Raw genomic sequence first — 72,089 nt, 5'->3', positions numbered from 1 at the left:
TTATAGTCTCGAACAACCCCCCCAATACCTCCTATGCCCGACGAGCCCCGAGCTGCTCCATCCACATTACACTTCAGAACCCCCTCCGACGGGCAACACCATTCTCCCCACCGTCTACTTTGCGTTCGTTGAGTCATTCTTACATTGCTAAATTGCTGCATGAAATCAACTAAACCATAGGGACAATCTATCTTCTGTGCCTTGATCCACCAATAAATCCTAGTTAAATGAATATCCCACACACCTGTTCTAGAAACTTCCTCACCCTTAAAAATGACCCCGTTCCGTGCCAGCCATATAGATCAACCCATGGCATAAGGTACCAGCCTCCACAGTTCCCACGTCGTGCCCAACCGCAACGAATCCCACTCTTGCAGTAACACTAAAATTGAGCCCGGAGCACACCACGACAGCCCTTCGCGCCTCATAATCCTGTTCCACACCTTCAAAGCAAAAGTGAATGTAACCAGTAAGTGTGTCACCGATTCCACCTCCAACCCACATAAAACACACACAGCCTCGACGTCTACTGCCACTCCGACTAAATACATTATTTTTGTTTTTTATTCCTGAAAAAAAAAAAATTTTGTTTAAAATCCTCTCATAATTAAACATTTTTCTTTTAGTCCTTATTGTCACATTTTTCATCTAACCGACACGGAATTACGCATGGATTGGTTAAATGGTTATTGTATTTATTCATTTACACCCTTACATTAATTGTGTTTATTCCACTTAGATTGCATGAAAAATGTGAAGGTAAGACTAAAAACAAAACATGTCATTTTTTGAGGATGTTTAACAAAAACATTATTTTCCGTATTTCATGTATGACTGTCATGAGATTAATCCTCTCGATGCTTTGAGATCAAATTAAGTGGGTGGTTTTCTTTCAACAAATATCTCTCCATACACATCGCTCATGGGTCAAACTATAAACCTAAATGCTGAAAAAATCAACTATCTATCAATTGTACTAGACCTAGTTGAATGTGGGTTTTAGTCCCCTTTTTTTTAAAAAATAAAATGGGTGGAGCTAGTCAATAATATGAAATAGTTTGAGAAAAAAAAGTAACATGCAAGATGAGTGAAACCACAGGGACACAACAAGGAGGTTGGATTATGTTTATGGAATTTGATCGCGATTGATTAGATTCTTCTGGACGTTGTAATGAAATATTCAAATGAGTGTTTCGTCTCGAGACGTGATGTGTAGACGATAGAGGAAAGTAGAAGGCTGCAGACAATGGACACACATCATTTTTTCTCGTTCACCCAATATTGGAGGTTTACATTATTAAGTATAAAGAACTTCTCCTTACAAGTATTCTTTTTCTCATGCCTCTTTAGGAATAAACAAGTATATATTCTTTTTCCATGCCTCTTTAAGCATAAACAAGTTTTTTTTTTCTCGTGCCTCTCCAAGCACAACCGAGTATTCTTGTCCATGACTCTCCAGGCATAACCGAGTATTTTTTGTCTATGCCTCACCAAACATAACCGAGTATTCTTTACCATGTCTCTCTGGGTATAACTAAGTATTATTTCTCATGCCTCTCCTGAAACTTACAAGTATTCTTTCTCTATGCCTCTTCAGGCATAATGATTTACAAATTTGCATTTGGGGTGCTTTTCATACAGACTTTAGAGATGCATACAAATGTAACTTAGAACAATTTATCTCTTGTTGTATAGGATAAAGTTTATTAGATCAAAGTGCTCTCAATACTCACTTCAAATGACTTGATCACATTTCTAGGTAGATGATGGAGACTCATGATCAAGATCATTCTTCACTTTTTCACTCTAGGCTTAGAATATGTATCTTTGTATTTAAGCCTTTTTCTTTTCTTCTCACTCTCACAAAGCATAGGCAGTGATGTTGTGATTGATTTAGCTCAACCTTGCTTTTCTTCATCTTCACCGTTGCTCCCTCTCTCAAGGTCTTTTGAATATAAGACATGCAAAATCAGAACTCAAATTTAGAGAGTTACTTCCTTTTGCTACATGTCTCAAGTATTGATGAACTGTTGAAGCTTGTGAGAACTCATGTCAGTAGTGCACTCCATGATCAATTGAGTATACTCCCCCTCAATTCGTGCATTCTAACTCTTTTCTCTTATTTCTCTTGATCTTCTTCTTCTTTTTATTTTTCTATATTTGACTCTTCAGCTCATTTTCACTTCATATTTTTCGCACTTTCTTTCTTTTTCACTCAATCTCATTGTCTTTGAGGATCACTTTGCTTTCCACATCTCTCTTAACAATCTTCACCTATCTTTTCTGCATATTCCATTTATACTAAGTCTTAAACATATGACAGCTACAAGGTGCAAGACTCACAGAGAAGGTTGTAGAAGACGTTAGAGAGTAGAAGATAGTCGTTCTGACCACAAGTACTATGATAGCAGATATTCTGATTTTTATTAGATGAATGAAAACTTTAGTGATTAGAGAAATACTTTCAGCATGTCTTCATCGTCCATGATAGCTGTAAGATGTACTTTGTTGCTTATTTCCCGCTGATCATGTTCAGGCTAGTTTTGAACCTAGATAGCCTCTTGACCGCTGAAGATAGGTGTCTGATAAGACAATTCTCTTTTTGACATATAGGCGTGCTTCATAGCTTTCTATTGATGTGACATATCTGTACTTTTGATTTTGAATATTGTACTCTTGTCGTGTTCAACTAGTCACGTGTGAACAAGCATATTGTCTTGCTTTAGTTGCTTCATCGAACGATACATTTGTCTTCTAATTGTTTCAATCTTTGTAGCCTTGGTTCATCTTAATATATAATTACTTTGAATAAGAGTAGAGATTAGACGATGACATTCTTGGATCATTGAGGTTGTGGGACGATGAGACTCTTGGATGGTCCAATTTGTAAGCAATGATCTCTTAGACTAGAGGGATTAGACTATGATTGTATAGACGATGTCAGATTATAACACTTGTTGAATTTTACTTGTGTGCTTTAGTTGAGAATACCATCAATGTATAGACGGTGCATGTAGACGATGTCATAATATAACCATTGTTGAGTTAGCATTGATTGCTTCAGTTGGCTCTTTGTCGTTTCGTCATAGTCGACATTGTTTTGTCATCATTAAAACATTTGTTCCTCTTAGAAGAAAACTCATGTGAACCTTACACAAGAGGAAAGTATTATATATGATTTTTTGAGTTAATTTACAATACGTTGATAGTGTAAAATAGTTTTATCGAGTTATCTAATTAAAATCCATCATTTTCCATGTCATAATTAAATTTAAATCTAAATTTAAAACAAAAAATTGTAAGATGTGAATGAATGCAATACTTTACAGTGTAAATGCATAGAAATTAAATCTATAATTTTTAATAGTTTGACCAAAATAGTTTTGTTATTAAGGTTGTCATCAATAAAAAAAATAGGTTGTCACCATGAAGGTGAAATGCCAATAACAACCTTGATTATTTATTTATTTAAAACATGACGCGTAGAGCCGTAGAACATATTATTCCAATTTTGTTCCTAAAAGATATCATAATAAATTCGGGAAACAACAAGGGTAGCACAAGTGGTGAATGTGCATTTCATTGGGGATTTCACCAAAATTTCTGGCCCGGGTTCGATTCTCTCTGAGGTAAAAAATAATACCTTTGTGACTAGAGACATCACTACCGTATCCCAACCAGATAAGTCACGTGGGGTACCTTTCCCCCCGTGTAGACCGGTGGCTAAAGAACAAAAAAATAATAAATTCGGGAAACGGACGCATAGATTTGTTTACTCTTAGGTAGCGTTTTGTAGACATGTGGGAAGGGAACAGAACAGGACACATGGGTTCCGTTATGTGTTTGTCATGTTTTTAAGATGAAACAGAACGTGACAAAAGGCTCTAGGAACGGGACACTTTGGTTCCCTGGAAAATGGTAGAACGGAAGGGAACGGAACGGAACACTCTCTTAAAACTTTTGCAAGTTCAAAAATACCCCTAATTGATATTTGAAATTTTATGTATCTAAACAGTTTAAAATCACTTCTAAAATTGAAAGCACTTATTATATTTGTAGACAAAGTTAAATGAAAATCTACTTTTTCAAAAAAATCACTTAAAATAAAATCAATTATTTTTTTGTTCCGTGCTAGAATATAGAGATGGAATGTAGTACCCAAAGTGTGAGGAAGGTGATGAGAATGCTTAGAGAGAGAAGCTCTAACCGCTTAGAGAGAAAAAGTATAACTGAATTTCAATGCTATTATTATTCAAATGAGCTAAGAGTCCCTTACAATTGGTATTTCCCTCCTATTTATAGAGGTAGAGTTGGGCTTTGGCGCCTTTATCTTATCCAAATGGGCCTGTTGGGCCTCGGGAAGGGCGGCCCAAGGTCATGGCGCGTCCCCCGCCCAAGGCCAGGTACCCTGGGTGAGGGACCCTGGGGTCTCGCCCAGTCCACAGGTCCAAAAGACACCGAGCTCGAAGGATGAAAGCTAATTGTGTCTTTAAATAAGAAATAAGGCGAGATCCCTAAGGACACCGACTAAAACTTAAAAGCTTAAAATCTAGAAGTGAAAAACAATGGCCAGCATGGCCTGATAAATAAGCCTTTGTAATCAACACTTTGGATCTCCAGCGGCGTCCTCTTCTTCTGGGCGACCCAAGTCCACAAGCAGGCTTGTGGCGACGTCTTTTGGTCCACCTGACTCGGCATAGCCATGCTCATGCCCCAAATCGTGACGTTTTGTCCCATGTTGCATCATTTCCGCACGTCGCGCCTTGAAACAATGTTTGGATTAGTAGATCCACAGAATCTCCACCGCCACCTTTAAAATGCTTTTTCGAATTATGTCAACATCTTGTCAATTTTAAATTTGAACCAACCAGCTTCAACCGTCATGGCTTTCCACTTAATGTGCTGCCCTTACTCTCCGGAACCCACGTCAGACTTTTGTTTTTGGGCCCACCTTTACCATGATGATTTACCGTGATGAAGCACGATTTTCTAATCTTTATCACACCCAACATCTGAGTTCTCTTCCCTCACATCATTCATCATCTTCTATTAACTGCTCCCATATTTGCCCCCAACTCTCGCTCCAGTCTCCTTTCCTGATCTCAGGAATCCCTACTCCGGCTCTTGCTCTTCTTCTCACGGTTCCCTTTCTAGTTAGTCTTCATCCTTTCCTTCTCCCCTTTCTCTCTTTACTTTCTTTGATGTCTTCAACAGGGGCCCTGTCTTCCATTGAGGAGATCAAAGCCCATCTCTTGACGACCTTCGCCACTCTGCTCTCCCCTATTTCAGAAGCTCCTGATCAAGGAGTTCATGATCAACCATCAGAACTGTCAACTAGCAAATCTATCTCTGACCTTGCTCGCAAGGTTGGTGGGCTCTGCCATTCTCCATTATTAGAGGGCCTTCTCCGAACCACTAGATGTCGGGGACAAGACCGCTCCGGGCAGCATCGTGAGCTTAATGACCCTAAATATTCCCATTTTTTCTTCGCTTACGAATACCTGTTTCTTGATCTGAGCATTAAACTTCCCTTCTCCCCCTTTCTTACTCAAATGTTGCGCAATATGAATGTTTCTCCTTGTCAACTCCATCTGTAAGACCTGGATTTTCAGAACAAGTTAATTTCCGACTCACGCGTAGAATCAGTGTAAGCGTGACAGGAGTTTGATATTTGAGAAAGATTAATGAAGAAGAAAGTTCAGGAATTGCTTGAGGAATGTTGCGGAGTCGCCGTAGGAATTAGTGCGAGTCGTCTGCACACCTGCCTTATGGCGAGCGTGTCCAAAATAGGCTAATTTCGCTTTAGAGCAACGTTTTAAGTCAGATTTCGAATCCTTGGAAAATTTAAAGATTCTTTTTATTTTTCCTTCGACCAGCGTTTCATTTCGGAACTCTGGACTGTACGCACGATAGTATTTACTTTTCGGAAGTCCGCCGACACTTAGTGCTCTTGTAGTTTGGGCTGTGTTGTATTGACCGACACTAGACCCTTGTGTATTCTTGTTGGTGGAGTTGTGTTGTATTGACCGACACTAACTCCGAGTCGTGTTGTATTGACCGACACTGACTCTGGCTTTGATTTTGGGTTTTGTTGTGGGAGTTGTGTTGTATTGACCGACACTAACTCTTGGGTTGTTTTGAGTTTGGGTTTGAGCTAAACACTTATGTGGTGAGGACGAGTCGTGGTTTTGATAATCATATTGCACACATGCATATACGCAATGAAGTGCCAAGTGGAGTACTTCGGTATAGCAGGAAGCAACGATCAGCCGTGTAGAGTTGAATCGGTCCTGACTATACCTGGCACAGCAGGAAGAACCGATCATCCGTGTAGAGTTGTATCGCTCCTGTTGATGTCCGGCATAGCAAGCAGAAATGGTCGAACCATGTAGAGTTGGATCGTCTTGACTATAGCCAAAGGTGATAAGCGATGCCCGAGCAGAAATGGTTAAACACGAGGCCAGTGTTACGACCGTCTCGAGGTGCCCAGCCTTTAAGTGGCAATACCGTTGGTTTGTCCCGTCGCCAAGCAGAGTAACGTCGTTGATTTGTCCCGTCGCCAAGCAGAGTGACGTTATTCGGGTTTGTGTCAGCATATTCTGCACTGGCACACAATGCATCTTATTATGATTGACGTTGCATGACATATCGTGCACTCTAACTATAGTTGTTGAGATCTGATGATTTGATGTTGATTAACATCGTTATGTGTTTGACGATTGAGTTGTGTAAGAGATTCGATAACATGCTATGTATATACCTTAGGGTAGGCAATACATAACTTATATGTATATATATACCCCCTTTATCGCATGTTGATTGTATATCTATTGTATTCTGTAAGTTGACCCTAGCACCTTGGCTTTGTTTGTATGTTTGTGTTTGGGCGGTCGGCCTGCTGCCAGGCGTCCGTCAGCCGGTTCGTGATGATTCGTTGTGCGGGAAAGACCCGGAGCGAAATGACTATTACTGAAGCTTTCGATGAGGACCCATACTTCATGCCTGATCAAGGGAGGGTCGATGATAGTAGTGTGGGATATGGGTGGTTAGAGTCTTTTGAGTTGGTTGTTACTGTAATAGCTCTGATTCGTCATTCATATTTTGGGGCAGAGTAAGTCTCCGACACGTTACTTTCGTGTGATTCTCCGTAGTTGGGAATCTCATGGAGTAGTCGGTTGTAGAGGTCTAGAGGAGGCCATCTGGGGCTGACTATTCCCTTCTGTCACTTGTATAATATTTCGAACTAATTATGCTTTCTGAAAACTTGTAAACCTTGCCGTCACTGGAGGATACTCGTGACGATGCTTTTAGTTACAGCAGGACTGTAATAGTATTGTATGTTAGTTTATGTTTATCGCATTTTGGGGTTGAGTCTTTAGTTTAAAATGTTATTTATTCTAAAAGAAAACGAAAAAAAAATACCTGCATTTTCCGCTTTATTTTATTTTCAAGTTACTAAGTGACACCTGGAAATCGGGGTGTTACATTGTGGTATCAGAGCTTGTCGAGTCTTTTGGGAGTCTTTGGGGAATAGGTCTTCTGTGCTAGGTTGTGTGACTCTGCAAAGAGTAAAACCTTGATTGTCTGTCTGCTAAGCGATTTTCGCTTTAATTGATTGAAGTTGCTACCTAATCATATTGTATAGCCATGCATAATACTATCTTATGATTGGTACTGACTGTTTGCTAAACGAATACAGAACATGGTGAACGCGAACCAACTCGCTGAGATGGTAGCCACTTTGGTCCAAGCGATGACTGTACAAACGAATGACAATGCACAGAGGCGTGCTGCTGAGGACGCACGCGAGCTACACCTGCGTCAGAGGGAAGCATCTCTGGACCAGAACAGGGGATTGAATAATTTCATAAGACAGAATCCACCCAAGTTCACGGGTGGGACTGACCCGGACGAGGCGGATCTCTGGATCCAAGAGATAGAGAAGATTTTCGAAGTACTACAGACTAGTGAAGGGGCTAAGGTGGGCCTGGCAACTTATCTACTCCTGGGCGATGCTGAGTACTGGTGGAGGGGCGCCAGAGGGATGATGGAGGCAAACCAGGTTGAGGTGAACTAGAATTCTTTTCGTGCCGCCTTTCTGGAGATGTATTTTCCTGATAGTGCTCGTGACGAGCGTGAGTCGCAGTTTCTGACTCTTCGTCAAGGGAGCATGACTATTCCGGAATATGCTGCTAAGTTGGAATCTTTGGCCAAACACTTCCGATTTTTCTGTGATCAGGTTGATGAACCCTATATGTGCAAGCGCTTTGTGAGGGGACTGAGAGCTGACATTGAGGACTCAGTGAGACCGTTGGGGATTGTGAGGTTTCAAGCTTTGATTGAGAAGGCCACCGAGGTGGAGCAGATGAAGAATAGGAGGATGGACCGGGCTGGAATTGGGGGACCAATGAGGTCGAGTCCCCGGAGCTATCAAGGAAAAGGAAAGTTACAGATGAAGAAGCCTTATCAACGTCCTACGGGGGAAGGGTTTACCCCAGGACCGTACAGGCCTACGATTGCTGCTGCGGGAGGAGTAGGAAGCCAAGCTGGGAGCCGTGAGATAACATGTTTCAAATGCGGGGAGATTGGGCACTACTCCACGAAATGCCCGAAGGGGAAGCCGAGGTGTTTCAAGTGTGATCCACCAGGACATCTGGCCAACAACTGCAAGACACCCAAGGTTGAGTCATTTGTTAACACCGTAAGGGGAAAGCGCCCTGCTACTAAAGGAAGGGTTTATATCATGGACGATGAAGAAGCTGAAGGGTTAACCAGAGGAGAGTGCAAGAACGATGGTAACCTTCTAACTATTCTTTCTCATTCTAGTATAGTATACTCTTTGTTACCCCCGTAGCGTGTGCAACACGCCTGAACTTGTTTTTACCGCTTAGCTTTGACCTTATAGTTATTACACCTACTAAGAATTTATTTGACTGCTGTTCGTGTTTTAACTATAGAAGTTACACGAGGTTTAGAATAACACACTAAGTCTAGAAAGTAGTCTTCCACCGATGCGATTATGAGGAAGCTAGTAGCTGAAGAACGAATCTTAGGGAGATTCCGTATGGGTAGTATACGTGTCATGTTGAGGGTGTGTAGTTCCGTAGCGGGATCATTAAAGGATTTAGTATCAGGATATTTGTGACTACTGGAGGATAGGAACTCATTGACTGTTCCAGTGGGTTTTTCTAAATTTCCACCTTCGATGTATTGGGCCTGATCAACCTAATATTGAGGGGGTGATATTCGGAATCACAGCTGGTTATGGACTTTGATAGAAGGATGTGTAAGATGAATTTAAATTGATTGAGGATTAGTCGGATTTGGGAGGAAAGTTCGTGTTAAGCACTTGATTGTGAAAGATTAAGATTTAAATCTTTGGAAGTCGATGAGTATCGTATAGACATTGATTGGTTAGTTCGTGTGATTACTCCAAGTAGAGGTAGACTAAGTCAAGAGATTTAATGCTGGAAAAGTATTAAGTAGTTTCTCGGAAGTTATGAAGTCATAGGTTATGTGATTACTGAGTGGAATTGTTAAAGACTAAATAAGTTGGATTTAATCAGGTTTTAGATGATAGCTTGATGATAGCAAGAGTGAGAAGAATTAACTCTGAACTAGATTGTTATAGTCGAGTTCGAGGAATAAGTTTTGCTAAGCGTTGGATTAATATGTGGAGACATTATAGTCTTAAGAGACGAATTTTCACTTGAAAAGTGTTGAATTAATGATTAAGTTGGAGAAAGAAAGTTTTAGCATAAGTTGAATACTTGAGGTTGTTGATATGGATTCCAAAGAAATATGCTAAGATTACTAAGTGAGATTTACTAAGTTGGATTGAAATCTTAGAGTTAAGATTGATCTTGAGAGTCGAGAATCGCGTACGAGTAGGAGATCTTATGGTTGTAGGTGTGACAATAGGAGTTGAATCTTAGAAGATTGAAGACCTGAAGGTGAGTTTCGGGTTAAGACCATTGAGGTATAATATAAGAGTGATTTTGAAGTAAAGGAATTCTGGGTTGTGTAGAGTGTTAAGGTTGGTTATAAGTTGGTGATCGATTGATGTTGATTATGAGGTTGCGGACATAATGACATGTGATAAGATTTGAATGATGTTAGCATAATAAGTTATGATTATGGATATCAGGATCAAGTGGTGAGTGTGGAAGCATGACGACACTTATCAGGTCGTTTGGGTAAGTGAAGGAGCTATAGTGTTAAGAAACGGATATTCATTTAAGAACTATTGAAGGATTAAAGGTCATTAGAGAACCAAACTTGGGGAAGGTTTAGGTTTTAAGTCTATAAATTCTTGTCTAAAGTGCGTAGGACTCGAAGTTTGTCGGAATTTGATTGAGAGATTAAGAAGTTGATTGACGAGATGGTGATTGAGTTACAAAAAGGAAAGTGTTAGTATTAAGATGAATACTTGAAGTTGTTATATTTGGACAAGTTTCGTAGAGTCTAAGAGTGAATGGAACTTCGTTATGGATTTTGATGATGCATATTACGGTTAACCAGTGAATTTTACTAAAGTTGAATGAGAATTCTAGGGCTAAGGTTGACCTAGTGAGCTGAGATTCATGTACACATAAGAGATTTAGTGGTGTTAGCGGTTACGATAACGGTTAAATCTCAGAATGTTGAAGGATCGGATGATAAAATGGCTAGTTAAATCCCTTGAGGTATAGTTATGATTTAATCTTCTAGAGGATAAGTCTCGATTTGTGCGAAGTGTTAGGGATTTCAGTAAGTGTAAATAGGTTTGAGTGAGGGAAGTTTTGAGGAATAAGACTATAATAATGGATTGTTAGATATTAAGAGGAGGATTATCTTATAAGTTGTTGATAAATTGATGTTGAAGGGGGATAAGATTAGTGAAGGACAAGGAGTAAGGACATAGGTTGAGTTTTAATTCGAATAGTGACTAAGTAGAAGTTTGATTTCTTGGTGTGGGTAAAGATAGTTACGAAGTTGGAGGTGTTTTAATGGATTAGCGGTTTCTAAGGGGATGATTTGTCTAGGAGTTACCGAACGGACAAGTGGAGTTTTGGACTGTAGATGAAGATCACGAGGACAAGTTGTAACACCCCGATTTCGGTGGCGTCACTTTAGTAACCAAAATAAACTTAATGCGGAAAAACGTGAATATTTTTTTTTTCGATAATAACTAAGACAAGACTGAATTAAATAAAACCCAACAATAACAATAATCAGAACTAATATACAATATATAAACAGCCCCCGCTGTAGTAGTAACCTCGTCACGAGTAAACCTCCAGTGACGGAAAGAAAAGTGTAACGCCCGAAGGCAAAAGGTACAATCCACAAGAAAGGTCAAGTGTCCGCAACACCATCCCTCAAAACTGAGAATAAGCTGGCCCATCGGCCTGAAGCAAGACCTCCTAAGTCCAAACAACTCTCTGTGATTCTCGTAAAGAACCACACAAAAAGCTATAGGTGGGAAACTACCCTGTCCCCAAAGAAAACAAATGATGTTCAGAGCTAAGACTCTACTCCTACACTAATCCCATCTCGAGGAGCTCACACCAGCACTAAAACCTACATGCTAGCATGATCGTCGCCCGAATCTGAATCCAGAACGACCTAGTCTATGTACACCATCCGTCCTCCTCTCGCTACCGCGATACGCTCCAGTTCCCGCATCTCAACCCTAGTTCCTCCCGAAGGATGAACCATCATGAATCAGCCCGCCAAAGACATCTGACAAAGGGCGTTTGTTCGCCAAAGCACACACAGAAGACGCGAGGGTCAACTCCAAAGAATTATGTAAATAATAGCACCAATAAATATAAATAAGATAATAGCCACTTAGGCTTATAACTAGGGATAACATCCTAGGGTTGCATATTTCCACAAAGAATATAACGACTGTAAATCACAGTTAACATGCATCAAGTAGAACTAACAAGTATCAAACACACTCATCAACTATGTCAGTATGCATGTTGCATGAAATGATATGCAGGTTAACCCAGTCAACCAATATGCAATCCGGAACGGATGGACATCAACGGATCAGCCCTTCACCAGCCACGATGGTGCCATTTCGGCCCGCGTGCCTCTTACACCACACAAAGGTAGTCAGATCAGCCGTAACCCGTAGGTCTGCCATTTCGGTCTGCTACAAGAGACGTTTACAAACGCTCTTTCACGGAAATCCGGGTCTTATGACCATTTTGGAATCCGACGAGGTCCAGAGTACGTCCTGTGTTAATACCCCATTAATGTTGCATGAATGCAGGATGATTAGTCAACCAACGTCTCCGATCTCACTCGACACGTCGCCACGTGTTCTAGGTAGATTAAAGTTTCTAAAAGCTTACCCTAAGGTAAAGTCGATTCTGCGACAAAATACAATAATCATAAAATGAGTGCAACCACTCACGATGACTCTTCGGGTCATCAATACTCTCACGAAGTCTCACGCTTCAGTGAAGTTTCATGCTCTCACAAGGTCTCACGCCTCAGTGGAGTTCCATGCTTTCCACAAGGTCTCACGCCTCAGTGGAGTATCCCGCATTCACAAGGTCTCACGCCTCAGTGAAGCTTCATGCTGTTCACGAGGTCTCACGCCTCAGTGAAGGTCCATACTTTCCACAAGGTCTCACGCCTCAGTGGAGTATCACGCATTCACAAGGTCTCACGCCTCAGTGAAGCTTCTCGGCTCATCCCTTGGATGGCTAACAAACTGCTCAACAACAAACGCTGCTCCAACAGCACCACAACATCTACATACTCGAAGCCCCTCAACTTTCTCAACACTTGGATCCGACGACACTCCTCGTTTTTTCCAAAACTATGACTTGACTTCCAATGCCTTCCTTCGAGGTTGTTATCATTACTTAAAGATTTTGAGGTTATTTAAGGTCTTATGAATTTTCTTTATAAAATAGACTCCATTTCGTCTTATCGCAAGTCTTATACATTTGCAGGATCTCCCAATCCCAAGTCGCTTCCAGAGGATGTCTCGATCCACTAAACAAAATTAAGGCCCGAACCTCGTTCGTCCTATCAAACTTTCTCAAAACTCTCAAAATAAAATCGGCATGACCTGCCCGCTATTCTCACCATTCAGAATCTCAGATTCCAGTACAGAGCATATTTAAATTATCACAATCAACATGTCATATATCAATAAATCGCATCATAAACACTTAGCACTTAGCATATAAAGCATGCACCACACATCCTAGATTACCCACATAGCACATAGCATGTAAGACAATCTCAAAAACATTCAGTAGATGAATCATCTACATTGTCAGCCGAAGCCTCAGAAAACATTTTCCAATCACACACAATTCCAGTGCATAAACAGTAAACAATGTCGAAACATCGACCCTAAGCATTAACTAGAGATTCAGTGAGAAGCCCTCACCTGCAGATTCTCCAGGATTATCTTCTAACTCTTCCTCACAAGCAAAGTGTTGCTCCTCAGGAAATTCCTCAAAAGTTCCTTTAAAACAAAGTCACAGAAATACTATCAGAATCTATCGAGAACTAAGCTATCGATACTTACTAAGGTTACACGAAGTAATCTATACTCTAAGGTACGATAATCTAGCGCGAAAGACAAGTTTTCGGAAAAGGAAATTTTCCTCCTCCCCCTTAATAGGGCTCGGCCACTTTAGGTAATTATGGGGCTCGATTTTTCTTCGATCAAACTTGGTTCCTATGCTATCATTAGCCGTAACTAAGGGTATTCTGAACTCGGAAAAATTATCGGATCGAAAAATGTCGCAGGGGTATTTTGGTCATGATTTTTAACTTAGAAATTTCAAAACTGAAATCCCAAAAACCAAATTTTGCAGGGACGTTACCAACGACGTATATGACAACTAATCCTACTAGCACTAAGCTAAGGCGATAGTTTTCAGCCTAAAGATTGAAGCTTTACTTCAAAAACCCCAAAAATGGGTATTTAAGGCTAAAATTGATTCCGGCGGAATTCCGACGACATAACGGAAAATCTAATCCGGCAGAAGTGATCTTGGGCACATATAGAAGAGGTTTAGAATCAGAAATGAAAGATTCAGGATAGTTTTGCAAAAACCCATAAACTATCAGCTCAGAAAACTCTACAGAAAAGCTATGGAAAAAGCGATCGGAGGTAAGGATTAGCGACTATACCTCGAAACCTTGAAGCAGCAACTGATTGATCGACGATCAAGCAAGGATTGAACAAAATCTTCTTCTCCTCCTCTCCTCTCAAACTCGCGGCCTTGGTGGGTAGAAAATGGTGGAGTTTTGTGATTTCTTCTCACTTGCTTGCTATATATAGACGATGGCAAATCGCGGGAAAATGAAAGTTTCGCGAATCTGATTTTTCCGGCGTCATTCTCCGTGAATTAATAGATATGTTTTGGCAAAAGAATTCCAAATCCATAAAGAGGTCTCCTTGTATTTTTGGCAACTAATGCATAGTCGGTATAAAACTTTTACCCGATAAGTTGCTTTTTGCATCGAATGTCGGAATAGAAAACTTCCTTCTGAAGAAAGATTGAAATCATCAAGAAAAATGGGTGTACGCGTGTGGAATATTCATTTGAAGCTCTGAATAGAAAAAGTCTTCATTGTCGAGAAATTCTAGGGTTTTGAAATACCAGGGATTCGGTTTCGGCAAACTTCCGATGATTGGAATCGGACGTTCGTAGATCCTAGAGTTTCGCCTCGAAACGATTGTGATATATGGAAAAAGAGAAGTTCTAACATTTCTCTGAAGATTTTTTGGAATTAACTTCCGTCGTGCCTAAAAATGAAAATTAGCTATATACTAGGGTTTCTGACCTAGGTTAAGCGTATAACGATCGTACTATAACTTTTATCGATCATGATGTAATCCTTTGACTTTTCCTGAACTTTCTCCTTCATAAATTTATTTCATTTGGTAAACTCTAGTTCAGGTTTCCTTTCACAATACATCAACCCTAATCGTAAATGGAAATCTCTTCCACTGATCCTTAGCTTAAAATCTTGGGTCTTACACAAGTTGAGTATTTACTTTGAAATGACAGAGAGGCACCGAGTTTAAGAAGAATTTCGGACGACCGAAAGTAAAGGAGCAAGTGGCTAAGATTGTGCGACTGCACGGAGTGCCAACCGGTATCATTTCAAGCAGAGATCCGACGCAAGTGATCGAGCCAGACGACATGAGGTTGAATGATGTTTTGTCTTTTGAGACGCCGACAGTTAGCAGTGGGGATAGAAGAGTGAAACAGTTAAGGGGAAAACAGATTGCTTAAGTAAAGGTTATGAGGAACAATGACACGGGCAATACTACATGGGGATTGGAAGACAAGATCAAGGAATTGTATCCCGGACTTTTTGCAGAACTCTGAGTTTCGAGGACGAAACTTTCTTTTTGGAGGGGAGTATTGTCAGACCTGGATTTTCAGAACAAGTTAATTTCCGACTCACGCGTAGAATCAGTGTAAGCGTGACAGGAGTTTGATATTTGAGAAAGATTAATGAAGAAGAAAGTTCAGGAATTGCTTGAGGAATGTTGCGGAGTCGCCGTAGGAATTAGTGTGAGTCGTCTGCACACCTGCCTTATGGCGAGCGTGTCCAGAATAGGCTAATTTCGCTTTAGAGCAACGTTTTAAGTCAGATTTCGAATCCTTAGAAAATTTAAAGATTCTCTTTATTTTTCCTTCGACCAGCGTTTCCTTTCGGAACTCTGGACTGTACACTCGATAGTATTTACTTTTCGGAAGTCCGCCGACACTTAGTGCTCTTGTAGTTTGGGCTGTGTTGTATTGACCGACACTAGACCCTTGTGTATTCTTGTTGGTGGAGTTGTGTTGTATTGACCGACACTAACTCCGAGTCGTGTTGTATTGACCGACACTGACTCTGGCTTTGATTTTGGGTTTTGTTGTGGGAATTGTGTTGTATTGACCGACACTAACTCTTGGGTTGTTTTGAGTTTGGGTTTGAGCTAAACACTTATGTGGTGAGGACGAGTCGTGGTTTTGATAATCATGTTGCACACATGCATATACGCGATGAAGTGCCAAGTGGAGTACTTCGGTATAGCAGGAAGCAACGATCAGCCGTGTAGAGTTGAATCGGTCCTGACTATACCTGGCACAACAGGAAGAAACGATCATCCGTGTAGAGTTGTATCGCTCCTGTTGATGTCCGGCATAGCAAGCAGAAATGGTCGAACCATGTAGAGTTGGATCGTCTTGACTATAGCAAAAGGTGATAAGCGAAGCCCGAGCAGAAATGGTTAAACACGAGGCCAGTGTTACGACCGTCTCGAGGTGCCCAGCCTTTAAGTGGCAATACCGTTGGTTTGTCCCGTCGCCAAGCAGAGTGACGTCGTTGATTTGTCCCGTCGCCAAGCAGAGTGACGTTATTCGGGTTTGTGTCAGCATATTCTGCACTGGCACACAATGCATCTTATTATGATTGACGTTGCATGACATATCGTGCACTCTAACAATAGTTGTTGAGATCTGATGATTTGATGTTGATAAACATCGTTATGTGTTTGACGATTGAATTGTGTAAGAGATTCGATAACATGCTATGTATATACCTTAGGGTAGGCAATACATAACTTATATGTATATATATACAACATATATATATACCCCCTTTATCGCATGTTGATTGTATATCTATTGTATTCTGTAAGTTGACCCTAGCACCTTGGCTTTGTTTGTATGTTTATGTTTGGGCGGTCGGCCTGCTGCCAGGCGTCCGTCAGCCGGTTCGTGATGATTCGTTGTGCGGGAAAGACCCGGAGCGAAATGACTATTACTGAAGCTTTCGACGAGGACCCATACTTCATGCCTGATCAAGGGAGGGTTGATGATAGTAGTGTGGGATATGGGTGGTTAGAGTCTTTTGAGTTGGTTGTTACTGTAATAGCTCTGATTCGTCATTCATATTTTGGGGCAGGGTAGGTCTCCGACACGTTACTTTCGTGTGGTTCTCCGTAGTTGGGAATCTCATGGAGTAGTCGGTTGTAGAGGTCTAGAGGAGGCCATCTGGGGCTGACTATTCCCTTCTGTCACTTGTATAATATTTCGAACTAATTATGCTTTCTGAAAACTTGTAAACCTTGCCGTCACTGGAGGATACTCGTGACGATGCTTTTAGTTACAGCAGGACTGTAATAGTATTGTACGTTAGTTTATGTTTATCGCATTTTGGGGTTGAGTCTTTAGTTTAAAATGTTCTTTATTCTAAAATAAAACGAAAAAAAAATACCTGCATTTTCCGCTTTATTTTATTTTCAAGTTACTAAGTGACACCTGGAAATCGGGGTGTTACACCATCCCCGCTCCTGGGCCTATCTGCGGTGTTTTGAGATTCTTTGCCATAGCGTTGACGTAGCACCCTCTGCTGCCCTTTTTTCCTTCTTTTTTGAAGTAGATTCTCAAACCCGAGGATCTCGCGGCTGGGTCACTCTGGTGCCCCGGCCAGGACGAGAACGATTTGCCCCTTATCAAGTGGGCCCGGAATCTTACTTGGCTCGCTGGTACTTCAGGGTCATCGTCCACCCTGCTTACCCTTCCTTATTTACACAGAAGGACGGTAAAGCCCTTTTCCCTCTTTACTGGACATTGTCCCCCAGATCCTTATCCAGCCTCCCAAAAATATCTTTTTCCCCCAAAGAAAACTTCGCCGTTGAGGTCTTATCCCGACTTCCACTTTTTAGTTGCATTGAACTGCTTGATGTCCCCCAGGATCCAAATTGCTTCCCCGACTAGGTCCTTTTTCTTATTCCTTTGTCGCACCCTTCTTTTTATATGTCCTTTATCTCTAACGGCTGCTTTCTCTTTTTCTTTTCAGGAAAACGAATTTCTCTTCCGACGAACTGCTGAATGCTTTCCACTCTGGGGGCGTTAAAACCCCTCCCTCTGCTCATACCGGGGAGAAAAGACAAAAACTGGACGAGCTGAAATCACCTTTCGTTTCTTCAATCGTCCCCGGCGAGGAGGGCGCTGCCTCAAACATCTCCATCCGAACATCGACCTTGGTCCCTTGGGAGTTTTTAAGAAGATTACGCCCGCCGGACTGGAGGGTGTCGAAGATCCACCGGGAGTCATCAATGTTGACCTTGGAGATGCTGTGGAGAAAAAATAAAGAGATAGATAAAACGATGTTTACTGCTTATTTTTATATTGGATTGTTGTAATGTTAGTACTATTTTGTTTTACTCTTCGTATCTTAGTTTAAGCTAGCCGTTTTCGGTTTTCATTATTATATTATTTCTCTCGCACGTTTTAGCGCTTTTCGATTTCCTCTCTCGCGTCCTTCATCATTTCTTTATTTCTGAATTACGTATGACGACATTGATGGTGTGTTGGGTTCAACTAGGACTCGTCGCTCGGTTTTCAAACCGAGGCTTTCATTCACACACATATTTCCCGTAAGATTAGGTGTGGCCCCGCCAGCCCTATTAGGCGGGGACTTACAATTGCTCAGTGCTCAATGGCCATATGGGTTTACCCGAGACTTTCGAGCAAAGTTGAAAAATGCTCGCCCATATTTCAGGGAGGTTACTGGGATAAGAAGCTTATCCGCACACATCGTCGACAAGTGATGGCGAGCTGCGTCGGCTTTTCCGGAGCAATCCCCAGACATCAAGGTCGTGTTGGGATTGCCACCTTCAGGGAATTTTTCCCACCGAGCTCTCGCCACAATTCATTGTGATTGAAATTGCTGGATACAATTTTTGTATTTTCAATCAGGCGTAATAGCCAACAAACTCCCGAGATGGAGAACAATAACATGTCTTTGTTTTTACCATTTTTTGGCGCTTTTGGCCAATAACTTCTTGGGATAAGTACAAAAGTATGTTTCTCCATTTCGCTTTTAAATCCGTAGCCTACGTGAGGCGCACTGCCTTCCTTCGCCTCAGATCCAGCTCGTTCTCGCCTTGTCAGCTGTAATAGTACTTCAGGCTCGCTGCGTTCCAGGATCGAGGCACCCGTTTCCCATCCAAACTTACCAGGTGATATGCTCCTTTTACCAAAGCTTTTAAGATCCTGTAGGGCCCCTCCCATATTGGGCTTAATTTGTTTCCGGTGACTCCTGTTCGCTTTTTGAGCACCAAATCCCCTTCCTGCATCGCCCTTGGTTTTACCTTTGTGTCATACTTGGCCGTACCTCGCTGCTTCATCGCGGTTTCCCTGAGGCGGGCCTCATTGTGCGTCTCCGACAACAAGTCCAGCTCTATCGCCATGTTTGAGGAATTTTCGCCTCGAACTTCGGTGTCGTTCGCCACGAACTGTTGTCTATCTCTACAGGGAGCATGGCGTCCGCCCCGTAAGTCATTCTGAACGGAGTTTCCCCTGTAGTTGAGTGTTGTGTTGTATTGTAAGACCAAATAACAATTGGGAGTTCATCTAACCACGCCCCCTTGGCCTCCGAGAGTTGACGCTTCAAACCTCGCATGATGACTTTGTTCGCCGACTCTGCTTGTCCATTTGTTTGCGGATGTTCCACCGAAGAAAATCTCCTCTGAATGCCCATCTCTTCGCAGAACTCCTTGGTTTGATTACTTGCGAACTGCGTCCCGTTGTCCGAGACGATCGCCCTTGGTACTCCGAACCGGTAGACGATTCTCTTCTAGTAAAAACTTATAATTTTGGCCGCCGTAATGCTCGCCAGAGGCTCAGCTTCCACCCATTTGGTGAAGTAGTCCACCGCCACCAGGATGAACTTCATTTGCGACCTAGCGGTGGGAAAGGGCCCGACGAGGTCGACTCCCCACATGGCGAAGGCCATGGGGAACTGATTGTGGCTAGTTGCTCTGGCGGAGCTCTGGGTAGGTCTGCAAATACTTGCCACTTCTCGCATTTCTTCACAAACTCTGCACAGTCCTTCCTTATCGTAGGCCAATAGAAACCCGCTCTAAGGACTTTGTTCGCCAGTGACCTTCCCCCAATGTGGCTTGCACAAACTCCCTCATGGACCTCCGTCATAACAGTATCGTACTTCTCAGGTGGAAGACACCTTAGGAGGGGCGAACTGAATCCTCGCCGGAAGAGTATCCCGTCGAGTAGCGTGTAGTGCCCCGCCTCCCTCATTTGCCCCTTTGAGTATTTTATTACGTCACTAGGCTCTCCCGCCAGAATGTCAATGATGGGATTCATCCAAGTTTCCTGGTGAACAACCGAAGCCTCCAAATCCCCCTCTATGCTGGGATTGGCGAGCGTCTCTTGAATCACACTCCGGTTGTTGCCAGGCTTCCTAGTGCTTGCCAGCTTTTCTAGGGCGTCCGCCCTTTTGTTTTGTGTCCTCGGCACGAATTCAACTACCACCTGTTGCAAACGACCCATGAGCTGCCGCACGCGATCCACATACTTTATCAAGGCCGGTTCCTTTACCTGGAACCCCCCATTGACATGGCTTGCCACTAGCAGCGAGTCTGTTCTTACCAGTAGACTGTCAATTTGCACCTCAATTGCTAGTTTTAAGCCCGCAATAAGAGCCTCATATTCTGCTTGGTTATTGCTGGTTTTGAACTGGAATCTGAAGGACTGCCCCAACACCAACTCCCCGGGCCCCTGCAGCGTGACCCCGGCCCCGCTTCCGTTTTCGTTCGACGACCCATCGACAAACAACACTGTCTTCATGTTTCAAATGATAGAGGAGAATAATGAAAATAGGATCTTACTTTAGAGAGGAGAACATTGGCGAGAAATTCCCGTAAATGGCATGAGAAGAAAGAGACTTGCTTTCAAACTAATTTGAATCTGTGAGGCATGAGAGGGAGTCCATTTGTAATCTTCAAGGTGTGGAGATATGAATGCCAACAACAACTTATATAGTAAATGAATAAGATGGAGAAAAAGTGGAAAGTTTGCATTTTGGCAAAAGTGACCAATGAGAAATAATCTTGCGAGGAAGGAAGAATAGTGTATGTTTAAAACTTGTACTTCCAATGCTTTGCCCGTTTAATACTTGTATTTCCAATAGCAAAGTCTTGAAGAATTGAAAGGTCAGGCACAAAAGGTATAGTGCAGCGTGAACTTAGATAAATTAAGTTTTAAATGAGATTTTGAAAAGAGAGAGATAAATTGGGTTTTAAATAATGATTTGAAAAGTGTAATTTACATTTAATTTTAATTCGGGAATGAAAGAGGTGGTTTATAAAAGGAAGATAATAATAATTTAATTTATTTTTAAGAAAAATATGATTGGTTCATATTTTGGTAGTGGGAGACAAATTTGAATTAGTGGAAGATACAAGATTGAGGGGAGAATGGATGAATAAATTTGAATATAATAATATAAAAAGGACACGTGGCAAGCTGTAGTTCAAAGTTAGGGGAATAAAATATTGCAAAATATTCTGGAGCTAAAGTTTTAGAGAATGACATCTTGGAAAGTTACTGCTTTAATATATATATATATATATATTTTATATGCACATCAAAGAGGTTTGGCGTGTTTTGGTTTTGTTTGTTGGAGTTTTTTTCTGCTATTTCCGACTTTAAGATTCTTTTGTGAATGATGTATATCGTGACTATTTCCTTATCTTTATATTAAAACAGATTTTTCACATTCGAAAAAAAAAGTGTTTATTTTTTTAAAATTTTTATCACAATACAAATTGACGTGATTACTATGAGAAATAAAACTTTTCTTATCAAGTATTTGATGCAACTGCATTCTTGATATATCAGTTGAAAGTGTTTTCACATTCGAAAAAAAAAGTGTTTATTTTTTTAAAATTTTTATCACAATACAAATTGACGTGATTACTATGAGAAATAAAACCTTTCTTATCAAGTATTTGATGCAACTGCATTCTTGATATATCCGTTGAAAGTGTATATTTGAGTTTATTTGATAGCATAAGCTCTTATGTCATTGTTTGAGAAAGCTTTTGCAAACAATTTATGGCCTACCATACACTGTTTTGAGCTTATTTTCATAAGCTATTACGGATAACTTGTGAAAAAAAGTTTATGTTATATATAACTTATTTTCAATTTATTTCAATAAATTTCTTAAAATAACATTTGAATAAACACTTATATCTTAAGCGCTTATAACCATAAGCATAAGCTCTTTTGACCATAAGCGCTTAATTAATTAAGCTGTTTTATATGAATGTGTCAACTGTCAAAGATTACCTATCTTAAAAAAAATCTGGAGCCAGAGGAAATGACATATGCAAATTATGCAATGCACTTTACTGGTTAGACTAGTTGTATTTGCTGTTTTCTTTTTCAACTCTTGCCGTTTCATTTGGAGACCCAACACTTGAATTTCATCTCCCCTTTCTTGTCATGGCTCTGCCATCCTCGTCTTCCTTCGCCTACGAATTCACCTATGACGTGTTCCTCAGTTTTAAAGGCTCTGATACTTGCCACGGTTTTACCGGCAATCTTTACAAAGCCCTTCATGACAGCGGAATCCGCACCTTCATTGACGATGACGAGCTTCAAAAGGGTGAGGAAATCACACCTGCACTTGAAGAGGCAATCAAACAGTCAAGGATTGCCATCGTTGTGCTCTCCAAGGACTATGCTTCTTCTTCGTTTTGCTTGGATGAACTTTCCAACATCATTGATTGCGTCAAGGCTAAGGGTAGGCTCGTTTGGCCGGTTTTCTATGACGTTGATCCTTCTCACGTGCGAAAGCAGGAAGGGACTTACGGGGAAGCCATGGTTATGCATGAGAAGAGGTTCATGGATAACATGGATAGGTTGCAGAAATGGAAGACAGCTCTCAAACAAGTTGCTAACTTGTCTGGTTGGCATTTCAAATTGGTGTTTGCTATGGTACCCTAACCCAAATCAAGATATGGTACCCAAAATGAGATAATTCAATAATAAAGAAGTGTGTACAAGTTATAATTTTGATGTTGTTTTATCGTAATGATGCAATGTTTCATTCTTGGAGACATGGGATTTGTAGATTGTGTTTTTTTAAGCCTTGTTCATCCGTCAATCATGGTCATTTTGCGCGCAGTTCAACCATCATCGTTCATCTCTACAACTAAACCATTTTTCATTAAAATACAAATTTAATGAGATGAAATTAATTGAATAGTGAAATGAAATGCGAACATGTAAAATTTAACTAAAAAAAGTAGGCTTAAATACTCTAGGGGTCCCTGAAATTGTACCCCGTACCAAAATAAGTCCCTGAAATTTTTTTTTCCGATTCCGGATCCCTGGAAGTGTTTTTTAATCAGAATAAGTCCCTACACATGTTTTAAGCCGATCTGGCATATTTTTTGCTGACTCAACATTTACACGTGGCTTTTTCATTTATTTTAAATACACATGGAATTAAAATTAAAATAATAAATTAAATTTAAATCTAATTAACCTATCTGCCTAATTAACCTAAATCTAATTAAACCTAATTCCCAAAATCCCTAAATTAAAACCACTAACCAAAATTCCCAAACCAAACCAAAATCCCTAAATTCCCAAACCAAAATCATCCAAAACTCGAGGAAAGAGGGAGAGCGACGACGAACACGAGGGAGCCAGAGTGAAGAGGAACGACGAACATGAGGGAGCCAGAGTGAAGAGGAACGACTGATCCTGAACCTTCTGCGAGTGAAGACAAGCGAAGCTTTGACTGTAACCATCGAAAGTTCAAGGTATGTCATTCACGGTATTCGAACGATTTGAGCTGCTGTTAAAAGTTAGGTTACATATCAACTTGTTGTTGCTGCTATGGTTGTGCATTCTGTTTAGTGAGCTGCTCTTGTTTCATTATGTATAGTGAGCTGCTCTTGTTTCGTTTTGTATAGTGAGCTGCTCTTGTTGCTATTTCAGGAATGGAACAAGTGTATTTCAACATGCATTTCCACCACAGGGGTCGGTTTTCCGACACACCGATGAAGTATGTTGGAGGTCAGATATGTGAAGTACCTAGAGTGGAGTTGGATCTGTTTTCGTTCTTTTGTGTCAGAGACCTTGTGCGGGGTTTTCTTGGTTATCCTAATGATCACTATAAGCTTTGGTGGAAAAGGCGAGAAGAATGCTTTGATCTTGACCTGAAGCAAATATGCCTGGACAAGGATGCTATGGAAATTGCAAGGTATGTTCAGTCTGGGGTAAGGCAGGTGGATGTCTACCTTGAACATACAGTGGAGTTGCCAGTGGAAGAAGAACCTGCTGCTGCTGTGAATGTTGAAATGCCAGTGGAAGAACCTGCTTCTGTGATGAATGAAGAGGGACACCAGCTGAGGCAGAGGGAGGATTCAATTAATAAAGGCAAACAAGTCATGGAAGATGATAGTTGTTCCATATATGAATCTGACTCTGGGATTTCATGGTCCAGTCCTAGCCCTAGTGTAACACCCCGATTTCCAGGTGTCACTTTAGTAACCAAAAATAGACTTTACGCTGAAAACAGGTAATTTTTTTGTTTGATACCTTTTAAATCAAGCAATAGAAAATAAAGACAAAACCCAACCAACACACAAATATATACACATGTACAGCCTCAGCTGCACTCCCATGTCACGCGCACTCGCAGTGACTCCAAAGCAGTGTGCCCGTAAGCAAATATATACAGACCCAGAAGTGTAAATGAGAAAACTATAATTACAAACCACTAGGAGAAAGTCGGCCTCAATATGGCCTAAGCAAAGACCCCTATGGTCCAACTGACTCACTGTGATCCCTCAGTAAGAGAACCACACGAAAAGTCATGCGTCGGAAACCTACCCGATCCCAAAAGCAAAACGAATCAGAGCTCTACACAAAACATGACGCCTGCCCAAACCTAACCTCCCAGTGCCAAACCCACAACGATCTGAAGTCGGCAAGTTGAAGCTCAACTCCATGCGCCATAGAACTCCTTTCGTCAGACGTCCACGCTCGTCAGTCCGGTCCTCCATGACCCTTCCCCGATACGTCGCCCGGTGACCAGCAACATCGATCACCCAAGCGGTGGGGCATCCCGATCCTGCAGCTCATATTTGATCCCCCCCCGAGGGAGAGACCACCGAGAACCAGTCGGCCATCGACATCTGGCAGCAGGCCGACCGCCCAAACACAAACATACAACCAAAGCCAAGGCGCTAGGGTCAACTCACAGCAATAAGTACATATACACTCAACATGTGACAGGGTATATATATAAGTTGTTATATAAGCATATAAGTAATCCTAGCATGTTATGGCTCTAACATTGCTTCAATAAACAAACAGCACACAGTCTCAGTCAGCATGAATGTATGCGTGAAATGCACAATATGAATCCGGATTTGTGACGCGTTCCCGTTCGCCACAAGTGAAGCATTTTCACTATGGATGGACCATTCCCGTTATCCATCCTGGATGAAATCCATCCTGGATGAACCATTCCCGTTATTCATCCTTGGTGAACCATTCCCGTTATTCACCGAATGATGAACCATTCCCGTTATTCATCATTAATGCAAGGTGAACCATTCCCGTTATTCACCATGATATGCACAGGTGAACCATTCCCGTTATTCACCCGATTGAATGCAACGTGGTTAGCCAAACAACGAATCGTCCTTACCACGAAAGTGTTTAGCTCACAACCCAATCTCAACAAACCCATGAGTTAGTGTCGGTCAATACAACACAACTCGGAGTAAGTGTCGGTCAATACAACACAACTCCATCCACAGAATACACAAGGGTCTAGTGTCGGTCAATACAACACAGCCCAAACAACAAGAGCACTAGGTGTCGGTCAATACAACACGGCTCCACAACAATCCCCAAGAGTACTAGAGTACTCGGTGACTTTCAATCATCACCATAGCTCACCTTAGTGGCTTCCCCCAATTCCGATAACTCTCCAAACCCACAACAAAGTCGACTTTTCCCCGTCTTTCGTAAATATTTTCCCCTTCAGTTCTCCTATGCTTAAACGTTAATAAAAATTGTTTCAATTCGAATTAGTCAAGTTATGAGTTTATTTCTCAAAGTCTAAGTTTCCCAAGTCTTTAGTTTTTCAAAGCTCTATCATTCTAAGATTTCAAAGATCAACCACCCAAAATACATTTCCCGGGGAAAGTATAAGAATTCCAACATATGGCTAAGTCTCAAACCCCACATTTGGACTTGCCTAGGGTTGTTCATCCAACCCGAAATATCAAAGATCACCAGATCAATGAATCTCCACTCCGAAATTGCGTCAAAACGCTCAATCCAACAAAAGCACAACATCACAAGTATGGAAAAGCATCATAACATCAACTCATCATCAAAAACAACATCAGATAAAACATAAGTCGAATTTATCGACGCCTATCATGCAGTCATAGCTAATATATAGTAAGTTGCCCTAACCTCGAGCTGATCCAGCTTCGCAAATCAAATCTCCTTCACAGGAATGCCTTGAAACTTCCAAAGTTCCTTCAACTGAACCTCGGAGGAAAAACAAAGCAGAATCCACACAAAATCGATTAGTTCGATCGCAATACAATACATAAACGATAGACAAAGCATCAAAGCTTCAGAATACGACAAACAGGTACGAAAGGACAAGTTTTCGAAAACGAAAAACTCCCCTCCCCTTAGGAAAAACCCACGGCCAAAAGGAGAAAAGGGCTTCGGCTCTTTTTCTTCGATCAAATCAGTTTACAAGGTAGTTTTAGGGTAAAACTAAGGCAAAGAAACTGTCAGAACAATTTTCGGACAATCGGGCCGAAATACGACTACGCAGGGGCATTTTGGTCCAAAATAAAGGCTCAAAACTTCAAAGTTATCAGTTCTGAAAACAAATTTGACAGCAACGATCCTCATGATATCCGTGACAACAAATCCTAAAGGCACGAAGTCATATTAAGTCTTTTCGACAATAAAGTTTCGAAATGTGAGACAAAAAGAGTTTTGAGTCAATTTTTCAGATCCTGGACAACTGAATCGCAATCAGAGTTTACTGACAGAGGTTTTAGACTCAGGGGAACATAAGGAACATAACCCAAGCGAGAAATCAGAGAAATCGGACAATTTTAGAAAAAGCTCAAAACTTAGAGCACAGAAACGACTTCAGAAACTCAGCAGAAACAGAAATCAGAGGCAGGATTCATGATAGTTACCTCGATACCTAGAAGTAGGGACGAACTGCACGAAGATTGGTCAAGTTTTCGCGAAAATCCCCTCCCCCCTTGCTCCCCACGAAATCAGCCACAAATGGAAAGAAAATGAGAGGATTTTGCTTTTTCGCGCTATTTATAGGCGGGTGAAATCGCGGGAAAATGAAAATTTCGCGATTCCGATTTTTGCAGCACGATCACCGAGAAATTCTAAGAGAGATTCTGGCGTCGGAATTCCAGAACTCAAAACAAATATCTAGGATTTGGGAAAAACGATATCGAAAAACTCAAAAGCGGTGTCGGTTAATCTGCCCCGAAAAACTACTTTTTGCTGTGATGCTCAAACGACAAAACTTCCAACTGAAGAAAGATTGGAAACGTCGAAACAAGTCTGGCAACGCGGACGGAATCTTCGTTAGAAGTCCCGAATAGAAAAAGTATTCATCCATTGCTCGAAAATAGGGTTTCGAAGCAAAGAAATTAGCGTCGGCGGACATCCGAAAAGTGAAACCTATCGTGCGTACAGTCCAGAGTTCCGAAATGAAACGCTGGTCGATGGAAAAATAAAAAGAATCTTTAAATTTTCCGAGAGTTCGAAATCTCACTCAAAACGTTGCTTTAAGAGCGAAATAGCCTATTCTGGACACGCTTGCCATAAGGCAGGTGTGCAGACGACTCGCACTAACTCCGAAAACAGCTACGCAACATTCCTCAAGCAATACCTGAACTTTCTTCTTCATTAATCTTTCTCAAATGTCAAACTCCTGTCACGCTTACACTATTTCTACGTGTGAGTCGGAAACTTAACTTGTTCTGAAAATCCAGGTCTTACACCTAGTGCATCTGACATCTCAGATAGTGAAACTGAGAGATGTAAGGACTTACCCAATGATGGCTTTGAAGATTTGGATGAGCCAAACACAAACACTAATGCTAATGTTGAAACTGGAAGAAGAGAGAAACTGCCTTCAAGGAGGAACATAGAGAGGGTGTTGGCATTGGCTGAAGGTGAGAATGAGAAAGGAGATGAGCATAATATGGAGAATGAGTATTACAGTGATGATTTGCATAGTGACCCCTCAAGTGGTGAAGAAGATAATGGGAGGAAGGTCATGAGGTATGTAAGGTTCAGGAAGGAAGATTTGACCAAAGACTATGTGTTCAAGTTGGGGATGGAATTTGCTACCACCACAGAGTTCAAGGAAGCTATCCTAAAACACTCAGTGTTGAATGGGAAGGAAGTTATGTTCAAGAAGAATGATAAGGACAGGGTGAGGTTTAAATGCAAACAAGAAGACTGTGGGTTTCTTGTCTACTGTGCCAAGATTAGAGGGGTTTCAACTTACAGGATAAAGACACTGGTTTCAACCCATACTTGTGGAAGAGTCTTTAATAACAAGAATGCGGGCTCTAAGTTCATTGCAGAAGCTATACAAGACAGGGTGAAAAATGCTGGTGGAGAAATTGCAGTGAAGGATGTCATTAATGACATGAGGACCACACACTCTATTGGTGTTACTTGGGGAACTGCTTGGAATGGAAGGAGAATAGCTAAGGAAAGAGTTGAGGGGGATGCAGTAAGACAATACACAATGCTGAGGTCCTATGATGCTGAGTTAATGAGGGTGAATCCAAAAAATACTGCTTCCATTGTGCTGAAATATGTTCCAGTGACACTTGAGCCCAGATTTGGGTCTTTTTATATGTGTTTGGAGGGCTGTAAAACTGTATTTACCACTGCTTGTAGACCCTTCATTGGGGTTGATGGTTGTCATCTAAAAACAAAGTATGGTGGAATTCTCCTGATAGCTGTGGGGAGGGACCCAAATGACCAGTACTTCCCACTGGCATTTGCAGTGGTAGAGTCTGAATGTAAGGAGTCCTGGAGGTGGTTTCTGCACAAGCTGCTTAGGGACATTGGTGATAGAAGATGGGTTTTTATAAGTGACAAACAAAAGGTAAATTTCTATTGTTTTCTCTTATCTAATAAACTTGTTTAATCATCTGACCTATGCCTTTATTTTTGTCTAGGGCTTGTTACAAGTATTTGATGAGGAGCTCCCAGGAGTGGAGCATCGATTTTGTGTGAGACATTTATACAGCAACTTCAAGAAGAAGTTTGGTGGGGGTACTGAGATAAGGGATTTGCTTATGTGGGCTTCAAAGGCAACATACAAGGCACTTTGGGAAGAGAAGATGGAAGAGATCAAAGAGATGGATGAAGCTGCATACAACTGGCTTCATGCAATCCCCACTAAATATTGGTGTAAGCATGCATTCTCTCCTTACTCTAAGTGTGATGTGACAATGAATAACTTAGCTGAGGCCTTCAATAGTACTATTCTAGTGGCTAGGGATAAACCCATCATCACCATGATGGAGTGGATCATAAAGTATTTGATGACTAGGTTTGCAAGCTTGAATGAAAAAAGTAAAAAGTGGAAAGGGAATGTTATGCCCAAACCTAGGAAAAGGTTGAATAGAGAGATTGACCATTCTGGGAATTGGCAGCCTTTTAAAGTTGGTAAGGGGGTGTATGAAGTTGAGCATTGTATTTATGAAATCCAGAAGTTTGTTGTTGATGTTAGTAAACAAACATGTACATGCAATTTCTGGGAATTGGTTGGGATTCCTTGTCGGCATGCAGTGGCTTGTATTTGTGATGCTGGTGGGCAGCCTGAGGATTATGTCCATAGTTATTATCTCAGGGAATCATATAATGCATGCTATGGGAATGTGATATCACCTATTAATGGTGAGAAAATGTGGCCAAAGATGTGTGAGGATCCAATTCTGCCTCCTGAATTCAAAAGAGGGCCTGGTAGGCCTAAAAAGTTGAGGAGGAGGGAGCCTGATGAACAACCACACCCTACAAAACTACCTAGAGGAGGATCAGGATACAGATGTGGTAGATGCCACCAGAAAGGGCACAATCAGAGAAAGTGTCATCTGCCACCACCCCCACCACCACCAATCTCTGAGAACATTGATGAGGATAATGGAACTGAAACAGATAACCTATCACAGGTAAAATACATACACTTGCATTTTTGAATCAATTCACAAATTGCATTAACTAACCTCATTACTCTTTTTGCAGGTGTTTGGTATTAATATTGATGGAACAAGCCTTGAAGCTGGAGCTGGAACAAATGATCAAGTCACTGCTGCAAAGGCAAAAGACAAAGCACCCCCAAAAACTACCTCTATGTAAGACCCAAGTTTTTAAGCTTGGAATAAGTGGAAGAGACTTCCATTCACGATTAGGCTTGACGTATCGTGAAGGAAAACCTGAACAAGAGTTTATCGAATGGAATAAATTTATGAAAGAGAAAGTTCAGGAAAAGTCTAAGGATTGTATCGAAGTCGATTTAAGTTATAGCACGACTAATATCCGTTTTAAAACCTAGGACAAGAACCTTAGGAAATCAAACTATGTTCCACCCTTGGAACACTGTAGGAATTTAGTCCAAAAATCTTCAGAGAAATGTTAGAACTTTTCTTTTTCCATGTATCACAATCGTTTCGAGGCGAAACTCTAGGATCTACGAACGTCCGATTCCAATCCTCGGAAGTTTGCCGAAACCGAAACCCTGGTATTTCAAAACCCTAGAATTACCCGACAATGAAGACTTTTTCTATTCAGAGCTTCAAATGAATATTCCACACGCGTACACCCATTTCTCTTGATGATTTCAATCTTTCTTCAGAAGGAAGTTTTCTATTCCGACATCCGATGCAAAAAGCAACTTATCGGGTAAAATAGTTTTATACCGACTATGCATTAGTTGCCAAAAATACAAGGAGACCTCTTTTTAGTTTTGGAATTCTTTCGCCAAAACATATCTTAGAATTCATGGAGAATGAAGCCGGAAAAATCAGATTCGCGAAACTTTCATTTTACCGCGTTTTGCCAACCTCTATATATAGCCAAGAAAGGAAGAAAAACACAAATTTTCCACCATTTTCCCCACCCAAACCCGCGGCCAAGAAGAAGAAGAAGGAGGAAGAGATTTTGTTCAATCCTTGCTTGATCGTCGATCAATCAGTTGCTGCTTCAAGGCTTCGAGGTATAGTCGCTAATCCTTACCTCCGATCGCTTTTTCCATAGCTTTTCTGTAGACTTTTCTGAGCTGATAGTTTTGAGGTTTTTGCAAAACTATCCTGAATATTTCATTTCTGATTCTAAACCTCTTCCTTATGTGCCCAAGATCACTTCTGCCGGGTTAGATTTTCCGTTATGTCGCCGGAATTCCACCGGAATCAATTTTAGCCTTAAATACCCATTTTTGGAGTTTTTGGAGTAAAGCTTCAACCTTTAGGCTGAAAACTATCGCCTTAGCTTAGTGCTAGTAGGATTAGTTGTCATAAACGTCGTTAGTAACGTCCCTGTCAAATTTGGTTTTTGGGATTTCAGAATACCCTTAGTTACGGCTAATGATAGCATAGGAACCAAGTTTGATCGAAGAAAAATCGAGTTCAGAATACCCTTAGTTACGGCTAATGATAGCATAGGAACCAAGTTTGATCGAAGAAAAATCGAGTCTCCTAATTGTGAAAAGTGGCCGAACCTATTAGGGGGGGAGGAGGAAAATTTCCTTTTCCGAAAACTTGTCTTTCGCACTAGATTATCGTACCTTAGAGTATAGATTACTTCGAGTAACCTTAGTAAGTATCGATAGCTTAGTTTTCGATAGATTCTGATAGTATTTCTGTGGTTTTGCTCTAAAGGTGATTTTGAGGAATTCCCAGAGGAGCAAGCCTTTGATTGTGAACAAGTGTTAGGAGATCGTCCTGGAGAATCTACAGGTGAGGGCATCTCGCTGAATCTCTAGTTAATGCTTAGGGTCGATGCTTTCGACATTGTTTACTGTTTATGCACTGGATTGTGTGTGATTGGAAAAATGTTTTCTGAGGCTTCGGCTGACAATGTAGATGATGCATCTACTGAATGTTTTTGATGATTGACTTACATGCTACGTGCTATGTGGGTAATTTAGGATGTGTGGTGCATGCCTTATATGCTAAGTGCTATGTGGTTATTGCTTAATATGTTGATACATGACATGTTGATTGATTGTGCTGAGTATTTATGCTTTGGTAATGAAATCTGAGTTTCTGAATGGTGAGAATAGCGGGCAGGTCATGCCGATTTTATTTTGAGAGTTTTGAGAAAGTTTGATAGGGCGAATGAGATTCGGGCCTTGTTATGGTGTTTATGGATCGAGACATTCTCTGGAGTCATTTGGGGATTTGGAGATCCCGAGAACTTATAGGATTTGCGATAAGACTAAAAGGATAGTATTTTGTAAAGAAAACTCATAAGACATTAAACAACCTCTAAATCTTTAATTAATGATAATAAACTCGAAAGGAAGGCGTGGAAGTCAAATCTTAGTTTTGGAAAACGAGAAGTGTCGTCGGATCCCAGTTTTTGAGAAAGTTGAGAGGCTTGAGTATGTAGATGTTGTTGTGCTGTTGGAGCAGCTGTCGTTATTGTGCTGTTGGAGCAGCTGTTGTTGTTGTGCTATTGGAGCAGCTATGTTGTTGGGCTATCCTGGGGATAAGTCCGGGAAACCGTTAGTTTCCGAGAGTGTGATACTCTGTGCTCGTTGAGCAGTTGCGACCATCGGATTGAGATGAGTCGGATGATTTGGAGATCATCGTGGGTTATGTGTCGTTGTGAAGAAGTGTCTTTTGTCGCAGAATCGACTTTACCTTAGGGTAAGCTTTTAGAGACTTTAATTTACCTAGAACACGTGGCGACGTGTCGAGTGAGATTCGGAGACGTTGTTTGTCTAATCATCCTGCATTCATGCAACATTAATGAGGTATTAACACAGGACGTACTCTGGACCTCGTCGGTTTCCAAAATGGTCATAAGACCCGGAATGCCGTGTAAGAGCGTTTTTAGACGTCTCTTGTAGCAGACCGAAATGGCAGACCTACGGGTTTACTGCTGATCTGACTACCGCTGTTGTTGGAGTAAGAGGCACGCGGGCCGAAATGGCTCCACCATGGCTGGTGTTAGGGCTGATCCGTTGATGTCCATCCGTTTCCGGATTGCATATTGGTTGACTGGGTTAACCTGCATATCATTTCATGCAACATGCATACTGACTTAGTTGCTGAGTGTGATTGCTATTTGATAATCTTACATTGGAACATGTTAAGTGTTATTATTGTCGTTATGATTTTGTGGAATATGCAACCCTAGGATGTCATCCCTAGCTATAAGCCTAAGTGGCTATTTTCTTATCTGTATCTATCGGTGGTATTATTTATATAATTCTTTGGAGTTGACCCTCGCGTCTTCTGTGTGTGCTTTGGCGGACAAACGCCCATTGTCAGATGTCTTTGGCGGGCTAGTTGATGATGGTTCACCCTTCGGGGGGGACTAGGTTGGGATGCTGGAACAGGAGCGCGTCGCGGTTGCGAGAGGAGGACGGATGGTGTACATAGACTAGGTCGATCTGGATTTCGAATTCGGACGACGATCATGCTAGCATGTAGGTTTTAGTGCTGGTGTGAGCTCCTCGAGATGGGATTAGTGTAGGAGTAGAGTCTTAGCTCTGAACATCATTTGTTTTCTTTGGGAACAGGGTAGCTTCCCACCTATAGCTTTTTGTGTGGTTTCCTTACGGGAATCACAGAGAGTTGGTTGGACATAGGAGATCTTGTTTCAGGCCGATGGGCCAGCTGATTCTCAGTTTTGAGGGATGGTGTTGCGGACACTTCACCTTTACTTTCAGTCTGTACATATTGCCTTCGGGCGCTACACTTTTCTTTCCGTCACTGGAGGTTACTCGTGACGAGGTTGCTACTACAGCGAGGGCTGTTATATATATCGTACATTAGTTCTGATTATTGTTATTGTTGGGTTTATTTATTTCAGTCTCGTCTTAGTTATTATCAAAAAAAAAATATCCACGTTTTTCCGCATTAAGTTTACTTTTGGTTACTAAAGTGACGCCACCGAAACCGGGGTGTCACACTCTAAACCACCACCAAAAGCTGCTGCAAAAGCAACTTCTTCAAACCCAAAGCCAAAAGACAAAGCACCCTCAAAAACTACTTCAAAAGCACCCCCAAAACCTACCTCTAAACCACCACCAAAAGTTGTTGCACAACCACCACCAAAACCAAAACCATCTTCACAGCCACCACCAACAGTTTCTGCAAAACCTCCACAGGCACCAAAACCTTCTTCACAGCCACCTCCAAGAGCTGCTGTAACACCACAACAACCACCAAAACCTTCTTCCCAGCCACCTACAAAACCTGCTGGAAAACCACCACATCCAACAAGACCTTCTTCCCAACCACCTCCACCAAAACCACAACAGCCACCAAAAGCTAGTGCAAAACAACCACCAAAAGCTACATCACAGCCCACTACAAGATCAGCTGCTAAGTCTGGCCTAGGAGGAAGAAAGAGAGGTTGTGACAATGAGATTGGCCATTGGGTTCTAAATGACTTCAAAGATGCTGCAACTAGATCTACAATTAGAAGAGGAAAAGCCAAATCTGTTGGCAGTGAAGGACAGGGAAATAAAAGGAGGATGTCAAAGAAGTAAGAAGGGAATTTGGCACATGGGACAACAGGACCACCACTATCTTATTGTAATAGTATTAGTGGGGACTAGTGTTTACTTTAGTTAATGGGGGACCACTTAATATCATTTTGTAATGGGCATGGCCCTAATGATAATTATTTTCTATTGTTGGTTCTACTTGCTAGGTTTGTTTTGTATTGTTGTTGGTACTTGTTGTCTTCTATGTACCCTTGACTTGAATTATGTTTCTTAATGTTAAAGTCTGGAAGTATTGCATGAAGCATGTGCTCTTAAATTGTTGTTTATGTGTACTACAAGTGGTGGATTTGTTTATGGCTCCCTTTGCCTTTATTTGTACTACTGATGTCTTAAATTAACAGAGCAAAGCTATTGAATGGAACAAAAGAGAGTAATGGAGCCAACAACCATTTCTGATTCATTTCATTAAGTGAACATAGCATTCATTACATAAGGGACATTGCATTACATTCATGGCTACATTCATTACACAAGGGACATTGCATTCAAGTTCATTACACAACATCACCAAACCTAGAAATACTTTGCCAAAACTACAGCACGCCCTAAAACTAACAACACCAACAACACATTGCTCTTCAAGCCCTCATTTTTCAGTTTGAGCTTTAACTTGGCAATCTTCTTGTCTTTCATTTCATTCTTGTCTTCTATGATCTTGCCAATCACACTCTGCATGATTTCCTTCATGTCTCCCTGCAGCTATTCCCTCAGCTTACCAATTTTATTGTCCATCATCTCAGTAAGGTCCTCAACAATCTTCAATTATACATTCACTTTAGAGGATTCCTCATTTTCAGCCTCATTTTCAGCTTCACCTTCAGCTTTGACCCATTCAAAGAAACCACAGGTCCTACTTTCCTGAAACACATACCAAAAGATCATTGAAATGGGTAGACAAAGGGAATTTATAGGATGAAATTGTAAGCTTAAGCTTGGAATTGGACATTCAAAGAAACCAATTCTGCCTATTTACCTTCCAATCAGGACATCTCCAAAAAAGCTTTCCAGGATTAAGCTTGGAATTGGACTTGTACATAATGACTTGTTTGCCACAACCACAACTTTTCTCTGGGCATGGGGTGCAAGAGTTGGACGATCGAGCACAGAATCGTGTGTTCTGGGTCGATTCGCACATCTGGTTGTTCATCCTCGTTGTCGGGCCACCGTGCCCGCTCCATGCCTTTTGGTTCTGGGCCATCGCGTCGTTCACCTAAGTCGTTGTGGCCACCGTTCCCGCCGTCGAACACTAAACCTTCCTTCCTTCACCTTCTACCTCTGCTTCTCTTTCTCCTTCTTCGACTTTCCTTTCTTTCTATCTTAGGTTCAGTTCTGATAGATTTTGATTTGGGAATTAGGGTTAGGTTAATTAGGTTAGTGGGTTTAATTAGAGTTAGGTTAATTAGGTAAAAAAGGATTTATATTTAAAAAAAAGTAAAATTTTTAATTTTAATTCCATGTGTATTTAAAATAAATGAAAAAGCCACGTGTAAATGTTGAGTCAGCAAAAAATATGCCAGATCGGCTAAAAACATGTGTAGGGACTTATTCTGATTAAAAAAACAATTTCAGGGATTCGGAATCGGAAAAAATATTTTCAGGGACTTATTTTGGTACGGGGTACAATTTCAGGGACCCCTAGAGTATTTAAGCCAAAAAAATATAATGATAATCTATTAAATTACTCAACACGGGTACCATACCCAAAATATTTTATGGGTACCACAGAATTTACCTTTTAAATTTGGGTACTCTACTTCTTATATACCTTGTTTCTTTAATGGCTTAATTCAGTTTTTGGTCCCTAATCTTTGTCATAAATATGGCTTTAGTCCCTCGCCGGAGTAAAGATGGGGATTGATCCCCAGTTTTTGGCAAAATGATTGGATTTGGTCCCTCCGACCGTTTGGGTCAACGCAGGAGTTCCGGCAGCTGATATGGCGTTGCCACGTCAATTAATGAGCTTTAGTGGAATTTTTTTCCATTAAAATTCTAAAAAATATAATTAAACCCTTAATTAAATCCTTCATTTAATTAAAAAAAAAAATCATTCATCATTTTCTGGATCTTCATCCACATAACATCTTCTTCATCATCATCTTCATCCACACATCTTTCATCATCATCAACCCACCCTACCACTCCCGTCTTCTTCGTCTTCTTCTTGTCCTCTCTCCACCGCACCACCACAAGTCAAGCAGACAAAGGGATAGGGCAGAATAAGAGATGGTAGAACAGAGTGTATGGGATCGAGAGGAAGAGAGAGACGAGCTCGCAATTCTGGGTTCATGGAGCGGCGACTCGCGGCGATGGGTGGTCGTTCTGGGTCGGAGATGGGTTTGGTTCTTGTTTGGTTGTTTCCCTCTCCTTCACGGTATAAATCTGGGTTTCACGTTGTAGATCTGCTTCTGCACTGTTAATAGCCACCGCGACCTACCTCCACCAAGCTATCATTGAAGTAATCGCGAATTCCCTATCTCTTCTTCCCCAAGCAGCGAAACTATGCGGGTTGGGTTGGAGTCGTGGTTTCAGATGGGTAATGGGGTTAAAGATTGAGTTTTATTTTCATTGATCTGTGTTTTTCTCTTCTTCAGGTTTTGGTTTTGGGTTTGGATATTGTGGATTTTTGTTTTAGGTAATGGAGGAGGAAGGAGGAAAGGTTTTTTCTGGGTTTCTATTCACCTTAATTTCCCTTTTTTATGTGGCCAATGGTTTGCATAAAAACCTGCCCATTCCAATTTCAAAAAATGATGTCAATGAACAATATGGAACCCATCATGATCAAAAGGCAGCAGCTACAGTAAATGGTAGTAAGGCATGGAGTCGAAAGCCTAAATCTGAAATTGACAATGTGGTTTTAAAAACCAAAGTAGAGAAAGAACCAGACCTAGTTAAGAATCATGTAGTTTTGATAGGACCTGTATCAGTTAATATTGGTAATTGTAGAAAATCAGAGGGTAATTGCATAAAATCATGTAGTTCTTTTTTTTGTTTTGTGTTAATTGATTTTTGTTTTACTTTAATTAAATGAATGATTTAATTAGGTGAAGGATTAATTAGGAAGAAGGGGATTTAAGGGTTTTAATTATATTTTTTTAGAAATTAAATGAAAAAGAAAAGCCACATAAGCTCATTAAATGACATGGTGTAAGACCCAAGTTTTTAAGCTTAGAATAAGCGGAAGAGATTTCCATTTACGATTAGGCTTGATGTATCGTGAAGGAAAACCTGAACAAGAGTTTATCGAATGGAATAAATTTATGAAAGAGAAAGTTCAGGAAAAGTCTAAGGATTGTATCGAAGTCGATTTAAGTTATAGCACGACTAATATCCGTTTTAAAACCTAGGACAAGAACCTTAGGAAATCAAACTATGTTCCACCCTTGGAACACTGTAGGAATTTAGTCCAAAAATCTTCAGAGAAATGTTAGAACTTTTCTTTTTCCATGTATCACAATCGTTTCGAGGCGAAACTCTAGGATCTACGAACGTCCGATTCCAATCCTCGGAAGTTTGCCGAAACCGAAACCCTGGTATTTCAAAACCCTAGAATCAACCGACAATGAAGACTTTTTCTATTCAGAGCTTCAAATGAAGATTCCACACGCGTACACCCATTTCTCTTGATGATTTCAATCTTTCTTCCGAAGGAAATTTTCTATTCCGACATTCGATGCAAAAAGCAACTTATCGGGTAAAATAGTTTTACACCGACTATGCATTAGTTGCCAAAAATACAAGGAGACATCTTTTTAGTTTTGGAATTCTTTTGCCAAAACATATCTTAGAATTCACGGAGAATGACGCCGGAAAAATCAGATTCGCGAAACTTTCATTTTCCCGCGAATTTCCATCTTCTATATATAGCAAGCAAGTGAGAAAAAAACACAAAACTCCTCCATTTTCTCTCCTCAAACCCGCGAGCTTCAACAAGGAAGAAGGAAGAAGAGTTTTCTTCATTACTTGCTTGATCGTTGATCCGTTAGTTGCTACTTCAAGGTTTCGAGGTATAGTCGCTAATCCTTACCTCTGATCGCTTTTTCCATAGCTTTTCTGTAGACTTTTCTGAGCTGATAGTTTATGGGTTTTTGCAAAACTATCCTGAATATTTCATTTCTGATTCTAAACCTCTTCCTTATGTGCCCAAGATCACTTCTGCCGGGTTAGATTTTCCGTTATGTCGCCGGAATTCCGCCGGAATCAATTTTAGCCTAAAATACCCATTTTTGGAGTTTTTGGAGTAAAGCTTCAACCTTTAGGCTGAAAACTATCGCCTTAGCTTAGTGCTAGTAGGATTAGTTGTCATAAACGTCGTTAGTAACGTCCCTGTCAAATTTGGTTTTTGGGATTTCAGTTTGAAATTTCTAAGTTAAAAATCATGACCAAAATACCCCTGCGACAGTTTTTGATCCGATAATTTTTCCGAGTTCAGAATACCCTTAGTTACGGCTAATGATAGCATAGGAACCAAGTTTGATCGAAGAAAAATCGAGTCTCCTAATTGTGAAAAGTGGCCGAACCTATTAGGGGGGAGGAGGAAAATTTCCTTTTCCGAAAACTTGTCCTTTCGCGCTAGTTTATCATACCTGGGAGTATGTACTACTTCGGGTAACCTTAGTGTGCATCGATAGCTTAGTTTCCGATAGATTCTGATAGTATTCTGTGGTTTTATTGTAAAGGTGCTTTTGAGGATTTCCCTGAGGAACAACACTTTGAGTGTGAGGAAGTGTTTGACGATTGATCATTCTGGAGAACCTACAGGTGAGGGCTTCTCACTGAATCTCTAGTTAATACTTAGGGTCGATGCTTTCGACATTGTTTACTGTTTATGCAGTGGATTGTGTGTGATTGGAAAATGTTTTCTGAGGCTTCGGCTGACAATGTAGATGATGCATCTACTGAATGTTTTTGATGAGTGGATTACATGCTAAGTGCTAATTGGGTAATTTAGGATGTGTGGTGCATGCCTTATATGCTAAGTGCTATGTGGTTATTGCTTAATATATTGATATATGACATGTTGATTGGTTGTGCTGAGTTATTTATACTTATGCAATGAGATATGAGATTCTGAATGGTGAGAATAGCGGGCAGGTCATGCCGATTTTATTTTGAGAGTTTTAAGAAAGTTTGATAGGACGAATGAGATTCGGACCTTGTTATGATGTGTATGGATCGAGACATTCTCTGGAGTCATTTGGGGATTTGGAGATCCCGAGAACTTATAGGATTTGCGATAAGTCTAAAAGGATAGTATTTTGTAAAGAAAACTCATAAGACATTAAACAACCTCTAAATCTTTAATCAATGATAATAAACTCGAAAGGAAGGCGTGGAAGTCAAATCTTAGTTTTGGAAAACGAGAAGTGTCGTCAGATCCCAGTATTGAGAAAGTTGAGAGGCTTCGAGTATGTAGATGTTGTGGTGCTGTTGGAGCAGCGTTTGTTGTTGTGCTGTTGGAGCAGCTATGTTGTTGGGCTATCCTGGGGATAAGTCCGGGAAACCGTTAGTTTCCGAGAGTGTGATACTCTTTGCTCGTTGAGCAGTTGTGACCATCGGATTGAGATGAGTCGGATGATTTGGAGATCATCATGAGTTACTATGTTGTTGTTAGGAAGGCGTGGAAGTCAAATCTTAGTTTTGGAAAACGAGAAGTGTCGTCGGATCCCAGTTTTTGAGAAAGTTGAGAGGCTTGAGTATGTAGATGTTGTTGTGCTGTTGGAGCAGCTGTCGTTATTGTGCTGTTGGAGCAGCTGTTGTTGTTGTGCTATTGGAGCAGCTATGTTGTTGGGCTATCCTGGGGATAAGTCCGGGAAACCGTTAGTTTCCGAGAGTGTGATACTCTGTGCTCGTTGAGCAGTTGCGACCATCGGATTGAGATGAGTCGGATGATTTGGAGATCATCGTGGGTTATGTGTCGTTGTGAAGAAGTGTCTTTTGTCGCAGAATCGACTTTACCTTAGGGTAAGCTTTTAGAGACTTTAATTTACCTAGAACACGTGGCGACGTGTCGAGTGAGATTCGGAGACGTTGTTTGTCTAATCATCCTGCATTCATGCAACATTAATGAGGTATTAACACAGGACGTACTCTGGACCTCGTCGGATTCCAAAATGGTCATAAGACCCGGATTTCCGTGTAAGAGCGTCTGTAGACGTCTCTTGTAGCAGACCGAAATGGCAGACCTACGGGTTACGGCTGATCTGGCTACCTTGGTTTGGTGTAAGAGACACGCGGGCAGAATGGTCCCACCGTTGCTGGTGCTAGGATTGATCCGGTTGATGTCCATCCCAGAGGCACGCGAGCAGAATGGTCCCACCGTTGCTGGTGCTAGGATTGACTCGTTGATGTCCATACCTATGTTTGGTGTAAGAGGCACGCGGGCAGAATGGTCCCACCGTTGCTGGTGCTAGGATTGATCCGTTTGATGTCCATCCGTTTCCGGAATGCATTTGGTTAACTGGGTTAACCGCCATATCATCTCATGCAACATGCATTCTGACTTAGTTGATGAGTGTGTTTGATACTTGGTAGTTCTACTTGATGCATGTTAACTGTGATTTACAGTCGTTATATTCTTTGTGGAATAATGCAACCCTAGGATGTTATCCCTAGTTATAAGCCTAAGTGGCTAATCTTTTATCGGTATCTATTGGTGGTATTATTTATATAATTCTTTGGAGTTGACCCTCGCGTCTTCTGTGTGTGCTTTGGCGAACAAACGCCCTTTGTCAGATGTCTTCGGCGGGCTGATTCATGATGGTTCATCCTTCGGGAGGAACTAGGGTTGAGATGCGGGAACTGGAGCGTATCGCGGTTGTGAGAGGAGGACGGATGGTGTACATAGACTAGGTCGTTCTGGATTTCGAATCCGGACGACGATCATGCTAGCATGTAGGTTTTAGTGCTGGTGTGAGCTCCTCGAGATGGGATTAGTGTAGGAGTAGAGTCTTAGCTCTGAACATCATTTGTTTTCTTTGGGGACAGGGTAGTTTCCCACCTATAGCTTTTTGTGTGGTTTCTTTACGGGAATCACAGAGAGTTGGTTGGACATAGGAGATCTTGTTTCAGGCCGATGGGCCAGCTCATTCTCAGTTTTGAGGGATGGTGTTGCGGACACTTCACCCTTTTCATTTGGTTTGTATATATTGCCTACGGGCTTTACATCTTTCTCGTTCCGTCACTGGAGGTTTACTCGTGACGAGGTTGCTTCTTACAGCGGGGGCTGTTTATATATTGTATATTAGTTCTATTGCTTTTCGCATTCGGGTTTTATTCAATTCAGTCTTGTCTTAGTTATTATCGAAAAAAAAAATATTCACGTTTTTCCGCATTAAGTTTATTTTTGGTTACTAAAGTGACGCCACCGAAATCGGGGTGTTACACATGGCAATGCCACATGAGCTTCTTAGAGCTCCGGCGTTGACCCAAACGGCCGGAGGGACCAAACCCAATCATTTTGCAAAAAACTGGGGCCCAATCCCCACCTTTAGTCCGGCAAGGGACTAAAGCCATATTTATGACAAAGGATATGGACCAAAAACTGGATTAAGCCATAAAAATTTAGTTCATTAATTGCAAGTTTATTACAACATGTAAGACATATATCATGAATAACATAACTAGATATTACATTTTATAACAAAGTAAAAACATGGCTCATGTGTCTAGACCAGTTTTTAACATCTTTGATGTCTCTTCTAATTGAGTCTCCTGCAGTTCTTCCTAATCTCCCCTTTTGATCCAGTTAAGGGCTTGTTGTTTCCCATCTTAATCATTGCAGTAACAAAGTCAGAACGGAAGGCCTTACCATTCTTGCTGTAAGCTCTAACCAGTGAATTAGTGGAGCCACCATTGAAGAGTTCTTGATCAGAGTGTAGGAGTCCCCTTTTGATGATGAGGTTCTTGAAGTAGTTGTTGTCAAAGTGATTAGGAGTTCTCACGTCAAGAACAGCAAGGTTGTTGTCTCCAGAGCCAGAAGCTTTGGGACAGTTCCTCTGCTTGGCCTTAGCAAATGTACTGTCAATGTTGCTTTCATTGTATATGTGGTTTCTGAAACTGGTACACCTTGATCTCCCTATTGTGTGACCTCCTGAAACCACACACAAAACATCATCATGAAAAAGAATTCTTCCACATGGATATCAACTTTTCACATATTGTTTCTCATTTCTCTATTGTATGGTGACAAAGAGATCATAGGTAAACAATTCTCTCTCTCTTTTGACCTTATAATAGTGGAGTAGAGATAATGGTATAGAAAAACAATGATACAAGCATAAGTTTTCCGGCCTTGGACATTCATACTTTTGCAGAGCTAGCTCTCTCAACGGGATATTTTTTCCATTAAGAAATACTACAAGCCGAGACATTATTTAAGAGGAATCAAACATGTATCAGTTGAACCAATGACAGTAGATAAATACCAATTTTATATGATCATATAGAGCGGGGGTGTCTGACATCTTTAATGTTTAACAGGGGTGTTAACTCTATAAATTGGGATACACATTCTATATGATATAATGTGGACATTAGTAAAATTGATAGTTGATTTGCTCATGTTACTGTTGTTAGGAGTTAGGTCTCTATCTCATCATGGAATACTGGTCAACAAAAGAAAAACAGAGTAATTTTTCCTATATAAGTTTTATTCTCTCTTTTTGTAAAGAGTTTAACGTTATTAAATCCTAAAATTATAATGTCACTATTATTTTATTTGGTATATATATAAAGTATATCTTTCTAATTATATCTCCAGCTGGTATGAAATATGAATGCATGGTAGTTAGCATTTGGTTAATTTAGTGAGTAGTTGGGACATGTTATGGATGGTATAGACACATTTTCTCAATTGTGTAAGCAATCATGATTCCCTTTTGGTTAATTACATGCATTTCAATCTTATTATGGAATGGCATGACTTTAAGCTTAAAAAAGCGCTCATGCAATGTAATTGGTTGTTAAAATGTCACATCCTGATCCAACTTATGAATTTTGTTGGGAAAAGGCTATTAGTCTATAGTATACATCTATACAACATCATTTAAAATTTGTCACCTAAACAGAGACAAAAGGATTTCATTTTCACATAATGGATGAGAGAAGTGGGGAATCAGAAAGATTGAGGGAGAGGACAGAGAAGTACCAGATAAAGCAACCATGTCTTTGGCAGAAAGCCCTTGAGCTTGAAAAGTTGAGATAAGGTTGGTGAGGTTAGAAGTGGGAGCTGGAATCACACCAGTGTTTGCAGCAGTGAAGTTGGCTGTCCTAGAATCCCTTCTTCCAAGTTTTACCTTCCAAGAAGGTCCTCCAAGCTGCAAAATAAATCAATAAGTAAATATTTTAAGGACCCTTTTGTCAGAAAAAGCCTAAATATTAGTCAATTGTGTTTAGAAAAGAGAATGCTGAAAAAAGAGCTAAAAGAGGGATTATGAGGTATTGCACTCACAAGGACAACAGAGTCACGAGCAGCAATGGCCAAGATATCAGCACAGGACACAACACCAGGGCATAATTTCTCCACCTTAGACTTGATAGCGTCAATTACTTCAAAACCTCTCACTGAATTGTTGTTTGGAGCTGCAGTTTTTTCTCCTCTGAAGGTTGAAGTGTCATCAAGCAGTAATGACCCATCACAACCCTGTTTTCAAACAGGAACTTGTTATAAATCTACATCAATTGTTATAGTGATTGATCAATTAATCAACAATTGAAATTTTAAATAGCTTTCTAATTTTTCATACCCACATGTATATGGTCACAAATTTATTTTTCCATCAATAAGTCCATACCTTTCCTTTTAAGTTACAGTGATTCTTAAAGTTTTGAAGGAACATAATCCATACAATAAGATATGGACAAAGTTGAGCATAGTGCCAAACAAATGCATATACAACCCGATCCTACAACATGGGCACATGGCAAAAATAGGGCGTATAACCATGGGACCACTAGGTTGAGGTCAATTTAGAAATTGAAGGCATTAAATTTTTTATACCATCCCATTACATTCTTATATCATCTCCATTTTGCATTTTCTTGCAAACATATTGTCAAAAATATTTTGTATTCCACCATCCTGTTTGCGGTATGTAATTGGTTACCGCAAACATAAATACAATAAATTTAGGTGGTAAGAAAATATTAAGGGTAGTACTAAAATTAATGCCAAAGAGTTAATTACATGCCTTAAAGCAACTTTAAACCCGTCCGGTCCAACTATGATAAAGATAAAATTATGGTGGTCATGAGAAGTACAAAATAAACGAAGTCATTTTTATCCTCCTAATTTCAGCTTTGCGCTTCATTGTAATTTTCGAACAAATGTTCAAACATACAATATGCATGCTAGCTCATGACTACGAGAGATCACAAATTAAGTGGAAATTGGTTAAAAAGTCAGATAAAGCAACAATCACTCAAGGTTAGTTATAAAGGCAACGTTAAGCCTAGCTAGTCCAAATTTTGATATGTATCCCACGCTATTCGAAATCGGTTCAGATTATGAGAAATCATGATATACATGACATGTAAAGGTTAGTTCAACACCCCCAATCTAGCTGAAAAGATAATCCAAAACCAATCATATATTTTAAGAACAAGATGATAGATTAGGAGTACATTACATCCACAAAGCAGTCATGGAAGAAGAGGCGAAGGATAGATGCTCCTATGCGACGCTCTTTGGCGACAGCAACCTTAACAACAGGTTCCACAGCTGCAAAAAGCTTAGGACATTTCTTAGAATAGAAGCTCTCAGAGAGTTGAGCTGAAGAAGAGGACCCTGTTAAAAGAAAAAACACAGCAACTGCAACAATAATTGATGATGATGGAGAGAAAGAAGCAGAATGAGAAGGAGATTGTGCCATTTCTATAGTGGAAGAGTGAAGTAATTTGTATGAGAAATTCTACAGAGGAGAGTCTTGTATATATAGAGAGATCATATATGAATTAGAAGGTGCTCTGCACCTGATCAACTGTGAGTTTAGAGTACCAACCAGTGCATGGTAATAACAGTTTCACGTTTTAAAAATGAAGATTATTGAATTGTTCAAGATTGATAGCGATGACTGTTTTGTCTTCTTTACTTTTTCTTTTAACAAAGTTAAGGGACACAACATAGATATTATGCTGAAATCAATTTAATTTAGTTCAATCAGTGATGTAATGTATGCAAGTGCTTTTGTTTATTTTCAAAATTGTAGGGTCACCATTTGGGCTGTGAGATTGATTTTGATACAGTAACTTCTTCTTTAATTTCCTCTCTTCTTTACATATTCTTTTTAGTTCAATAACTACGACGCTTGCAAAACTTGTATATGCATTATTACCCGTTCTTATTTAACTGTCCGGAAAGAGGACAAACAAATATTTCGTCTGTCCCTTATATATTATAAGTCAATTTTACATAATTATTTAAGATTAAGAAAAATAGTTATTTACAATAAATTTGTACAAATTTTATTAACTTTTCTTAATTACCCATCAATTTCTCTTTCCGATTTAAGAATTTTTCAAAATCACACTATCTCTTTCATATTAAATAATGAGGTTAAGTTTCAAAAAAAAGTAATAAATGTTTCCTTGGTATTATAAAAGGACTTATATTTTGGGACAAGAAAAACTCTCAAAATATGACCTTTAAATGAGGACGGAGGAAGTGCAATTAATTTTGTTAATTTTCATAAAAGTAGAACTCCCTCCATCCTCATTTATAAGTCACTTTTTGAGAGTTTTTTTCCTTATAATATAAGTCACTTTATAATACAAATGAAACCTTTAATACCTTTTACCAAAGTCACTCTCATATACTCCCTCCGTCCCTAATTATAAGCTAACATTGAGACTTTTTTTGTGTCACTAAATATAAGCTAACCTTGCAAAAGTTAATATTTATTTCCATATTCACCCTTGCATTTATTGGTAGTGGAGCACCACCATTAGTAGTACAATGATGAAAAAGTGTTATCATAAATAGGGGTAAACATAGAAAGTTGTACATTTTTTTTGAAAACCAATGCATCAATTAAGGCTTTCTTAATAAGTGTGATTTTTACAACTTTAGCTTATAATTAGGGACGGAGGGAGTATAATATGAAAGACATAAAATGATTTTGTAGAAAATTAATTTGGAGTGAGAAATTCATGGGTAATCTAGGAAAGTTGATAAAACTTTTTACCAATTTATTGCTAGTAACTAGTTTTCTTAATCCTAGAGAAATATGTAAAAGTGACTTATAAATGAGAATAGATTGATTATGAAGGTTGTGGGATGAAATGATTTTGATGAGGTGTGGGGTTGATTTTCGTTCAAAATGCAAAGGGAGAGTTGAAGGCAGGACCATCGAAGTCTGGCCACGCCACAATTTAGAGCCACGACGCCACCATGGAGGCATCATATCACTCGTCTTCGTCGTCAAAGCCTGGAACCACCAATGCGCCATCGTGGCTTCCACCCTTGTAAGACCCAAGTTTCTTTTAAGTTTTGATAAGTGAATAAAATACAAGAGTTTATTGGATGAAATAAATTTATGAAGGAGAAGGTTCAGGTAAAGTCCAAGGATTGTATCAAAACCGATAAAAGTTATAGCACGACTAACATTCGCCTAATCTTAGGTCGAAGACCCTAGTGAATAGTTAATTCATACTTTAGGACACGATGGAAACTAATTCCAAAAATCTTCAGAGAAATATTAGAATTTCTCTTATTCATCTATAAACAAGTATTTCGACGCGAAACCCTGGAACGTACGAACGTTGAATTCCAATACTCGGAAGTTTGCCGAAACCAAAACCCTGATAGTTCAAGAAACCTAAGATCAACGGACGATGAAGACTTTTTCCATTCGGAGCTTCAAACGAAGATTCCACACGCGTACACCTATTTCTCTTCATGTTTTCAATCTTTCTTCAGAAGAAAGTTTTCCCATCCGACATTCACTGCAAAAAGTAACTTTTCGGGTAAAATAGATTTACACCGACTTTTGATTGTTTACCTTAATTCCAAGAAAATCTCTTTTGAGTTTTGGAATTTTGTCGCCAAAACCTATCTTAGAATTCACAGAGAAATGCGCAGGAAAAATATCGGAATCACTCTTATATTTTTATCTTAACTCTATGAGTTAAATCCTCCGATGTCTAAACAAATCTGTACCGGTTTACAAAATATCTTCTCAAAATATCTTTGATAAATATCTATTCATCCTTATCCGATCTTTGATAAATATCTACTCATCCTTATCTAATCTTTACAAAATATCTTTACAAAATATCTTTACAAAAATATCTTCTCAAAAATATCTATCCATCCTTATCCATCCACCAAGTCATCCTTATCTAAACTTGCAAAATATCTTCCATTTCCTTCCCTATATATAGGTTGTAGCTAGAAAATGAAAATTTGGCAAAATCTCACCCAAAAACCCACCCAAACCCGCGAGCACAAGGAGGAGAGGAGAGGAAAAATATTTTCGCCGATTCTTGCCCGTTTGCTTCACAGTTCGTTGCTAATCGAAGACTACGAGGTATAGTTACTATCCTTCACTTTCGATCGTCATTTCCGTCAATTTTCTCTAGACTTTTCTAAGCTCAAATTTGGAGCTTTTTGTGAAATTGTCCAAATAGCTTGATTTCTCTGTCTAAACATCTTCCCTACGTGCCCAAGAGCATTTCTGTCGGATTAGTTTTTCCGTAATGTCGCCGGAATTCCGCCGGAATCAATTTTACCTCAAATACCCATTTTGGGGCAAAGTCTCAATCTTTTAGCTTAGAACTCTCGACTTGGCTTAGTGCTAGTAGGATTAGTTGTCATAAACGTCGTTGTTGACGTCCCCATCCAATTTGTTTTTCAAAAATCCAGTTTTGAGATTATGAGCTGAAAATAATGACCAAATTACCCCTATATCAGTTTTCGATCCGAAAATTTTTCCGAGATTAGATTCGCCTTAGTTACGACTAATGATAACCTAGGAACCAAGTTTGATCGAAGAAAACTCGACCCACACAATTAAGGGGAGTGGCCGAGAGCACCCTCAAGGGGGGAGGAAATCCGACTTTTTCGAACACTTGTCTTAACGCGTTAGATTGTCGTACCACGGAGTTTGTAGTGTTCCGTGTACCCCTAGCACTGATTGTTTGCTGAGTTTCTGACTCATTGTGATTGATTTTTGTGAAATTGCTTTAAGATTCGTTCGAGGAATTCGGAGGACTTGAGGAGGAAGATCGTGAAGGAAAGTTCAAGGAGCGAGCTGGAAAATCAACAGGTGAGGGCATCTCACTGAATACTAGATAATGATTTAGGTGTCGACGAATTCGACTTGATTTATGTGTTATGCACTTAATTGCTAAATGCCTGAAATGTTTTCTGAGGCTTCGGCCGATCTTGTTGAGTACTGGATGCCATGATATTGTGTGCTAAATGATTCACATGTTATGTGCTAAATGGTTAATCTAGGGTGTGTTGGAATGTGCTATTTATGCTTATTGATTGAGCTGATTTATTTATGTGATTATTTGTTCACATGATATTTGGATTATATTGATTATAATGTGTCTTTCTATTACGCACTTGAATTGCTGACTATATTGAATATACCGTGTAATTGTGCGAATGAGTGAGGAACGTCAAGATAGTGGATAACGGGTAGTTATGCCAGACTCCTGACGAGTTTTTGGATAAAGTTTGATGGGACGGACCGAGGTTCGTACCCTATTATTGTTTTATGGATCGAGACCTTCTCAAAGGAAAATTGAGTTTGAAAATGTTATTGGAAAAACCCCATTTGAATTCACGTAAGAACTTGGGTTGTTCTGTCTAAGGCAAGAAGGGCTTTTAATGAGGCATTGTGCCCGACCAGCTTACCTGGGAACTTCTCGGGCCATTACTTGGGTGATGATGGACCTTTTGTTTGAGACCTTCTCCAGGGAATCATTGGAACTATGGGATCTTTGAAACTAATAGGATTAGAGACGAAACTTAAACAATTTCATAATGAACCTCCATAATGTATTAAACAACCTCAAAACCCTTAATATAATGATAAAAGACTCAGACGAAAGTTTAGGGCTTGAACATAAGTGTTTTGAAAATGAGAAGTGTCGGCAAATCCAAGATTAGGAGAAACTCATAAGTTTCCGAGTATGCTTATACTCTTCGCTCGATGAGCAGTTTATTGTTTGGCTATCTAAAGTTTAGCCGGAGACTATAAGTTTCCAAGTACATTCGTACTCTTTCGCTCGATGAGCAGTTTATGGTTTGGCTATCTAAAGTTTAGCCGGAGACTATAAGTTTCCAAGTACATTCGTACTCTTTCGCTCGATGAGCTGTTTATTGATTGGCTATCTAAAGTTTAGCCGGGAACCATGAGTTCCAAAGTACATTCTTCTTCTTTTGATTAATTCATTTTGTCGCAGAATCGACATTTACCTTAGGGTATTCTTTTTAGAGACATTAGGTTAATTAGAACACGTGGCGACGTGTCGAGTGAGGTCGGAGACGTTGTTTGGCTAATCACTTGCATTCATGCACTCATTTTGAGGTTAATACACGGCGTGATACCGGACCTCGGTGGATTCCAAAATGGTCATAAGACTCGGATTTCCATATTTAGGACACTACGGTGGTCCTTAGTAGCAGACGGAATGGCAGACCTACGGGTTCACTGCTGATCTGACTACTTTTGTGTGGTGTAAGAGACGCCCGAGCGGAATGGTCCCACTATGGCCGGTGTTAGGGCTGACTCGTTGGTGTCTATCCTTCTTCCGGAATGCATCTTGTCAACCAGCATTGCATTTCATGCAACATACATACTGACTTAGTTGCTGAGTGTGATTGGTACTTGTTAATCCTATTTGATGCATGCTATTTGTTATTATCATCTTTTATATTCATTGTGAAATATGCAACCCTAGGAAGTTATCCCTAAACTTATAAGCCTAAGTGGCTATTACTATTTATCTTTACCTATTGAATGTACTATTATGTAATTCTTTGAGTTGACCCTCGCGCGTGCTACCTGTGTTTGGGGGGCTATGTATGCCCTTTATTGTCAGATGTCCATGGCGGACCGGTACGAGACGGTCGTCCCTTCGGGGGGGACCAGGTTTGAGATGTTGGACCAAGACACCCCGGGCTCATGGGTGGTCGACCCCGCCGGCCACCGAGCTATCTATTCGGGGCGAATAATGGAGGATCGCGTTGACCGGATGTCAAGCCTGACGCACGGAGTTTGGAGGCGCTACACTGTCAGCTTCAACTTGCCACCGGGTGTACACTGCGGACCTGGACTGGGAGTACCACCACCATCGTCGCCTTCGGACGACGAGGACCCCTCGGAGGAGGTGCCTGTGGGAGGGACTTCTTCAGGCACTAGTTCACCCACTGTCGCGGCTGCTGTTGACTTGGGATCGGGTGCAGAACCCGCGCGACCAGCTGTGGAGACCGATGCAGTCATCGACATAGTCGTCTTGGATTCAGATTCAGACGACGATCTTGGGGATGCATAGTTGGGAGTGCGGTGATGTGCTTCCCTAGTTGGGATTAGTGTAGGAGTAGCGTCTTGGCTCTGATATTCAGTCTTTCGTTTGGGCAGGGTAGGTCCCCGACCTTTAGCTTTTCTTGTGGTTCTCTTTACGGGAATTACAGAGGGTTGGTCGGTTTAGGAGGTTTTGTTGGCTGACCTACTGTTGTAGGGAGGACTGTATTTGGAACTCTTGTCCTTTTGTTCCGGTTTGTACGTATTTGCCCACGGGCACTACTTTCGGTTAGTTACCCGTCACTGGAGGTTACTCGTGACGTGGTTTTGTTACTTACAGCGGGGGCTGTAATTATCTATCGTATAGTAATTCTGTTATCTTTTGTTGTTGAGTTTCATTTCTTTCAGTTTTTAATTCCTTTATCAAAAAAAAATATTCACGTTTTTCTGCTTAAGTATTTCTTTTGGTTACTAAAGTGACGTCACCGAAATCGGGGTGTTACAACCCTCCTTCTCCTTCTACATGCACTTGTCTCTCTCTTTTCCTCTCTCTTGGATCTTTGATTTTTCTTCTTTTCTTCTTGGATCACCGAGTGGTGGACAAAATTGATGGAGTTGGTGGTGGTGGGTTTTTGTGTCTTGTCTCTATAAGGTTATCGTAATTCAAGGGATAAGGAAGAGAAGAGGGGGAGGTAGAGGGAGGAGAACTTTGTAAATGAATATCAATTTATTATATTGTTATGTTGTATATAGAACAAATTCCTTGATTTCTTCTTTGATTGATTTTCTTTGGTTTGCAGAATATTGAATTTTTGGGGAAAAAAAATAAAAAAGATGAAGATGGAGAAGAAGATGATGTTTGGGAGATATGAAGGTTTTTTTCTTGATTTTCTAGGCAAGATGATGAAGATGAAAGATTTTTGAAGAAGATGTTCATTATTTTATGGATATTTATTATTTATTTTTATTTGTCAACGCAGAAATCGTTATCTTTTGGACAGAAAGATGATGGAAAATCAAAAGTGCTAACAGAAGCACAAGTTAGAACCAAAAGTGCAATTTATTTTTATTAAGGACTCTTTTCACACAAATGGTTTAAGTGGGGGACCAAGAGTATAGTTAAGTCTTTCTTTCCTAAGTGAACAGTTAATAAGGAATAAAAGTAGTACAAACTTTTAAGCTTCGTGTGGTTATTTAAGGGTTTTAATCCCTTAAAGAAGGAACATAAGAATAGAGGCTCATGTTTCAATTTATTTAAGGGATTAAAACCCTTATTTTGAAGTGGCACAACAAGATGTAGTTTGAAGAAGCACCCGACATAATAAGAGGGAGGAAGAGTTTTGAGCTCTTTGACAGATTTTGGCGGTACACTGTTTGTATTTTGCTTTGATTGAAATTTCTGTTTGTATTTCATGTCAACGAACTCGTTATTTTGGTATTTTTTTTATTTGGGTTTTACCTTCTCTATTGTTTGCATGGTTTGTCCTTTTTGTTATGTTTTTTAGGTGCCAATTTTGACCTCTAAGGTGTTGATTTTGATGTCTATTGTTTTTCTAGAAAGATGTTCTTTTGTACAACTATTTTTCTATAGTGGTGTTATTTCTAGTTTGGTCCAGTGGTTTTTTCCTCTCAAATAGAGGGAAGTTCTATATCTCTTATTATTTCTATTGTTATCACCGTTGAAAGTTAAATTTGCTTGAAAGTTATTTTATTCAGAATCTCACAAGTAAAGATGAGTTCCTTATTTTTCTGCTGCGTTACTCAAGTACCAACACTTTTTTGAATGCTTGGGGTAGTGAAAGTCACTACAATGCGAAGGAAGAAAGGGAGGTGAGAGCCTCTTAGGTTTAGAAACCACCTCCAGAAGGGAATTTAACAACTCCCTACCTACAAGAAAAAGGAGAAAATGTGAAAACACATTGAAAAGTGTTGGTAAATCCGCAAGTGTACAAATCCACCCGATTTTAATTATCGAACCACGGGGATTGTGACTGAATAAATTCAACTTAAGCCTTGAGTTTGAAGGTTTGTTTTATTGAGATAAACATATGTCGAAGTAGTATTGAGGAAAAAGAAAAATAAAAAGACAATTCAGAAAAGAAAATGCTTTGGGTTCTTGCTCAACTAGTCAATTCAAGCATATCATTCTATGCACATGTTCTCATGAATCTCTCCTTGCTACTATAGCCTAAGCAACTACCTATCGATGTCTCGGATAGATAATTATTTCATACCAAAAGATAAGCTCAATTCCTCGTGTACTTAAACATTTGTTTGAAGCATAAAGATTATAATGTTCAGGCCAACAAACCTCAACAATTCCTCTATTCCTAGTAGCCAAGATAGAAGGGGAAATCCCAAATGGATTCCCTAATCTATAACAAACTTCCGTTCTGATTATAGAAAAGCATAAAACAAGCATGCATACAAGCTTAGATTGAAATTCAAACAATGAGATTCAAGAAGAGAAGAAGAACATGTGGGAAAGAACTTAAGATTATAACTTAACTATGAAAAGTCTTACAAGAAAACCAAAGAAATAAAAGAGATTAGCCAGCCATGCTTGGCTAAGAACCTGGATTACAAGCTTGGAAGAAGCTCTCTTCCCCTCTGAGTCTTCTAAATTACAAGAGTTTATTCTCAAAATGTCAAAGTTATGAAACAAAACAACTAAACACCTATTTATACGCAAAATGGGCGAGTTTCTGTTGTGTCGCGCGCTCAAGCGCTCACCCAGGGCGCTCAGGCACCAATTGAGAACACTCAGGCGCCAATTGAGCACGCTCAGGCGGCAATTCCCTTCAGCAAAACAGAAACTTTGATTGAATTGGCGCTCAGGCGCCCAACATGGGCGCCTGAGCGCTCTTGCTAGCTGGAAAGTCCCTTGATCTTCATTTTTACTCCACTTTAATGCCTCCTTCAAGTCTTCAAGCCTCTAGACCTTCCATCTTCAGCTGATTCAACCTGAAACCTTGATGAACAAGTTAGGAAAAAATCTAGAAACTCAAAGGTTAGTTTTGCATAAAGGCCCCAAAACAAGTGGAAACTACCTAAGACTCCTAAACTCTAATAAAATGCAACTAAAGTCCCTAAAAAACTATGAAATAACCAAAACAAAACAAAAATACAAATAAAGATAAAAATGCATGAGAATGCATGAAACACTACAAGAGACTCAACAAAAAGACTCAAAACTAACAAAGAAAAGACCCTAAAAACAAGACAAAATCCCGGTCGTCAAAAAGGAGGGAGACGATGGGGACAAGAAAGTTCAAAAAATATATTACAGTTTCGAAAACTTATTTAAACCATATATTAGCAAATTCATAATTTATTCATGAGTTGTCTGAATTACTTAAGGTATGTATATGATAAAATATACATCTTAGTTTTAGGTAGTCCTATAATATTTTGACACCTATTATGATTTAATATTTTCTAAAACACATAACAAAATATTAGTAAGTCACTTGCAGACTCGCAACCTTGTTTGGGTGACCGCGCCTCTCACTTCCGGTGCGGCGACAACCCCCTTTTCCTCCTCTATCATTTTTTCCCCTCTTGTTGCGAAAGTTCCTCGCCTCCTACCAGATCTAGTTTCTCGAGCTCCTTTTTTTGCTACTTCCTATTTCGGTCCTTCTTCCCGTCTTGGTCATCGCCCCTTGTTCCAGCGGTGGCTAGATTTGGCTCAGAGGAATTGTGGATGTGGTGGTGCTGCTCGGTCGCTGATGGAGGAGTTGCTTCAGGGTCTGTTGCCGTTGTTGTATTCATAGAGGGTTTTGGCTTCGAGAACGAAACTCGGCTCAGCCTTGGGTTTTGATGGTGGACCTTGGCCCCATTCCTCCCAGTGCTCCAAATATGCTCTTCTTAGATATGTTTCTGGTCTTCAAAGTGCTTATCGTTGATTCTTCTCTGCCACCTTCTTGCAACTTTAGTGTAGGCGAAAAATATGAAGCTTCTTCCAGTTCTGTTTGCTAGGTATTGCTAGGTGGAGTAATGGCTAAAGGTGCGGTGCATTTGGTGTGTTGCTCGAGGTCAATGGTAGCGGACCTGGGCCAGTGGTGCGCAAATTGGGATCATCGGCAACTGATTTGGGTATTTGGGTTTAGGTGGCTGTGGCTTTGCTCTGATCTCGTTGTCTGGTATGTTGGTCTAGCTAAACCAGAGGGCGCAACGTGTTTGTTATATTGGGCAAGTTTTATGCTTTCGTTCATGGTCGATATCCAGTGTTGATTCCCTTTCCTTCAATGGCGAGATGAACTATGTTTTTGTTGGGTTAGGTGGATGGTTATTCGCCGCATCTCACTCCCCGACGGATGCCCTTTCTCGTCGGTCGTTTGGTACTTGATCTGGGCTTGGGTCCTTGGCAATGTTGCTTGGTGTAAGACCCACATTTTTTTGAATTAGAATAATTAATTAATTTCCGACTCACGCCTAGGTTGTTGTGTAAGCGTGAGAGGAACCTGAACAAGTGTTTGACGAATTGGATAACTAAATGAAGAAGAAAGTTCATAAAATAACTAAGGATAGTACTGTAGTCAGTTTAAGTGATAGCACGAGTAATTTTCACATCCGACTAAGGTCGAGAGTGTCCGAAATAGGCTATTTCCGCTCCTAGAGCACTATTTAAGAGAATTTTAGAATTGAAGGAAAAATAAGAACTTCTTAGTATTTTTCCCATGACCAGTGTCCCGATACAGAACTATAGACTGTACACATGATAGGTTTTGCTTTCCGAAAGTTCGTCGAAGCTAGACTCTATCTTCCCGGGAACTTTAATTAAGACCCTGAATGAAGAGTTTTTCTATTCGGAGCTTCTAACGAAGTTCCCATCCGCGTTGTCTTATTTCTTTCAACGTTTGTGATCTTTTTATAGAAGAAGTTGCTTCATCCGACGTCAATTGCAAAAAGTAGTTCTGTGGGGTATCTTGACCCACACTGCGTTTGAATCGTTTTCTCAAATTAAAAGAGCCTCGAAATAAGTTCTAGTATTCTGTCGCCAAATATTTACTTAAAATCATCAGATGAACGTACTAAGACGACGGAACCCGATAAATCTTTTTTCTCATTTCCTCTCTCCTATAAAAGGAGAAAATCAAATTTTCTTTCTCATTTTCTCCTCTTGGCCGTGGGTTCCTCGAGAGAAAGAAAGGGAGAAGAATTTGCTCACAACTTGCTCATTTCTTGCTCAAATCTTGTGATTCTTGAGGGCTTTGAAAGGTAACAACCTCCTCTTCACTCTCTTAGCTTCAATTTCATCTATTGGAGTCTATTTTTCGTCAAGCATTTGAACCCTAATTTCGTGGTTTTGAGTTTCAGGCATGTTTAGCTTAAATTCTGGTTTCATTTAGCTTCTATGCACTCTCTAACGATCATATTGGTAGCTTATTTGCATATGTGATTGAAGTTGTTGATGATTGTGATGAATTTGCTCTAAAAACCCATTTTGGCTCAAATGTTAACTTCAATTGTGTTAGAGTCATACCCATGCTAAATGTATTCACATTACTTGTTAGTATATGTCTGAGAATGAGCTATGTGCAATCAATTTTGAGAAAACATCAACTTTGGATTTTTAGGTTTCAATTGGGCATGGAAAAATGTTAATTCACAAATGAAGTTGTATGAGTGTTTGGATGGTTTTCCTACCTTAGTTAGGGTATAAATATGCCTAAGAATTAATAGGATTCGAAAGAGAAGTTGGATTACCCTATTTTTGGAGGGGGGTCGTGAGCTTGTTTGTGTGTTGAGGGGAGGAAAATTCCTCCTTTGATGCATGTTTTTAGGATATGTTTTGGAGTAAGCTTGAGGTTGATTTTGTGTTTAAATGATTGGGTATGCTAAGTGCTACTTGTTTCTTAAGTAAGTACATTTTATGGCCTAAATGAATGCAAGATGATAAATTTAGATTCAACTATAAGCATGGTGATTTAAAAATGAGGTGAAGCTTTGAGAAAAATTATAGACTCGTTCAGGTTTGAAGCATGATCAAGTTGCATGAATTACTGCTGTTTCTGTTCTGTTTTAATTGCTGCTGTTTCTGTTATGTTTTAACTGCTGCTGTTTCTGTTCTGTTTCAAGTGCTGCTGTTGCTGTTCTGTTTTTATTGTTGCTATCGCTGTTTCTGTTTTTGCTGTAATTGCTGCTGCTGATTTGCTGTAATTACTGTTTTTGTTGCTGTTTTGCTGTAACTGTTGTCGCTGTTTTACTGTTGCTATTTATTGTTGTTGTTTACCATGTTTTGGTGATGGCATGCGTTAAAATGAAGATGAAATTATATGCTAAAATGAGTTGCTAGTATTTGGTTATTTGTTGGGTTGATTCTAAACTTGAATATGTGATTTATGCTAAATGTCGCCGAAATGTGTCCAAGTGTTTACTTATGTTCTAGGCAAACTAAATAGTTAAGCATGTACTAGGAACATGACTAGGTTTATTACATGAATATGGTGATATGATTTGTGTTTTAAGATGGAGTCAGAACCTTACTTTATTATGTGCTAAGTGCTTATGTGTGAAACTTGAGTAAAGTCAAACTCACCCATTTGGGGTAACTCTTCCATTCGTGCCTACGTGTCTAACTCTACGTTAATGAGCATTTTTAGATCGAATTGTTTCTTAGCGACTAAGCATGAATATTTTGCTTAAGGTTTGGATCAAGTTGAGCTAACGAAGGATCAAGTTAAGGCTTGCAATTACATTAGTAACACGTGGCGTCGCCTTCGCACGGAAATGAAGATACACCTATGTGTAGGCGACGAGCGATGGATTGAGGGATTGACGTTCAGATGATAATGTTGGATACACATCGTCCTTAATCATTATTATACGCTGCTTATAAATATGTTGAATCTCGTTAGAACCTATATTACATTACTCTAGGAAGTTGACCCTTTCTTGCCTTGTTTGCTTTGTTTGTGTACGGGCGGTCGGCAAACTGCCAGGCCCTAACAGGTGTTGCTGTGAGTAGCTGTTGATCGCTGCCAGGAGGTGATTGGATTGATTTTCGGGAAGACTCCTTGAAGTGAGTAGATTAACCGAAGACTGGTAAAAGTAATAGCTAGATGTAAGGCTAGAGCCTTGGGTAGAGAAGTTTACTGTTATTGGTTAAAGCTTATAGGGATGGTTGTATAACTCACTTTGGTTTTGGGTAGGTTCCGATGCATTGCTCTTCTGCAACTCTCCAGTGCGGGGATTGTAGGAAGTATATTGGACTTAGGGTGTTATCGCATTCTGAACCTTGTTGTCTGTCAAGGCATTACGTTATTGTATATTACATGTATTGAACATCCGTCGTCACTCACAAGTGTTTGCCTTGTTAAGGCCGGATGTATGGGTTTGGGCAAGTATATGTCATATCAGGTTTTGGAAATGTTTTAGAAAACAAATGAAAAAAAAATATACCCTTATTTGTAAATCCTTTTGTAAAATCATTTCATTTTATTTAATAGGTTACTAATTCTGACCCCCAAAAGTTGGGGTGTTACACTTGGGGTTTAGTAGGTGTTGGGTTGCTAAAGATTTATCTTTGGGTGCACCAATTTCCAAGGTCTTTTACAATTTAGCTCGTCCTAAATTATTTTTGTTAGGTTTTCTCATGTAGTATTAGACGATTATACTGACTTTGTTGAGTGCTACTTGTATTCTATCTTTGTTGAGTGCTACTTGTATACTATCGACAATTCCATCTAATGAAATGGTTTTGCTTTCTAAAAAAAGTTAGAGTTATTTTACTTAGATATTAATTTTTATGCACTGATGTGATTGAATAAATATGTGAAACTTATTTACACTATCAATGCATAAAAATTAATTTTGTTTTCAAAATGTTCTTTAAGATAAATTTTGAATAATTTAGACAAGCGCTTTATTTCCTTGACACGATTTCAGAGATGAAGGTTGTTTGGTTTCTAGCCAAACACAAAAAGCACAGGAAAGCATACCATTTGCTTTGTCACATGTTTTTATTAAAGTTAATCAAAGCCCTAGCTTGTATTGTCGAAACTAGAAAGTGATGTGTATTGTTATTGGGGAAAGCTGGCAAATTAAATACCACACCACGTAAGGCAATCCATTCAAAAAGAAGTTCAAATTCTCCCCTCCACAGAATGAAGGATGCACACATCTAATCTTCTCGATCTAGTTGTCTTACTGTTGCTGAATGAAACCCCTTTTGGCCAAATTCACCAAAGCGATAGATAGGTCGAACGTGTGTCTAGTTCAGACCTAAAGCGAAATTTAATTTAGAAAAAGATGAGACATTTATCAACTAATTAAAATTATAATTTTATTTGAAGTATAACTTTAAACTTTTATGCTAAATTAGTTACTAAATTTTTCTTTTCTTTTGTAATAAAAAAAAAGTTACTAATTAATTATAATAAAGGTTACTCATATTTATGGTGTAACATTTATATAATCACGGAATCAAAATTATTCGAAATTTTATATTTAAGAAATCACAAAATGCCATTTTGTAAGACCTGGATTTTCAGAACAAGCTAGTTTCCGACTCACGCGTAGAATCAGTGTAAGCGTGACAGGAGTTTGACATTTGAGGAAGATTAATGAAGAAGAAAGTTCAGGAATTGCTTGAGGAATGTTGCGTAGTTGTTTTCGGAGTTAGTGCGAGTCGTCTGCACATTTGCCTTAGGGCGAGCGTGTCCAGAATAAACTATTTCGCTCTTAAAGCAACGTTTTGAGTGAGATTTCGAACTCTCGGAAAATTTAAAGATTCTATTTATTTTTCCATCGACCAGCGTTTCATTTCGGAACTCTGGACTGTACGCACGATAGGTTTCACTTTTCGGATGTCCGCCGACGCTAATTTCTTTGCTTCGAAACCCTATTTTCGAGCAATGGATGAAGACTTTTTCTATTCGGGACTTCTAACGAAGATTCCGTCCGTGTTGCCAGACTTGTTTCGACGTTTCCAATCTTTCTTCAGTTGGAAGTTTTGTCGTTTGAGCATCACAGCAAAAAGTAGTTTTTCGGGGCAGATTAACCGACACTGCTTTTGAGTTTTTCGATATCGTTTTTCCCAAATCCTAGATATTTGTTTTGAGTTCTGGAATTCCGACGCCAGAATCTCTCTTAGAATTTCTCGGTGATCGTGCTGCAAAAATCGGAATCGCGAAATTTTCATTTTCCCGCGATTTCACCCGCCTATAAATAGCGCGAAAAAGCAAAATCCTCTCATTTTCTTTCCATTTGTGGCTGATTTCGTGGGGAGCAAGGGGGGAGGGGATTTCCGCGAAAACTTGACCAATCTTCGTGCAGTTCGTCCCTACTTCTAGGTATTGAGGTAACTATCATGAATGCTGCCTCTGATTTCTGTTTCTGCTGAGTTTCTGAAGTCGTTTCTGTGCTCTAAGTTTTGAGCTTTTTCTAAAATTGTCCGATTTCTCTGATTTCTCGCTTGGGTTATGTTCCTTATGTTCCCCTGAGTCTAAAACCTCTGTCAGTAAACTCTGATTGCGATTCAGTTGTCCAGGATCTGAAAAATTGACTCAAAACTCTTTTTGTCTCACATTTCGAAACTTTATTGTCGAAAAGACTTAATCTGACTTCGTGCCTTTAGGATTTGTTGTCACGGATATCATGAGGATCGTTGCTGTCAAATTTGTTTTCAGAACTGATAACTTTGAAGTTTTGAGCCTTTATTTTGGACCAAAATGCCCCTGCGTAGTCGTATTTCGGCCCGATTGTCCGAAAATTGTTCTGACAGTTTCTTTGCCTTAGTTTTACCCTAAAACTACCTTGTAAACTGATTTGATCGAAGAAAAAGAGCCGAAGCCCTTTTCTCCTTATGGCCGTGGGTTTTTCCTAAGGGGAGGGGAGTTTTTCGTTTTCGAAAACTTGTCCTTTCGTACCCGTTTGTCGTATTCTGAAGCTTTGATGCTTTGTCTATCGTTTATGTATTGTATTGCGATCGAACTAATCGATTTTGTGTGGATTCTGCTTTGTTTTTCCTCCGAGGTTCAGTTGAAGGAACTTTGGAAGTTTCAAGGCATTCCTGTGAAGGAGATTTGATTTGCGAAGCTGGATCAGCTCGAGGTTAGGGCAACTTACTATATATTAGCTATGACTGCATGATAGGCGTCGATAAATTCGACTTATGTTTTATCTGATGTTGTTTTTGATGATGAGTTGATGTTATGATGCTTTTCCATACTTGTGATGTTGTGCTTTTGTTGGATTGAGCGTTTTGACGCAATTTCGGAGTGGAGATTCATTGAGCTGGTGATCTTTGATATTTCGGGTTGGATGAACAACCCTAGGCAAGTCCAAATGTGGGGTTTGAGACTTAGCCATATGTTGGAATTCTTAGACTTTCCCCGGGAAATGTATTTTGGGTGGTTGATCTTTGAAAACTTAGAATGATAGAGCTTTGAAAAACTAAAGACTTGGGAAACTTAGACTTTGAGAAATAAACTCATAACTTGACTAATTCGAATTGAAACAATTTTTATTAACGTTTAAGCATAGGAGAACTGAAGGGGAAAATATTTACGAAAGACGGGGAAAAGTCGACTTTGTTGTGGGTTGGAGAGTTATCGGAATTGGGGGAAGCCACTAAGGTGAGCTATGGTGATGATTGAAAGTCACCGAGTACTCTAGTACTCTTGGGGAGTGTTGTGGAGCCGTGTTGTATTGACCGACACCTGGTGCACTTGTTGTTTGGGCTGTGTTGTATTGACCGACACTAGACCCTTGTGTATTCTGTGGATGGAGTTGTGTTGTATTGACCGACACTTACTCCGAGTTGTGTTGTATTGACCGACACTAACTCATTGGGTTGTTTGAGATTGGGTTGTGCGCTAGACACTTTCGTGGTAAGGGCGATTCGTTGTTTGGCTAACCACGTTGCATTCAATCGGGTGAATAACGGGAATGGTTCACCTGTGCATATCATGGTGAATAACGGGAATGGTTCACCTTGCATTAATGATGAATAACGGGAATGGTTCATCATTCGGTGAATAACGGGAATGGTTCACCAAGGATGAATAACGGGAATGGTTCATCCAGGATGGATTTCATCCAGGATGGATAACGGGAATGGTCCATCCATAGTGAAAATGCTTCACTTGTGGCGAACGGGAACGCGTCACAAATCCGGATTCATATTGTGCATTTCACGCATACATTCATGCTGACTGAGACTGTGTGCTGTTTGTTTATTGAAGCAATGTTAGAGCCATAACATGCTAGGATTACTTATATGCTTATATAACAACTTATATATATACCCTGTCACATGTTGAGTGTATATGTACTTATTGCTGTGAGTTGACCCTAGCGCCTTGGCTTTGGTTGTATGTTTGTGTTTGGGCGGTCGGCCTGCTGCCAGATGTCGATGGCCGACTGGTTCTCGGTGGTCTCTCCCTCGGGGGGGGGGATCAAATATGAGCTGCAGGATCGGGATGCCCCACCGCTTGGGTGATCGATGTTGCTGGTCACCGGGCGACGTATCGGGGAAGGGTCATGGAGGACCGGACTGACGAGCGTGGACGTCTGACGAAAGGAGTTCTATGGCGCATGGAGTTGAGCTTCAACTTGCCGACTTCAGATCGTTGTGGGTTTGGCACTGGGAGGTTAGGTTTGGGCAGGCGTCATGTTTTGTGTAGAGCTCTGATTCGTTTTGCTTTTGGGATCGGGTAGGTTTCCGACGCATGACTTTTCGTGTGGTTCTCTTACTGAGGGATCACAGTGAGTCAGTTGGACCATAGGGGTCTTTGCTTAGGCCATATTGAGGCCGACTTTCTCCTAGTGGTTTGTAATTATAGTTTTCTCATTTACACTTCTGGGTCTGTATATATTTGCTTACGGGCACACTGCTTTGGAGTCACTGCGAGTGCGCGTGACGTGGGAGTGCAGCTGAGGCTGTACATGTTTATATTTGATGTATGTTGGTTAGTTTAGTAGTTGGGTTTTGTCTTTACTTCCTTATCGTTTTGATTTAAAGGAAAGAAAACGAAAAAAAAATTACCTGTTTTCAGCGTAAAGTCTATTTTTGGTTACTAAAGTGACACCTGGAAATCGGGGTGTTACATTGTGGTATCAGAGCTTAGTCGAGTCTTTTGGGAGTCTTTGGGGAATAGGTCTTCTGTGCTAGGTTGTGTGACTCTGCAAAGAGTGAAAATTGATTGTCTGCAGAGCGATTTTCGCTCTAATTGCTTGCGTTACTACTCAATCGGATTGAGTGGTTTGTCTAGTGCTACCGTATGGTTAGTACTAATCGGACGTTCGATGGGATATAGGATGGTGGATCTTAACCGGATGGCGGAGGCTACACGTGAGCATCATCAACGACTGATGGCGACAGCAATGTATCAACAAAGAGGAATGAACCGAACTGGAGCTGGGGGACCAATGAGGTCAGGTTCCCAAGGCTACAACGGAAGGAAGAGTTACCATAAGTGGGGACCATATCAGCGTTCCGAGGGAAGAAATCTTATCTCAAGAGAGTACAAACCGACGACTGCTGATACTGGGGGGGAAGCCAGTTGGTGACAAAGGAGTGACATGTACTCGTTGCAGAAAGTTTGGGCATTTTGCTAACAAATGCTCAGTGATTGGACGGAGATGCTTCAAGTGTAACCGAGAGGGGCATCTAGCTGTGAACTGCAAGACCAAAGAAAGTCTATGCTTCAATTGCAACCAACCGGGACATTTCTCCCAAGATTGCAAGGCACTCAGGGGCGAATCATCAGGGAATGTTGGGAAAGGAAAACAACTTGCTACAGAGGAAAGGATTCATATCAAGGGAGGAGCAAGAGTTGAGGAGTCGAACGAGGAAGAACGTGGGAACGATGGTAATATTTTAACTGTTCTCGTATTCTAGAATAACTTACTCTTTTATATTCAAGCGAGTGTGACGCGCCTAACTTGTATTTACTACTTAGACTATGATCCTATGATTATTATCCCTAGTAGGACCTTATTCGAAGTTGCTCGTGATTTAACTATAGAGGTTACACGAGATCTAGAATAGCACGCGGAGCTAGGGAGTTGTTTTACCGAGGCGTTGATAAGGAAGCTAGGATCTCAGGGAAATTTCTTATGGGTACGAATCGTAGGATTTTAGGGCGTTTAGTTTTGAAGCGGAGTCGTTAGAGGATCTTTCGGCAAAAGGGATTCATTCGACCGAGTGTTTCACCATGGGGAGCGCCAGTGCTTTTAGTCAAGAAGAAGGACGGAAGGTCGAGATCGTGGGTGGATTATCGACAATTGAACAAGGCAACGATCAAGAACAGATACCCGTTGCCGAGGATAGATGATTTGATGGACCAACTACGAGGGGCTACCGTATTTTCCAAGATAGATTTGAGGTCAGGCTATCGTCGGATCAGAGTGAAGATTGAGGATATACCGAAGACTGCTTTCAGGACACGTTAAGGACACTACGAGTACCTAGTGATGCCGTTTGGAGTGACGAATGTACCTGCTGTTTTCATGGATTACATGAACCGCATCTTTCAGGAGTTCTTAGATCGGCGTGTGGTGGTGTTTATTGAGAACATATTGATCTATTCGAAGGACGCGAATAAACATGAAGGACATTTGCCCCAAGTTTTACAATTGTTGAGAGAGAAAAAGCTGTATGAGAACCCTTCCAAGTGTGAATTCTGGCTGGAGGAAGTCAATTTCTTAGGCCATGCTATCTCGAAGGAGGGCATAGCTGTGGATCCGGCGAAAGTGGAGACTGTTTTGGCTTGGGAGCAACCGAAGATGGTGACAGAGATCAGAAGTTCTGTGGATTTAGCTGGATATTATAGACGCTTCATTGAGGGATTTGCCAAGATTGTTGGACCTTTGACTCAATTGACGAGGAAGGATTAATCTTTTACATGGATTGAGGGTGTGTGGTTCCGTAGCAGAATCGTTAGGAACTTGATATCAGGATATTTGTGGTTACTGGATGTCAGGAACTCATTGTCTGTTCCAGTGGGTTTTTCTAAATTTCCACCTTCGATGTATTAGGCCTGATCAACCTAATATTGAGGGGGTGATATTCGGAATCACAGCTGATAATGGACCTTGATAGAAGGATGTGTAAGATGAATTTGAATTGATTGAGGATTAGTCGGATTTGGGAGGAAAGTTTGTGTTAAGCATTTGATTGTACAAGATTAAGATTTGAACCTTTGGAAGTTGATGATTTTCGTATAGACATTGATTGGTTAGTTCGTGTGATTACTCCAAGTAGAGGTAGACTAAGCCAATAGAATTGATGTTGGAAAATCTTTAAGTATTTTCTCGGAAGTTATGAAGTCATAGGTTATGTGATTTCTGACGTGGGATTATTAGAGATTAGATAGGTTGGATTTAATATCCGGTTATAGATGATTGTTTGATGGTAGCGAGATTGAGAAGAATTAACTCTGAACTAGATTGTTATAGTCGAGTTCGAGGAATAAGTTTTGCTAAGCGTTGGATTAATATGTGGAGACATTATAGTCTTAAGAGATGAATTTTCGCTTGAAAAGTGTTGAATTAATGATTAAGTTGGAGAAAGAAAGTTTTAGCATAAGTTGAATACTTGAGGTTGGTGATATGGATTCCAAGGAAATATGCTGAGATTACTAAGTGAGATTTACTAAGTTGGATTGAAATCTTAGGGTTAAGATTGAATCTTGAGAGCCGAGAATCACGTACGAGTAGGAGATCTTATGGTTGTAGGTGTGACAATAGGAGTTGAATCTTAGAAGATTGAAGACCTGAAGGTGAGTTTCGGGTTAAGACCATTGAGGTGTAGTATAAGAGAGATCTTGAAGTAAGGGAATTCTGGGTTGTGTGGAGTGTTAAGGTTGGTGATCGATTGATGTTGATTATGAGGTTGCGGACATAATGACCATGTGATAAGATTTGAATGATGTTAGCATAATAAGTTATGATTATGGATATCAGGACCAAGGGGTGAGTGTGGAAGCATGACGACACTTATCAGGTCGTTGGGTAAGTGAAGGAGTTATAGTTTTTAAGAAACGGATATTCATTTAAGAAGTATTGAAGGATTAAAGGACATTAGAGGACCAAACTTGGAGAAGGTTTAGGTTTTAAATCTATGAATGTCTGTCTAAGGTGTGAAGGACTCAAAGTTTGTCAGAATTTGATTGGGAGATTAAGAAGTTGATTGACGAGATGGTGGTTGAGTCCCAAAAGGAGGGTGTTGGTGTTAAGATGAATACTTGAAGTTGTTATGTTTGGACAAGTTTCTTAGAGCTTAAGAGTGGATGAAACTTTGTTATGGATTTTGATGATGCATATTATGGTTAACAAGTGAATTTTACTAAGTTGAATGAGAATCCTAGGGCTAAGGTTGACCTAGTGAGCTGAGATTCATGTACACATAAGAGATTTAGTGGTGTTAGCGGCTACGATAACAGTTAAATCCCAGAATGTTGAAGGATTGGATGATAAAATGGCTAGTTAAGTCCCTTGAGGTATAGTTATGATTTAATCTTCTAGAGGATAAGTCTCGATTTGTGCGAAGTGTTAGGGATTTCAGTAAGTGTAAATAGGTTTGAGTGAGGGAAGTTCTAAGGAAGAAGACGATAATAATGGATTGTTAGATATTAAGAAGAGGATTATCTTATAAGTTGTTGGTAACTTGATGTTGAAGGGGATAAGATTAGTGAAGGACAAGAAATAAGGACATAAGTCGATTTTTAATTCGAATGGTGACTAAGTAGGAGATTGATTTCATTGTGCGAGTGATGATAGTTACGAAGTTGGATGTGACGTTAATGGACTATTAGATTCCAACGCAATGTTTCGTCTAAGAGTTATCGAACGAACAAGTGATGGACTGTAGATGAAGATCACGAGGACAAGTTGAGTATCTACTTTGAGATGACAGAGAGGCACTGAGTTTAAGAAGAATTCCGGACGACCGAAAGTAAAGAAGTAAGTGGCTAAGGTTGTGCGACTGCACGGAATGCCAACCGGTATCATTTCAAGCAGAGGTCCGACGCAAGTAATCGAGTCAGACGACATGAGGTTGAATGATGTTTTGTCTTTTGAGACGCCGATAGTTAGCAGTGGGGATAGAAGAGTGAAACAGTTAAGGGGAAGGCAGATTGCTTAAGTAAAGATTTTGAGGAACAATGACACAGGCACTACTACATGGGAATTGGAAGATAAGATCAAGGAACTGTATTCCGAACTTTTTGCAGAACTCTAAGTTTCGAGGACGAAACTTTCTTTTTGGAGGGGAGTATTGTAAGACCTGGATTTTCAGAACAAGCTAGTTTCCGACTCACGCGTAGAATCAGTGTAAGCGTGACAGGAGTTTGACATTTGAGGAAGATTAATGAAGAAGAAAGTTCAGGAATTGCTTGAGGAATGTTGCGTAGTTGTTTTCGGAGTTAGTGCGAGTCGTCTGCACACTTGCCTTAGGGCGAGCGTGTCCAGAATAAACTATTTCGCTCTTAAAGCAACGTTTTGAGTGAGATTTCGAACTCTCGGAAAATTTAAAGATTCTATTTATTTTTCCATCGACCAGCGTTTCATTTCGGAACTCTGGACTGTACGCACGATAGGTTTCACTTTTCGGATGTCCGCCGACGCTAATTTCTTTGCTTCGAAACCCTATTTTCGAGCAATGGATGAAGACTTTTTCTATTCGGGACTTCTAACGAAGATTCCGTCCGTGTTGCCAGACTTGTTTCGACGTTTCCAATCTTTCTTCAGTTGGAAGTTTTGTCGTTTGAGCATCACAGCAAAAAGTAGTTTTTCGGGGCAGATTAACCGACACTGCTTTTGAGTTTTTCGATATCGTTTTTCCCAAATCCTAGATATTTGTTTTGAGTTCTGGAATTCCGACGCCAGAATCTCTCTTAGAATTTCTCGGTGATCGTGCTGCAAAAATCGGAATCGCGAAATTTTCATTTTCCCGCGATTTCACCCGCCTATAAATAGCGCGAAAAAGCAAAATCCTCTCATTTTCTTTCCATTTGTGGCTGATTTCGTGGGGAGCAAGGGGGGAGGGGATTTCCGCGAAAACTTGACCAATCTTCGTGCAGTTCGTCCCTACTTCTAGGTATCGAGGTAACTATCATGAATGCTGCCTCTGATTTCTGTTTCTGCTGAGTTTCTGAAGTCGTTTCTGTGCTCTAAGTTTTGAGCTTTTTCTAAAATTGTCCGATTTCTCTGATTTCTCGCTTGGGTTATGTTCCTTATGTTCCCCTGAGTCTAAAACCTCTGTCAGTAAACTCTGATTGCGATTCAGTTGTCCAGGATCTGAAAAATTGACTCAAAACTCTTTTTGTCTCACATTTCGAAACTTTATTGTCGAAAAGACTTAATCTGACTTCGTGCCTTTAGGATTTGTTGTCACGGATATCATGAGGATCGTTGCTGTCAAATTTGTTTTCAGAACTGATAACTTTGAAGTTTTGAGCCTTTATTTTGGACCAAAATGCCCCTGCGTAGTCGTATTTCGGCCCGATTGTCCGAAAATTGTTCTGACAGTTTCTTTGCCTTAGTTTTACCCTAAAACTACCTTGTAAACTGATTTGATCGAAGAAAAAGAGCCGAAGCCCTTTTCTCCTTATGGCCGTGGGTTTTTCCTAAGGGGAGGGGAGTTTTTCGTTTTCGAAAACTTGTCCTTTCGTACCCGTTTGTCGTATTCTGAAGCTTTGATGCTTTGTCTATCGTTTATGTATTGTATTGCGATCGAACTAATCGATTTTGTGTGGATTCTGCTTTGTTTTTCCTCCGAGGTTCAGTTGAAGGAACTTTGGAAGTTTCAAGGCATTCCTGTGAAGGAGATTTGATTTGCGAAGCTGGATCAGCTCGAGGTTAGGGCAACTTACTATATATTAGCTATGACTGCATGATAGGCGTCGATAAATTCGACTTATGTTTTATCTGATGTTGTTTTTGATGATGAGTTGATGTTATGATGCTTTTCCATACTTGTGATGTTGTGCTTTTGTTGGATTGAGCGTTTTGACGCAATTTCGGAGTGGAGATTCATTGAGCTGGTGATCTTTGATATTTCGGGTTGGATGAACAACCCTAGGCAAGTCCAAATGTGGGGTTTGAGACTTAGCCATATGTTGGAATTCTTAGACTTTCCCCGGGAAATGTATTTTGGGTGGTTGATCTTTGAAAACTTAGAATGATAGAGCTTTGAAAAACTAAAGACTTGGGAAACTTAGACTTTGAGAAATAAACTCATAACTTGACTAATTCGAATTGAAACAATTTTTATTAACGTTTAAGCATAGGAGAACTGAAGGGGAAAATATTTACGAAAGACGGGGAAAAGTCGACTTTGTTGTGGGTTGGAGAGTTATCGGAATTGGGGGAAGCCACTAAGGTGAGCTATGGTGATGATTGAAAGTCACCGAGTACTCTAGTACTCTTGGGGAGTGTTGTGGAGCCGTGTTGTATTGACCGACACCTGGTGCTCTTGTTGTTTGGGCTGTGTTGTATTGACCGACACTAGACCCTTGTGTATTCTGTGGATGGAGTTGTGTTGTATTGACCGACACTTACTCCGAGTTGTGTTGTATTGACCGACACTAACTCATTGGGTTGTTTGAGATTGGGTTGTGCGCTAGACACTTTCGTGGTAAGGGCGATTCGTTGTTTGGCTAACCACGTTGCATTCAATCGGGTGAATAACGGGAATGGTTCACCTGTGCATATCATGGTGAATAACGGGAATGGTTCACCTTGCATTAATGATGAATAACGGGAATGGTTCATCATTCGGTGAATAACGGGAATGGTTCACCAAGGATGAATAACGGGAATGGTTCATCCAGGATGGATTTCATCCAGGATGGATAACGGGAATGGTCCATCCATAGTGAAAATGCTTCACTTGTGGCGAACGGGAACGCGTCACAAATCCGGATTCATATTGTGCATTTCACGCATACATTCATGCTGACTGAGACTGTGTGCTGTTTGTTTATTGAAGCAATGTTAGAGCCATAACATGCTAGGATTACTTATATGCTTATATAACAACTTATATATATACCCTGTCACATGTTGAGTGTATATGTACTTATTGCTGTGAGTTGACCCTAGCGCCTTGGCTTTGGTTGTATGTTTGTGTTTGGGCGGTCGGCCTGCTGCCAGATGTCGATGGCCGACTGGTTCTCGGTGGTCTCTCCCTCGGGGGGGGGGATCAAATATGAGCTGCAGGATCGGGATGCCCCACCGCTTGGGTGATCGATGTTGCTGGTCACCGGGCGACGTATCGGGGAAGGGTCATGGAGGACCGGACTGACGAGCGTGGACGTCTGACGAAAGGAGTTCTATGGCGCATGGAGTTGAGCTTCAACTTGCCGACTTCAGATCGTTGTGGGTTTGGCACTGGGAGGTTAGGTTTGGGCAGGCGTCATGTTTTGTGTAGAGCTCTGATTCGTTTTGCTTTTGGGATCGGGTAGGTTTCCGACGCATGACTTTTCGTGTGGTTCTCTTACTGAGGGATCACAGTGAGTCAGTTGGACCATAGGGGTCTTTGCTTAGGCCATATTGAGGCCGACTTTCTCCTAGTGGTTTGTAATTATAGTTTTCTCATTTACACTTCTGGGTCTGTATATATTTGCTTACGGGCACACTGCTTTGGAGTCACTGCGAGTGCGCGTGACGTGGGAGTGCAGCTGAGGCTGTACATGTTTATATTTGATGTATGTTGGTTAGTTTAGTAGTTGGGTTTTGTCTTTACTTCCTTATCGTTTTGATTTAAAGGAAAGAAAACGAAAAAAAAATTACCTGTTTTCAGCGTAAAGTCTATTTTTGGTTACTAAAGTGACACCTGGAAATCGGGGTGTTACACATTTCAAAATCCAGATTTGTTACTCACCAATGTCACCATATATATTTTAATAATCTTTTCTCCTCAGGCAAAATAAAAATGACAAACATCACAACCTGAACCGCTTTTTCATTTTGGAGGAAGCATTATTTTTAGGGTTAAGTATTATATTAGTCCCTGTCTTTGTGTAGCCGTCTGAACTAGGTCCCTCGCCGGAAAAATTATTGTAAAAGATCCTCTTGTTTGTAAATTGTTTGGGGCGGGTCCTCAGCGAAGCACGGACCTCCGGCGAGTGATGATTTGGATTGCTGACTGAGATAAAAATGCTTATGTGAATTTTAAAAAATGATAAATAAATTATACATCAGAAAATTAGATAAAATTAACAAAAATAAAATTAATTAACAAAACTAACCCTAATTTAATTAACAAAAACTAATTAACCCCAATTCTTTTTTGATCAAGAACAAGAAAATTCAGTTTCAAAAAAAAAACGAACAAGAAAATTCATTGTGACTATAAATCAAGCTTGTCGATGTACATTATAGATTCATACAATCTAATCCCTATACTCAGTGGCGGAGCTTGACCAAAATATTAGGAGGAGCTAAAATAATTTTTTTAACACATAAGCTAATTTTTATAAGCTCAAATGTATTCAATTCAGTACAAGGGTGTTTAAACCTACATGCAACAAATTTCAATGGCTCTAGTTCAAAGAAATCTTACTAAACACACACCTACAACAAACCCCTCAACTAGCAGTAAATGCATCAGAAGATATGGTTCCCACAAGGATTAGCTTAGCTGGCCGAAAAACATCTCCTGAGATCAATAATGAAATTTGGTGAGGATCTCTTCTCAATTTTAACTTGCACCATGCCAATCACCATGCCAATAAGGTTCCTTTCAAGAGTTGCAGTATAAACATTACATTAGTAATTCAAGAAAATGTGGTTAAAAAAAGCTTTGAGTTTGAGAGCTGCACCCAAAGAATATTGATGTCAGAGCAAGAAAAAGATTAAAAGAAAAATGAAGATAAAAAGGTTGTGTTAGAGTTAGAAACCTGGAGTTTTGCACAAGAGGGTGAAAGTTTGGAAGCAAAGTTACTTTACTTTCTAATATTTATCATTATTATAATATATCTATATGAGAAAATTGGTTTGACAGTGAGAATTGTGATGTGAGAAGCTTCACAT

The 72,089-nt window shown here is 40.2% G+C and overlaps 2 protein-coding genes and 1 long non-coding RNA gene across 3 annotated transcripts; 2 read left to right on the top strand and 1 right to left on the bottom strand.

The window, feature by feature from the left end:
* The first annotated feature begins 22,283 nt into the window (after positions 1-22,283).
* On the top strand, positions 22,284-22,787 carry LOC130725122 (disease resistance protein RPV1-like). The gene has a single exon (XM_057576375.1). It carries the CDS (start codon positions 22,284-22,286, stop codon positions 22,785-22,787), a length of 504 nt encoding a protein of 167 aa, XP_057432358.1.
* Positions 22,788-42,164: 19,377 nt separating this feature from the next.
* Positions 42,165-45,651, bottom strand: LOC130726377 (peroxidase 4-like). The gene is made up of 4 exons (XM_057577638.1): positions 45,258-45,651; positions 44,081-44,272; positions 43,778-43,946; positions 42,165-42,721 (listed from the first exon to the last, which is right to left on the bottom strand). The coding sequence occupies exons 1-4, from the start codon at positions 45,498-45,500 to the stop codon at positions 42,330-42,332; spliced, it is 996 nt and encodes a 331-aa protein (XP_057433621.1). The 5' UTR covers positions 45,501-45,651; the 3' UTR covers positions 42,165-42,329.
* Positions 45,652-56,167: 10,516 nt separating this feature from the next.
* Positions 56,168-58,552, top strand: LOC130724478 (uncharacterized). The gene is made up of 3 exons (XR_009014527.1): positions 56,168-56,324; positions 57,754-57,900; positions 58,049-58,552. It is a non-coding gene; the product is annotated as an uncharacterized LOC130724478 (long non-coding RNA).
* Positions 58,553-72,089: the final 13,537 nt, after the last annotated feature.

Source organism: Lotus japonicus, chromosome 6, assembly GCF_012489685.1.
Source record: "Lotus japonicus ecotype B-129 chromosome 6, LjGifu_v1.2".
Taxonomy (NCBI): Eukaryota; Viridiplantae; Streptophyta; class Magnoliopsida; order Fabales; family Fabaceae; genus Lotus; species Lotus japonicus.
This window is presented reverse-complemented; position numbering and strand designations above follow the sequence as displayed.

Coding starts and splice junctions, on each gene's coding strand:
- LOC130726377 (XM_057577638.1), bottom strand. CDS start 45,500: ATGGCACAATCTCCTTCTCATTCTGCTTCTTTCTCTCCATCATCATCA. Junction 44,273..45,257: donor TCCATGACTGCTTTGTGGAT/GTAATGTACTCC, acceptor GTTTGAAAACAG/GGTTGTGATGGGTCATTACT. Junction 43,947..44,080: donor CTCGTGACTCTGTTGTCCTT/GTGAGTGCAATA, acceptor TTTATTTTGCAG/CTTGGAGGACCTTCTTGGAA.
- LOC130725122 (XM_057576375.1), top strand. CDS start 22,284: ATGGCTCTGCCATCCTCGTCTTCCTTCGCCTACGAATTCACCTATGAC.